General features: G+C 41.5%; 1 protein-coding gene across 1 annotated transcript; it reads left to right on the forward strand.

Moving 5' to 3' along the window:
* Positions 1 to 9,160: 9,160 nt before the first annotated feature.
* On the forward strand, positions 9,161 to 55,283 carry zgc:171482 (zinc finger protein). Its single transcript, XM_063875141.1, has 7 exons — positions 9,161 to 9,637; positions 22,194 to 22,310; positions 25,165 to 25,257; positions 31,077 to 31,254; positions 34,541 to 34,798; positions 41,806 to 41,902; positions 53,319 to 55,283. The coding sequence occupies exons 1-7, from the start codon at positions 9,602 to 9,604 to the stop codon at positions 53,338 to 53,340; spliced, it is 801 nt and encodes a 266-aa protein (XP_063731211.1). The 5' UTR covers positions 9,161 to 9,601; the 3' UTR covers positions 53,341 to 55,283.
* Positions 55,284 to 72,089: the final 16,806 nt, after the last annotated feature.

The following is a 72,089-nucleotide window of genomic DNA, read 5'->3' on the forward strand; positions in this document are numbered from 1 at the left end:
AAACTGCATAATATTTGGCTAACATTGGCACCAAAATCTCTAAGGTTTCAAACTGGTACTCACAAAGATAGACATTTGAGATGTCAAGCACGCAAGCACAATGACCACTGAAACAGCTAAATGCCAATAGGACACCGATGAAAGACATAAATAGAGGAATGTAAGACTTAGTAGAAGTTCAGTTCTTCACAAGTCCACTGTGGGTTCCTGTTCCAACTGCAGCAAAGACGACACTAACGCAGTTACATCTGGCTTTTGTCTTTAGTGAGCAAATGATTCTGAACTAGTCAGGGCATTTACTGGTTCCACCTAAACTGGAAGTGATGGAAACATTACACACTGGGGGTCACTCTAATTCAATCCCTTATGCTGGAGCAATGCCGTAACTCGAGTTTGAAGTGAATATAAATTCAGAGATTATGACAATTATGATCATTTATATATGTACTTTACACAATGTACAATTCATACACCCTCCTAAAAGCCACCACTATTTATTGACAGAAACAACAATTTTACCATACTGATCTTCAGAAAACATGCTTCATTCAAACCTGACAGAAACAAAATAAAAATCATCAAAACTTAAAAACACTTTATGTCACTGGAAAAGGTTAAATACACTCTGCGTGGGTCTCTTAATACATTCTCTAAAGTCTGGGAGCATGTCAGGTCTCCCCAACTAGATACTGCCACCATTGACTAACCATGCCAATGCGCCAGTGATGCGCACCTACACGCCGACGCCCCGCACCACCTAATCTGTAGCACGCATTAGTAGCATGCAACAGCTTTGTTTGAATTGTCGTAGTTAGTCTAGCCATTAACTTTGCTTCGCTTTTTTTTTTTTCCCCCAACTGTTGGGATTGGGGGTGGGAGGGTGGTCCTTTGTATCCTCACCTAGTTTGACTGTGAACATTGTTACCCTCTGAATATCCTTACATGTGAGGATTACTGTGCACTGTATTGAAATTTCAACAAATAAATCATACAAAAAAAAGCTTAAAAACAAACTATTAACAGACCATAAGTCTGGATCAGTATATAAAAAATATGTAGAATGTAGAATCTCCTGTGCTATCGCTTAACCCCACTGGTTGCATATAACAAAGTAGAGCTGTAAATCTTATTGGGGCTTCTTGAAGTATTCCTGTTTGAGTTGGCAGTCTACACTGTAGATGTGCATGCACATCCACGTTATATATTGTGCTTATGTGATTGCAGTATGCTGCACAGTTTGTGTTGTGCTCTCATTGAATTGTTATTGAATATGCAATACATAAAACAGTGATTCATGGAAATCTGGAGCACAGGAAAAAACGTCTCTGGTTGTTTAGGGATTTAGTTCATTAGTGATATTGCATTATATTTAAGCATTCTGCCATCATACTCAGGTTTCAGCTGAGCTTATCTTTGATTGACTTAGGCCTTTTTCAAAGTCTGAGTCTTTATATTAGGTCTCCTAATGCCAACAATTTTCTAAAGTCCCAGTTCTTGTGCCAGCTGTCTTTAAACATACAGAAATATACTGTAATTTAAAAATGTCAGTTTCGTCAATGTGAAGGAATGATATAAAGAACACCTCTATGAGATTTATGCAGCACATGTGAACTGCCTATGCGGTTTTAAATTCCATGTGACAACATAACGAAAAGGCTAGAAATAAAGTTAACTACATGTAGTTCCTTGGTTACCACTAGGTAGCTTAAAAACAATCCATAAAACACACCAGTGCACTTAACAGACACACATAAAGCATGGCTGGAACACCCATCGGACCAATTCACTTGCATGGCAGAACTACCCATTGCATCACCATGAAGCAATGACACCCTGCTCTATCTGAATCATTTGACCCTGCCCAGCCCTCACTCCTGGGCCATGTGGGGGCCCCTAGGCAGCTATTATCCGGGGTCCAAAGACCACATCTGTAGCTAAATAAGACCTCCAGGCCTGAGGCGAGTCGGAGTGCCGGCCGTCATGGTCAAAACATGCTGCGCCAGAACAGCTCAAGCACCTGGGCTCTGGAGTCCAGAATCCAATGGGGACTGAGTCTATTGGCATCCTACATTTATCTGCTCAGAATAGTTAGAATTGAATCCGCAGAAAATACATATTTGAAATAAAATAAAAATGTGTCTGTTAATCCAAACAAATAAGAATGGCAAATATCTTGTTTATCGAATATATCTTATATGTTGACCTGCTTTTAGTATGTTGGTGTTAGTCTGGGTTAAGTGTTTATGATTATTCTGTATCTCCAAGCCCACGTGAATATTAACAACATGAGCATTGACACCATGAGTAAGGATTGTGTCAGTCTCAGCAGCCCATAAATCTTCTCCCCACCCTGTCCCTGGCTGATGACACATGTCTCTGTTTTGCTAAACATCTTGTTCCAAAACTTGACTTGTTCCGAATGCAACGCCAGTAAGGAACACATTTTCATTTGCACCGAAGCACTTTGCTTATATATACACAGTATTTCCACACAAAGAAGGCCCATGTGCTTAGAACACACACACTAACACAGTACAGGGACACAAAGCATAAAAGGTACAATCCCAAAATCCCTTTTTTATGTAATCATACTTTTTTAAGTTGCTACACAGTAGTCCAACAGTCAGTGGAAACTTCCAAGTGGACTAAGACTCTCTCTGCTACATTGTACAAAACATATGGAGAAGAGCAGCAGATGTGAAGCAACAGAACAAAGCAGCTGTCAAACAGATAGAGCTTGTGTGACGGTGTGGTCGGTACTCAGCTTAATTGTACCTGGAGATCCATCATCCAGCAAGCAGGCGTTATCAGCAGCTATGATGGATATACAGCACAGTAGCAAGAAAGCAGACCTTTTCCCTGGACGCCTTAAATCCACACAAACCTGAGCGACATCATTGAAGCGTAGCCCACATAGAGAATTGACATTGCTGATGGCTGTATCATCTGACATTTTCCCCCAGGATGCTCTAATCGGTATCCACCTGAGAGATATAAATCACTGCCACCAGACCTATTGAGCAAGGGGCCAAACACAAAACACAACAGAGAGGACCGGCTCTGCACAGGTGTCAATCATCTCAAGGTGAAACACACCAGACCTGGAGACATTATAGATATTGAATTAGCAGAATAACAGAACTACACATACATCACACAAAGTGCACACACAGTGGGGTTAGCATATGACTCAGTCTCTTAGACTGTCTGTTTAAACACAAGCGGGGTGATATTACATTTTTTGTTAGCCATTTGATTTATTTGAACCTTCAATTCACAGTTTTGACTGCTTTTGAAACGTTAAACCAAACATTCTTTCTTTCCATGTGGTGTGCCGGTGTGCGTTGTATTCTACTTCATTCATTTTGTCTCAATATTGCTACTTTAGTTTTATTTGACAGCATGATTCTGTTGTTGTTGGTTGTGTCAGTGGGTGGGTGGCCCTGTAACATGTGTTGAGTTTGTCCACTGTATTTTTGTCATTTACATTATACAAGCTTTTGCTCTGAGAGAAACACACCCTAACCCCCACAACTCGGTCCCTAGGTGAGGGCACCAGGCAGACCTTCAGACCACTGCTATAATCTCATAATCAGCTGGACCTATGGACTGCTGGAAAAGAACATGTTAGCACAGTTCAAAACCTCAACAGCACACACAAACACATACACACACTTTCATAGTACACACAAACATTCCCTGTGAATGTTTGTGGTGTTCAGTTCCGACCACAAGACCAAGAGTTCAGGCTCGTTAGCTGGAAAGCTGAGTCCCTTTTTGTTTAGAAGAAGAGAATAAGGGCTTGTTGGAAAGGGTCACTGTGCTTTTTTTTCATGCCGGTGGTTGTTACAGATTTCTAGGGATTTTGAACAAAGCCATTTGAGGATCATGTCATTGTTCGGAGTGGCATGGATCCACAGGGAATGGAAATTCACAAAACGTAGGTAGAGTTTGCAGTATAACATGTTTGGAAAGGATGATGGAGAGATTATTATGTATACTGTAGGCATGCATACATATTGATACACAAAGGCATTCATTTAAATGAGCACGTATCCTTTGGGAAAATGTAGAACCTTGAAACATTACTCCTGCTTGAAAATAACAGAGTGATCAAGATAAGATGCTCAAGAGCAAGGAGAACATTTCGGAGTGATTCTGGTAGTAGAAGGCTGGGATATGAGGAAGTAGAAAGTGCGGTTTAAGGGAGTAGGATAACACAACCTTCAAACAGAGCCTTAAGGAGCTCAATCATACAGATTGTTGGCCAGGGAGCAAATTACTATACATGGCTGAGAACATGACACACTGCAAAAGCATGCTCAGCAACCAGCAAAGACAAACCACATATGTACTGCAACATAATTAAATTCGTCCAGGCACACAGGCAGGCAGATGCACAGTGAGTCAACACAAGTGTTTAAATTCCAGGGAGACATCTGTAATGAGGACTGAGTCATTTGGATCTAATTATGGGCAACCAAGGGGAAAAGATGGGAGTAAATCGACTCCAAGTGATTTCAGTAAAGAAAACTCAATTCCAGAGTGTAAACTCAATTCGCCATAAAGTTAATTAATGTTGATTTAAATGGAAGCACTCAACTGATTGTGCGTCATAAAACATCGCTGAGATTTTTCGGCTTCACTCTCTCTGTCTCCTCTCTTGGTCTCTGTCATTTGTCTTTCCGCTTCTCTCCTCCAACAAGTATTAAGAGTAAGAGGAAGTGCTCCACTGCCATCTTGTGTCTTCTTATGCGTCCTACAGCAGGCTGGACCGGCTTCTACACTTTAATTAAAAGTTACATTAAGATGAGAACGATGATGAGAAAATGTGTATTAAGTAGTTCTATAATGCATAACATTACTCAACTATGCTTCATCAAAAATGACATGTGTTTACAGTATGTTTGGATCCTGGATAAAGGACCCCATTTGTGTACGTACTGTATATTAACTTAAACTGTTAGTGTTACTCAAATCCAAAGTGATTTCCAACTAAGGTTATTAACTTGCTTTAGTTAAAAAGGTACCAACCCAGAGCACATCCAAGGCAAGATGATTAACAAGACTACTGTGAATACTAAATTAAAATAGTTTTGCTCCTCAAAAGGTGGCTTCTTCTTTAAATCCTTGTTTTGTTGTATTTTATCACACCTGTTCAGGCCTTCAAAACAAATTTAAATAGAACAGTTTCAGAGTTTTGTATTTCAAACTTTGTAAAAATATGTGACTTAAAGACAAAGCTCCTTTTAATTAGGTCCCCAGCTATTTAAAATGTGTCTTCATTGGTATGAGGCACACATGGAATTGCAATGTGCTCATTTTCCCTCTAGATGGCCACAGCTACCAACTGCAGACCACAAGCTCAGAGAAATGAGGACAGCGTTTGCAGCGCAGCAGGATACATTAAATGTGCATGGAGGGCATCAAAAGTCACCACACTCCAAAAGCAGCACCATATTGATTATCTCCTACCGAGGTGGGTACAGTTTTTTATGCTTGTAACTGCAGACGGGTGCTTGCCACTGTGTAAAATAAAAGAATAAGATTATGTTTCTTTGCAAAGTGTTAGAATGAAAGATTCAGCAGATTTAAATTAAGATCAAGGATTGGTATGAATAAAATAGCTGAATCAACCCTTATGACAGTCTCTAATGAATATGCCCCTTCTGTATAAGTGTTGTTAGTGTAAAAATACAGCTCTAGACATCTTATGACAAGTATCATGTTTGAACAGTGGGGGGGCTGACATAGATCTGTCTGCCATCTCGCTATGAATCACGTTAAGCAGACTGAGTTGTGAGGAGAACGGGGAGGTTAAAACGTAATGACATAAGAACAGAATGAAGGTTTGCACAAATTAAGTGACATGTTTTGTGGATTTAAATGAGGTCTAAGGAGAGCTGTTCATGAATAGAAATGTTCCATAATTTGGCTATGTAAGGCACAGGCCGTATACATGTATTGCAATCTTGGGTGTGGATTATAACGGGAAAACACATTAATCACGAGGGTAAATTTGTGTTGAAGTTGTCACTGTGGATATAATTTACATTCTGTCCTCGCCGTTTCTTCCTTCTCTGGTGTTCAGGGTGGCGACAAGATCACATTAACTTTGATTTAGCTCCTTCTGTACGCTATCAGTTTCAGCTATATTCTATATATGACTATGTGTAAGTGATCTGAGCTGTTGAGTTGCTGATGCTTCTGAAATCAAATACATCTCTCTGGATTATCCCCTCACCTGTTACAAATAAACAATGTATTGGAGAGAACATGGTTCCATATTTGTCTGTATCCTCATTCTACTTCCTACTTAATTAGTACAGACACATGCATTTAGTTTGTGACCTGTGATGTACAAACAAAGGCATATTAGTTTGGTAAATACGTTTGGGATCATGATTCTTGGAGCTGGCCTTTTTTTTTCAAAATACAATGAGCAACCCAGCCCGCTCAGGCTCGCCACCAACTGGCAGTGCCAGCAGGCTGCCCCCGAACTTTGGAGCGGTATGAAGCAGAGCGGGCCAGTATCCCAGCAGCCAAAACCCAACAGATGCACCGCACTGAAGCCGACATCACAAAATCAGGGGACTAACATTTGAAATGTTCTCCCTCACACATAAACACACACTTATTCACATCTAAATATAAACACTCCCTCAGCTAGGGAGTTGGTGGATGAGTGCAAACGAAAGCTGGTGTATCAATTAAATCTCTGTTGATTTCTCTTTCGCCCTTGGAGGATCTGCTTCAACGTGGCCTAACTTTTCCACCAGAAGTGGAGTAGATAAGTGTTCTGTCAGTTCAATTATTATTACGTTTATTTATTCAGGCAGCAACATTTTATGTCTGCACCTGCCAAAAACGTCTACTGTATTTCATGCTTTTATGAAAACAGTCTCTGTATGCTCTATCTATTCTTAAATATTCTGTGTTTTTTTTCTTGTCTGCCTGTGATTGGATTCCCTACACTAATTCTGCATCACTGAAAACATCTGGATGAAATACATTATAAGTTTTAGGAATATTGAGTGGTTGAGTGAGTGATTGAAATTTCAAAAAAGGATAACATGTCATTGCTCATAGTTTTTGTAGCCGTTGTCCAGGAAGCGCCTCCATCATGTCACTATCCAATAATTCAATACTGGCTAACATCAGCTCTGTCATCTGTCACTGTCAAATATCAAGACCTTAATCACATTAGATTTGTTTTTCTATTTGTGCCTGTGACTATCTCACCCTCTCTCTTCCAAAAAGTTTTTAATACATTTTCAAAATCTCAAAACTGATCCATGCCATGCAGTGAAGATCTCCTACACAACTGTGTGCTGTGCAAACCCTCTCTGAGGTTCAGAGAGAATATTTACAGAAGTTAGACACAATTTGGTGATGTTCATTTCAACACAGCCTCTCAAGCACTGCTCTGAGCCTTTCTCTGCAGCTCTGTCATGCGGCTCTCTAATAGTGGATTAGTTTGGCCTTGTAAATGCTGTAAAGCTCTGAGAATGGACATTGATCTTGCGGTTTAATGAGAAATAACAAGGGACAGGCACTAGCACCATTCCTCCCTGCCTCTCTTTTGCTCCCTTTGTCTTTTTAACAAACTGACACACATTCACACACGTACCGGACAATCACAAGAACTAAACATTATCTTGTCCTGCAGACACGTCAGCTAACATCAGCGTTAAAAGGTAATGCATTTTACTTTTGAATATTACCCAAAGGCAAAACTGAATGTTATGTTCGGAATAACGACTTTACTGTCACGGCAAAGGGAAAAGGAAAGTTAAACACACACTCACACAGACACATCTTGCCCTCTTTCTCCAGACCAATGCTGGCACTATACGTCCTCAGGCCTGCCTGGCTGGTGGTTTGATAAATTGGCCCTTTCATCTCGTCAATGCGTATTGTGTCAGTGCGTTTGTGTGTGTGTGTGTGTGTGTGTGTGTGTGTGTGTGTGTGTGTGTGTGTGTGTGTGTGTGTGTGTGTGTGTGTGTGTGTGTGTGTGTGTGTGTGTGTGTGTGTGTGTATTGTCTGAGCTGTGAAGTGTTTAGCTTCATCACTGAGGGCTGCTGTCACAGCCTCTGAAAGCGTGTAATAGGCGCCCATTCTGGCGGAATGAATGCACATCCATACACTAGCGAGAAAACGTAGCATTTCAAAAAGACTTGGGATAATTGAACAGAAGAAAAACATATTAAAAAAGGGGCCATGGCAACGTCATTCTTTTCAGCTGAGCTCAAATTCTGTACATATCATTACTTTGGCAAGTGTTTGTGGTCCACAGATAGTTAATGCGATTTTTGATAGATCTGGGGGGGTTTTTGTAGGCTATGCAAAACATTCTGGCACCAGACATGGGGTTTCTGAGTTGGACTGTGATTCATGGCTGTGTAGTGTTGTCTTGGTTTGACTGGGATTCAAAAGCAACTGCTTGTTCATTCCAATCCTGACAACACTTTATCCGGAAATATGGGATAATTTGCAGGAATTTGGCATTTCTGAGATTGTCTGCAAAATAAGACCTGCAGCAAAATACTGCAATCATCTCCGTAGGAAAGGGAACAACTGTAGAAATATGTAAACAGCTTTGGTAGCATTTTGGTATTTCGCTTTTTTGTAAAGTATCATTATCAAAATATCAGTCATTTTTCAAGTTGTTTTGATTACTTGTTGAGTCTATAAAGCATTACAGAAATATGACCATAACCAGATCCCAATGAGCCGTCTTCAAACTGCTGGTATTGGATTACCAACAGTGGCACATTAACAAAGAATTGATCATTATACTGTTGAAATTAGTTGGTAATATTATATTTTTGCATATTTATATGTTGTTTATTCTTATCTTGTTAGTTAACCTCCTCAGATAGTTTGAAAGTCATTCAAAACATTTCGTCAGTGTCAATGTGTATAATGTGACAAGGAGATTGACGCACACCTGAGCAGCATTAACGCTTGATTAGACTAGTTGAAGACACAGGCTCGATATTGATGTAATTGTGTCATATGACAGGATTTTTGGCGCTTTTTCTCCCTTTCTGTTGATTTTTATGTAAGATGATATTTATGTGGGTGCACTGTGCGGAAATACTCACTCGACCAGTGCTCCCACTCACTCACTCTGCAAACCCAGCATTCAGTGTACACTATCACACACAGTGAGAGCCGAGAGCGCTTTCTGTCTTTCATTCATCCCGGTGAAGCTGCTCACACTTTCTTCTTCTCTTCTCCCCCCTCCCTCTTTCCTCCCTTACGCTGGTGCAGCTTACTTTGTTTTTGTTTTTCTTCCTCGGTGCCTTTCGGTCGGAGTAGTGGTGGATGATATCAACAGAGCCCCGTTTCTTCTCGGCTGCGCGATAGTACGGACTACAGAGGAGTCGGTAGAGGACACGCGCATCACGACAGAGAGGGAGTTTTCTCTTCTTTCTTTTTTTTTGGAGGGTACGGCGCGATTTTAAACAAGAAATATAGACGACATCGGTGTTGAAGAGCACCCTTGCTACGGACGCTCCACCTCACAAGCCTCCCGTTAAGTTTTGACGGATATTACGGCACAGGTGTTTAAGGATTAAACACCAGGATTTGGCGAATGGTTGTCGGAGAGGAGTCGCTGCCTCTGCGCAAGGTGAGTGATGGATCTAACTGGAAATACTCACAGTGGAGTTTGATCAACAGATGAGTTATTGACCTGTAATGACTTCCTTATTTGACATCTGGATCATTATTTGTCGGTTTCAGGCAGAATACAGAAGGTTATGGAACCCTAAATCACTCGATATCATTATAGACCTATTGCTGGAGTGTCAGTAGAGTTTGTAGTAACCACTACAAACTTTGTTATGTTGTTTTTTTATTTGAAGATAAGTTTGAGCTATGGCATTCATCTCAAATTACAAATGTTCAGAATCTCCTGCTGTATAATAATATAGTTTGCCTACTGTGATTGTAATATCCTTCTTAGGCGTTTCTGGATGTTGACCTTGACTTTTTGGACTAATGTCATTAACTGCTGCATAATTACAGTTATGGTAAATCGATTCATTGTTAGGTTACTACATCCCATAGTCCAAAGGTGTAAATGTGTAGTCCGCCCAAGACTGTAAAACCCAATAAATACTGCTCACATAGTTTCACAGGGAGAGAGAATCAGCTGTGTTCTGCTTGATAAATGTCTAGAATGACTGATATATTTTCAACATGTAGCAGAATATTCTCCTACCAAACAACTTCTCAAATAATGTCGCTCATTTCATTTTACCTCTGTTTAATGAATTTAGAGAATGTTGGCCGCCCCTATAGTTTTATTAGATGCAGAGGTTTCGCTCGTGATTCAGAAAGTTTTCACGGCATTGCAAATCCAAGGTCTGGCACACGTTCAATAATGAGTCTGTGTGAAATATGAATGTGAGACATGTCAGATACAATATGGATTAGGTCTGATACTTGCTGCCTCTATTTTCACTGGCTCCTATCCATCTCATTGAGAGCCCGCTCTTACTAAGTATTTGTCACTTTGGGAAGAATGCTCAGTCAGTCTGTGGCAGGATGATAGCGGCTTATGGCCTTTACACAGCACTCGCCTGCCTGTCACCATCACACACACACACACACACACACACACACACACACACACACACACACACACACACACACACACACACACACACACACACACACACACACACACACACACACACACACACACACACACACACACACACACACACACACACACACACACACACACACACACACACACACACACACACACAGCTATTCCCTAATATCACTCATTCAGACCATTTAAGTGTCAGGAAGTAAACAATTCAATTTATTTGTGTCATCACACACAGCCATTTGGCTCCTCAGAAAAGCACATTTTGTTTACCCCAGTCTCACCTCACTGCAGTCTATACTCTGCCTTTTTCTTTCCACTGAGTCTGTTTTTCCACATGTAGCCCAACCTACTGAGCTGAGCTGAGGCTTCATGCTCTGTTTACATTTAGGTATTGATCCGCATCCTCTGACTTCTACTGTACTTCAGGTCACTGCAGCAGACAGGGCGACAGGGTGTCTCCGAGCTGGAATAAGAGAGAAATGCCCCTTTTACACCATTTGAGAGCTGCAACTGACATGTTTTTTTGGGGGGTGTAAAATTAGCACAGTAAACAATTGTTATTTTGGCTCTTTAAATGTCAGTAATGTGTGAAAAAATGCCCATCAAAAGGTTTCCAAGTAAATTCAAGCAATATCGTACTTCCAGCACCTCAACTGGGGGGATTTGCTTCTTCTGTGCCATGGGATCATTTATTTTTTGCTTTTAAGGTTTAGTTGATCACAAACATGACATTTAAAGACCTGATCTTCATGTCAATCAATGTCGGACTAAATGTAGACCAAAGAATCCAAGAAAATAATAACTACATTGATCAATAATGCAAATATTTGGTTAGTGTAGCAAATCACCAAACCAACAATGTTATTATCAACAATGTATTATCATGAAATACAAAAAGGAGTATATTACACTTTGGCAGCTGGAACCAGCGAACCTTTGGGCATTTTTCCGTAAATGTCTTTTAAATGACTAATTGTTGTTGAATACTGTAGAATATGTTGTAGCGCAGTAAATGTATACATAAATAAGATGTGTTGCACTATAGGTCACTTTAGAGCTATTTACTCTAAGTGCACATTTAAATGGGAGCAAATAATACAAAAGAAAATAAAGCAGGTTAATTAACATGTTGTTCATAATGTGGAACATATGCAGTGTAGCTGCTGCCAGCTCCGAGCCATCTTGAAGTACAGAAGCCTTTTTCACTCTTCCTCTCTCCGTCTCTCGTGAGGTGCTGAACTGCATCTGGGGGGGAATCTGATTAACCGACTGGCATAATTGAACCAGTCCTGGAGGAATAAAAGGAAAAGTGATGTTGTTCTTGCAAAGTGCTCGCTTTTCTTCTATACATACAGATAAAGTGCTTGCACGCACACATACAAAGATACACACACACACACACACACACACACACACACACACACACACACACACCGAGAGCAATATTTGAGGAAGTGATGCTCCTGAAACGCTCCTTTGCATTTTTTTTTATAGGATATGGATTGATTGAATGCCTACTTGTGTGTGTGCGTGCAAATGCTCTAGTTTCTTTAAGATTGATAGCGCATCATGTGTCGGTGTGTGTCTTTTGTGTCTGTATGTTTTCCTCCAGGAGTGCTCCATAGCAACAGGCAGCATATCTTCTTCAAATATCTGTTTCTCACACACCATACCCTGTGACCTTTCTGTTGTCTGTGTGCATGCACGTCCTTGCTTGGGTGCGTCTGTGATAATGTGTTGGTGTGTCCTTGTACATCAGTGTGTGGGCCATTTGACCTTTCTTAGTGTACATTCATTATTAGCTGCATAATAGATAATATGGAACCACCCGCTGTGCCTGTCCTCATGATCAAGATATTGAAGCAGTGCCAACCCTTCCCAAAGAGCTTTTTGTGCCTCTTTTCGCTCAAACAAAGCCAATATCGTCACAATTGTGCAGTGCTGATAACAATTTGGCATGCTTTAGCGAAGTGTCAGTTTATCAGTCTTAGACTACTTCATGTATCTCTCAGTGGAAACAAGAGAGACATCTTTAATATATATCTTGACGCGGTTGTCGTGGTATGTTAATATCAGTGTTAGACTAATAACTGGTTGCATATTTAATTTCCGGGAAAAGCAGACAGTGCTCTTTAGAAATCAATTTTCTTTTGCTCCATCACCATGTCAGGAAAGTGGCCAGCTGCCAAGTAGAGAGGAGACGAGGGAAGGAGAGGGGCATATTGTGGGTGCATTAGTGAATAAGCAAAGGAAACATGCTTATCAGATGTAGAAGTCATTATTTTCTGTCTAAAAAAAGTATTTTCTTTCTCAAAACTTCTATACGTATGTGAATAGATGCAGGTTGAAGATGCCAACTTCCTATTCATAACAAACAACTAACAACGGTGCTGTGAGGTCATGCCCTATTTTATCCATGCCAGAGTGTGTTTGAGTGTGTTCATTTGTTTGTGATGCACAGCATGCAGTCCCAGCTCATACATATCAATAGCATATTCCTTTGTTTGCATTTGTGTTTGCTCATAATTCACAAAGCACATGACCCGGCACAGTATGGTGTTTATATGCAAGCTATCTTTGTAGATAGGCGATGTGTATCCGGGGACTGTAATTCATAATAAAAAAATAACTTACTGCGCTATCATAGATTCGGTGCTGCATGTGTAAAGGCTGTTGGCATTGCTCGCTTACTTGGACATATTCCTGCAAGATAAAATAAAAAAGCATTGCCTTTTCCTCTTCAATTCCCTTATCATACTCATATTCACTTTCAGGAAAGGCATTGTATTCTGTGAATCAAATGGCATAGGAGGTGGAGTTCATGTGACGCGAGTAGGCAGTAGTAGATGTGTGGGTGAATAAAAACAATAAAATAATCTAATTTAATCTTGTTTGACTTAGTTCAATCTAGAAGAGTTTTACTTGCTTTTCTTTTCTGAGTAGTTTCAACATGGACTTTGTTTCCTTTGTTTGATCCTTTGACAGTTGATTGCTATGGTCAATGCCATTGATCTGCACTGTTCTTGTTGCTGGAGGCACTGTTCTCTAACAAACACAAAAGGATCAACCAAGCTCTCACAAAAAAGCTGAAATCAATCCTTCCAACGCAATAACACACACCATCTTAGAGAACACAGTCCAGCTTAGTTTATTATATTTCAGTGTATTGCTTTCAGACAGGGACAGTGCATTATTAACATTTCTGAGAATCCGTTAGCCAGAATGGCACATTTTGATCTGTAGTTTCTGCCCCGGGCATGCAAAACTTAAAAGCCCAGACATAGGGAATAAAAGCTTAGAAAATAGAATCAGACATGGAAGACAGCTCATCTATTAGCAAAACTCAGCTCCCGGCAAACTGAATAAACAGAAACCTCTACAGTGTGAGAGTCAAGTACGATCAATCCCAATGATCATATAGTCAGCCCAGCATGAAAACAACAAAAACTTTCCTTAACCACTATTGCACTTGCCTTACTTAACCCTGACCTGCGTAATCCATTCAGCACAATTGCACTGAGGATCTACAGCATGCAACATCCTTCAAGGAGGAATGTCTGAGCTTTGAGAAATGCAGTCCTACAAATGCAGAGTCAAAAACCTCTTACAAAAGGTGCAGTAATTGGCCAGTTTTTACCTCTGGGCTATTGTGCGGATCCCTGCAGGCATGGCAACTTACATTTATACTTAGCAAACACTTGAACACAAATAAAAATAGGAGACCTGTGATTGACAGGTGATTCTACAAGAATATCCGTATCCCCTTAGGACCCACTGACACCATTAACTCTCAGCTGTGTTGCACTGACACTATTAATACCCCTGTTTATAGTCAAACCACCAAATTAATGGCGTAATATTGGTTTCAGTCAAGCTTTTTGTGCCATAGAATTAGAGATTATTTTAAGGATTAGTCAGAGTGAAAGTGTCATATTTCTTGTATAAATATTAGTATAATAATACGTTGTTTGAATTAATATCAGTTCAGTAATGAAAGAGAGTGAGAGAGAAGTGAGAGATTTGGAGAAAGGAAAGTCATTACAAACCATTATTTGGTTTGTGTCACTTCAGCTGTTCCACTTATTGCAATTGTATGCCTGATTTGTTTTACACTTCTTATTTCCAAGTTTATTATTTGTATGTCTCACTCTAGCTCAGTCTTTTAGCCAACACATGTCTTTTGTGTTGAGGTGCACGTTCCCTCATGGGAAATCTGTTTGCTCCCTTCTCCATTTCTCTTTAATCTCCCTACCGGTAGCCTATAATACATATTGTTCTTGGAAATAGAGTGTAAGATTGCTCATGTGTGCGTTTTTGTTTGGGTTTAGAAAATACATTAATGAAAATATAGAGTTATAATATCATCCTCAAGTGCTCTGACTGCTGTTTTAATGTCTGCCTACCAGAGGCTATGTGCTATATGTGTGTGTGTTTTATACTGAGGTGAACTCTTGCTACCTACAGCGAAAAATCGTTGAATTGAGTGCTTTTGTGCTTAGTGCAATACCATGTTTGAAGACCCTCTTTTATCGACTGCACCATTTTCTTGCTTTGTTTGATCCTCAAACCATGCTTTGACATCCGTATAGTCTCAGGTCTAATGCACTTGCTATCGAATCTGAGTGTGAGGTGCATAAAATCAAGCTATTGTTTAGTCTCTAATTGCTCTTATGCTTTCAAGGAGAAAATATTGTGATGAGAACTATGCCAAGAAAGTTACACTAAACAATAAAAGAACATTTGGAGAGAGAGTGCAGAAGATAAAAAAAAGTGCAATTAGTTGCTAATGGAACAGATAGACCCCAACAGTTTTGTTGCTATTCAGCATAGCACCCCCCATATGTTACAGTAACAAAACAACTCCCGTTCAAACTTCAGGCCGTCTTCGTCTCCCCCCATTAGCTCAGTAACTGCACACACACACACACACACACAGAGAGAGAGAGAGAGAGAGAGAGAGAGAGAGAGAGATGGTGATATGCTCCGTTAAACTGGGAAAACCTAACTTTGCCTGGGATAATAGTCTTTGTTAACCCTCTGATGAATCCATATATCGTGGCCTAAAGCTGAAGATCTGCCATTAATACCATCAACAAGTAATGGCCCACAGAAGATTTTAGGAGATAAAAGTAACACACAACATTGTGAATAAAACGGTCGGATAAACACAAAATAGGTTACAAAGTCTATGAATCAGAGGAATACAGTGGCCTTACCCTGAGATAGTGCTACTATAGACTGTTCAATCTTATTCATCCAACTGTTATAAAATGTAGAATACTCAACAAAGAGCCAAGAAGAGATCAAACTAGTGTCAAGTGCCATGACATCTTTACATTGCTGTGCTATTTCACTGCAATATTGCCTAGAAGTGATTGGGAAGAGACACATAAAGATGTATGAGGTCTTCTATAGGGCTGAATACAAATATATGAATGCAAAAATGGCAGAACATGAAGTCTTCAGCTCCTTAATTGTAGAGAAGATTTTTCTCTGTTTTCTATCATAAACTAGAAGTGCCTGATCACTTCTCGCCAATCATTGATAAGAGACACTGGTTGATACATGTGCAGCTCAAGACCAGTAAACACAGTGCTTTGCAACAGGTTTGTAGTACTAGCTTGATTGAAAACGGGCAACTGGCACTTCATATGGTGATTGCACAAGATAAATATAGGTCAGATGATCAACAAAGATGTTACAATGAATCCTGGGAGGGGCATGATTGTGAGTACCAACAGTTCATAGAAACCCATACAATACGTTTAGATATATTTCACCCAAAACCATCAAATTGTTGCATTACATCCAATATTAGGTTATCAATTAAACCAGTAGGATGCATCATCTAAGGAACCACGACTCTCCGTACCATTTGTTGTCCCAATCCATTAAGCAGATGTAGAGGTACTGTTTTTCACAGGGCAAGTTAAAACCTCGAACTGCAGTATCACCAACGTTATTAGCATTCATAGCTTGGTCTCTTCTGCAAGGAAGAGCAGAGATTGTACACCCATCTCAAATATAATTAAACATATCTGCAAGTAGCCTTAAGAGGAATGAGTGTCTCTAACTTCAAGTTGCATTGCAATGTATTCCAGTAGTAAGGTGCATAATACAGAAGCTTATCTCCCTTTTTTTTGCTATAGAGTAGATAAGTCTAGCCTACACTATCCCTCATGAATAATCCCTGCCCTCAAGGCCACATTTCTTCCACCGGGAGAGAAAATAGGAAATAGAGAAGAAGAAATGGGGAAAGGAAGCAGAAAGATGAAAGGTATAGTGTTAATACGTGTGGCTGTTTTTAACTGTCAATATCAAGTTGCTCCAAATAGCTCTTAAGGGGATATTCAGGCTTAAATAGAATATAGAGCACAACAAGCAGTGACCAAAGGGAGAGCGAAATAAAATACAGACACACACACTGAGAGGGAGGAGTGTGTGACCCGACCTTGGCATTAAGTGACATTTCTTTTGTACCACACTGTCTCTTCCTAAGAGAACGTACCCTCTCGGTGCAGTGTGAAAAGAACAATTAGGGAACAGAGAGCAACCCCTCACACGGATTTGTCATTTTGGATCTTTAACTGTTGGCTCTTGGTTTTATTTTCCATGACAACATGTGTATGTTTGCACCCTGGCTGTATTTGAGTCAGTGTATGTTTGCAGTGTGCAGCATTAACCAGAAATTGAACAAAGTCAGCTCCTGCAGTGCAAACAGAATGAGTGAGGATGGAGGTTCAGTCTTGGGCTCCGGCTCCTTATAAAGACATTATTCCCCTCAGTCTAGTAGCTACCTTTGATTGCTACTGTTCAAAGGTAAGGGGGGGGAAAAGGAATGATGGTGTCGGAAAGATCACATTACCGAAAGTGAAACAGGAAACAATTTGTAATGTGGAACATCAAAGTGACACGGCAGCGTACCTTTGCAATATAGGGTTCCATATTATTAACCCTGCAACCCTTTCCTTTGTTATTCCCACTAGTGACTCATTAGACAGGTCATTGGCTCCCAGGCTGATGTCAATATTTCATCGTCTGTATGCATAATTTGACAGTTAAATCAGAGCAGCCTTTTCAAAGGAAAAAGAAACTATAAAATTGTGAGCGCAGAAGAGGGAGAGGGGAACAGGCAACCCTTCTGATGGAGCAGAAAAGGAAAGATTGATGAGGGAGGAAAAGAAACAATAGGGAACCTACAGAACTGCCCCAACCACCAGCTGCTCTCTTCTTATTCCTTATCATCCCTGTCTCTTTAACTTTTGATTTCTGTTTGATCTCCTTTTTCTGTCTTTAACAAGTTCCTGTCTAGTATACAATATACCAGTGTTTCCCAAACTCTGGTATAAAAAATACTGGGGTTATGTGAGGTTATGTGAAAGAGGCCTGCTGAAATACCTAACAACTGCAATCCAACTGGCCCAAATTCTCCTTTCATTTTATTATAGAGAACAGTTATTTATTACCTATATACATCACATTCCAATGTTTTAAAAATAAACTGTGGATCAAAAATATATTATTAAGAATATATGACATAGTATGACCCAGTCATTTAAGTGACAGCTGAATGCAGGATGAATCTGTCTCCTTACACGCTGATAATAAGTGGGATTTTGAAACATTTATTTAAATAAAAAAATCAGTTAATAGGCAAGCTACAATGCTGACCTAAGTTAGGTGAACCTTTCAATGCTGGAGAAGAGTGTGAGCAGACGGTTGAGCCGCTGAGGGACATAGCTTCTAGCAAAAAGAGAAATACATTACCCAACAGCAACATGGGATTTACCGTCACTGGGCTAAAAGGAAAAGACAAGGCTAAATAAAGGCAAGGTTTGATTCATTGTCACACTCACGCTATCTGCAGTGGGAAGTGGTACTTGGTAGTAATTAGGTTTGGTATAGGGAGTAAATGGACTAAAAGTGTTTTGGAAACTCACCATTGTTTCCATAAAAGGTGTGTTTTCAGTTCATACATGAAAGTATCTGTGATGGAAGCAGTGTCTCTTAAGCCCACGGTGGGTAAAACATTACTGTATATCTATGTCACTACAATAAGGGCTCTCATTTCATAATGCTATCTAGTTGTGAGTGATACTACAAAGTAATTAATATGCTAAGCCCAGGCGACAGAAAAGCTGTCTAAGTGGTTGCATTTACTAGACAAGAACAAAAAAGTAATGTCCAATTCAAAGCCAGCTTTTTAATGAATGGTGGGCCGGCGGCTCAGATTTGAGGGCGGGCTCAGAGTTCACATGAGTGTTAAATACTTGATGTGGTCTTAAAGGGGAATCCCCTTAGGGTTCATACCGTCTTCAGATGCCTCAGGCTTTCGTGCATTTGCTAAGATTCGTCTAGTTAAAGAATCCCGTTTCTAATTGAGATTTTCTGAATCATTTTCCTCTCTGTCCTTACTTCAATGGAAGAGGTCTCTTGAAATATATATTCACCTTTCTGGCATATATCTTTTTACTGACTCCCATTTAATAATTCACCACATACTTTTAGATCCCCTATGAACTTCAGCCTAGATTTTAAAGTGTTTTTCTATAACATGAAATACTTTCAACTAGTTAACTCAATTTTAGTTTTGTTGACCTACCAATATTCAATAATACTGTTTATAAAAATCTATGAGAGTTCCCTCAAATAGCAGAGCCTTTTCTGACAGAATCAACACTGACATTTTTCATTAATGATAAACTGATTCCATATTTTCAGTGACTTCTGTTTGAGTCTGAGCCAAAAATAAGATGCTTGTTAAACCGTACCTCTAGAAGGCCGAGCAATAAAAAAAGGAATGGAAAGATGAACTGAAGTTGAACTGTCCGCTGAATCTAAATTTAACACGTGCCTATTTGTGTTTCATGCCAGCAAAATATGCACGTCGCACTAATTAGATTCTCAAAAAACATAGAACACAGTAACAGTCCTTTATACAGCTGCTCTGTTCTGATATTGTGGGAATGAAACCGCTTTCCTCATTAGGACGTCTAAGCCCATGTTACTAGGAGAAATCACATCCAAAGCACCAATTATAGCCCCCTCCCTCACTTTTCCCTCTTTCCTCACTGCATTCATTTTTCCCGCACTATCTGTCTCTTCATCTTTTCGCTTCGATGGGCTTGCCATTCTATTAATCTCAGCAACAGATTGCCTCTATTAATTAGTCTCCCATCTCCCATCTTGCATGTAATAATCAGAGGTAATAGAGATATTAGGAAGATAAGGTTATTTCTGCAGCCACAATCACTTTTAATTAGCCTGAAGATGAAGAGATAGATTCGCTCCTGCCTGGCTGACGTCCAGACAGCGCAAGGTCTTTTTATTGCCGCAAAATTCTGGGAGGACACGAACTCTGCAGCAAATATAATGTGTCAGTTTGCAAAAAATATCTGTTACAACATGTCTCAAAGGACACTTCACATAGTGAGAGTAATAACGCATCCCTGCCTCTAGACACAACACATTTCCAGCTTGTTGTCAGTGATTTTTTCAGAATGAATATTATTCCTCACAGACACATATAAGTTACACAGCACAAAAAGAGGTAATACTAATGTGTGCTTCTCTAATTCAAATGAATCTGCATGGCCATTTAATTTTAAAATATGGGGGTCATACTGTCGGCTCAACGACATAATTGAGAAAATGTCTATACAGCATGTCGGTAGTTAATTGGAAGGTCCAAGGTGCACTAAACAGACAAGGAGACCAGACAGGGGTAATTACCGGTGGTGTGTTGAAATGTGTGTGCGCTCACATGTGTGTCACTGTGTGAGAGTCAGTGCTTTCGCTTAGAGGTAATTACACACTAGACTATAAATAAAGAACACCAACTCCTGTTGCTACTTCTCCCTGCTGACACATGGAGTAGTTTTTTTTTCTGATCTCATCGCTAATGTTGTGATTTCCCGGCTACCGTGCTGGACAAAGTAACTAGAGCTGACCTCTGCAGCATTCATGTATCTCACTCTATAAAACACTTTGCCGCTGCAAGCACTGTCCTGTCGCTTCCTCAGGGCAAGGAGCTGATCCAGTTTAATGGTTGATGTTCCTGGAGTGTTCCCTACATACCCGTTACTCACCCTAACCCTGTCAGAGCACTGCCTACAGGGCACACATAATGAAGAGAATAGAAAATGTAACACAACACCGCAGAGCACATCATTAAACCATTTTCTATTACGGTACTCAGTATAAATTTCTTTAAAAACACTGCTGCCAGGTTTTTAAGGGCCCAGCTCCATGGTTCCCAGCGGGATGCTCAGGTCTCCATAGTGTTACTGGTCAGGCAGTTTTAGCACAACCTACATTTTAACACACCATTTTTCTCCAGGGAATCTTGCAGGAGACCTTATAACAATTTAACCCAGAGGCTGTAATCCTTATCCGTGTTGCTACCGGCTATACTGTGCAGCTTTACAGCATTATTATTTCCTGCCAGTGTTCAGAAACCTATGCGAAGAGGGGGAATGGTGGGTTTTGGATAAGTATTTCTAAATTGTCAAAATTCAAATTTAGGGTGGGAGGAAATGCTTTGGGTTTGTTACTCATACAGCCCAGTTGTAAAAACAAAGGTTGGCGAAGTAATGAGAGCAGTCAGAGCAGAGCTTAGTGAAGAAATTACTGTATTGAGTTGGAGAGATGAATATATTTATCACAAAAAAGGCAAAACATGACATATATTTGAGTCCTCTTTGTCCTATCCACTTGAATGGCTGCATCACAATTTTAATACCATTTCTCTTTGTAATAGAAGTGAATGAAGTCAGACAAGGACACATTTTTTACTTAGGGGTCTAAAAAGCAACTGATAAAGATGACTGACAATATCTGGTCTTGAATAATGGCAAGATGGATACAAAAAAAGTTTCTAAAATTCTTGAACAGTGTTCTTGCACTTTCCTAAATGTGTTTAACTATTGGTAGGTATGAAAAGGGTCCAACCGTCTGCTCTATACGGCAACATTCACTGAGTAATATTAGATTTTACAAACCAAACATAAAGGCTACACTGATAAAAATGATGCATTTTCTAAGTTGAACTCCCAACAATTCATTATGGAGTTAAGAATAGGAACATCTCGAACAACTCTAACATTACCATGCTCATAACCCATTAGTGTATCATTAATGCGACACTTTGAGAGGGCCGTTACGTTTAAATTCATACATATAATCTTGATGATTATCATTAAAACCGTAATTAAAAATCAAGCATTAGCTTCATGTTCAGTGAGCGTTATTAAATTATTTTAAAATATATATATTTAAAAGCTTATTGCTAAGTAAGGAGCAGGAACTCCAGCCAAAGCCTCAGGCCAACATTCTCAAGACTGGAGCCAAAATCATCTGAGAGAAGATGTTCTGACAGAGAGGATCAACATTTATTTGGGATGAACTGTCGTGTGGAATCTGTCCCTCTAAAGGGAATTCTATTTCTAAATTGAGAGGAGACGCATGCACCACTAACTCTCACTGTAAGGTTGTGAAATGTTATTCCATTCTGCATTGTTATCCTATTCATATGTACTTCTGTTTGGTCATGTGTGTTGTGTAGTCTCAGATGAAGATGAAGTCGTCGGGCGTCGTGGACGGAGGCTTGTTCACAGAGAGCTACTGTAACATCTGCAATGCCCAGCTCATCTCTGAGTCGCAGCGCACCGCTCACTACGAGGTCAGTCCGTCTCCACTTTCACACCAATGTTCAATAAAAACTGAATAAAACAAAATGTTGCTACGAACACTGCTTTGATGAGCAGATTCCTTCACGGTGCGCTTCGCATCAGCCTTATTTGTACCAATCTGTGCTTTTGTTATTGTGCTCATCCATTATACATAGACTTAATGCTGCATGGTAATGTTAGTCATTTGCACACAAACAAACACGCAGACTTTTTGTTTTAATGTAGTCTACCTCTCAGCCGTCTCCCTTTGAGTCATTTAATGAAAGGCCATTCAATAATCAGCCCTCTGCAATATTTAACTAGGGTGGGTGGGGGGGGTGTGTGTGTGTGTGTGTGTGTGTGTGTGTGTGTGTGTGTGTGTGTGTGTGTACTGCATTGAGGTCGTCCTTGATTACAAGACACAATTGAGATTAACAAGTAGACTAATGACGACAAGACCCTTATCAGGAGGGAATTAAGCAGTGTGCATATATCTGCACGCATGTGTGCCAACCACATTCACTTAAAAGTATTTCTAGATTGCAACCTACCTCCAACAAAAACACACAGCCTTGATTCTCCCAGAGTAGGCCAGCTCAGTTTATTTTTTCTCCGTGTCACCTTTACTTTCTATAGAGGTCAGTAGACCAACGAGACAAGGCAGGGAGTTTTTGCTTCTTAGATTCGATTAGAAAAAAAGGCAATCGAAGGCAGGTTTACTTGTAGAGCTCATTCCATACAGACGGTAACATAAGATGACGATTAGACAACAACAACAGGTCAAAGAAAGCACAACTTTCACGTGGGATGATTTGAGGAAGAGTCCACGATTCTGGAGTCGATCCTCATCAGGACTAAGGCAGTAATGCAGCTGAAGCGCTTCGATCAATGACTAAAAACCCCAAGATAATACCTTGTGTACTTCAGCAGGTCGTTACAACAATAAGCAATAACAGCTCACTTGCAACTACTATTCATAAACTGACTTGAATAGATGGACTACAAGTAATACAAATGTTAACTGTAAGCGAGGGGTCCTTTAGCTAGCGATATATGAATGTGATTGTCAATTGAAAAATAAATGGTACCCCCGGCTCCACTGTGCAGCACATTTGGAAACAAATGAAATGTGTTCTGTGTTGTTGGTAGCTCTAAAAAAAAAAAACTAGAAAAATTGACTGCTTTCTGCTTTAAGAAGAAATGTCTTCTTAAAACCCCGCTGTGACATTCACCGATATTTTTGTATTGGGGATTTGTTCTAAAGAAAATAATCTAACCACAGGCAGGAGCAGACTGTACGCACATTCGAGTCCTGTTTTCTTTGATCTTACCGTTGTGTAATATAGGATTAAAATTGGAATTTTAACATTAAGCCCTCAAATTGAAAAAACATTCCTCTGCCCTGCCTGTCTCCTCCAACTTGACTTTGAGAGGAAGAAGAGACAGACACAGATCCTTTAGAGAAGGGCAGGCGCTGAGGGTTGGTGCGGGGTAACCATGGTGACACAAGGTCCCGCTTTTAGCCCGTATCCCGGAGCCATCGACTGCATGACCATTTATACACCTATAAACACAAGGATACACTCAGACACACAAGCACTGACAAAATGCATTAAAGTAGTCTGACATGTGAGGAGGCATGTGATGTGTGGGGTGGGGTGGGGGGGTGTATTTCTTCTCCCCGGGGGAAGACGATCCAATCTAAGCACTGAACTAGCCAGCACAGAGTCTTGTCACTCTCCAATGCAATTTCTTTGTTCAGCCATGATATACATTTAAAGTTAGTGCTCTTTTCCACCAATCAACAGCAGACTGATTCCTTCACAAGTAATTCCAGTTCTGGTGGATAAAGCCAATTTAATACGTTTGACACTTTTCATCAAGTCCATCCCTTATCAATCAATTTTCACCCTTGATGCTTTGCAAACCCAATTGTATCCCTGCATTGTCATAGAATCATTTATATCTAACTGCAATTTGTAACGCATTCGATCTCTTTGACAGTTTCAACACTTGCTTCTGGAAAATTGTCCCAGCACTGGAATTTATAGATAATACTAGTTGTCACATTGTAGAAAGGAGTGAAGGTCACAGAGCATGACAATAAAAGGATGTGTATAGAACAAGATACACACACGCGCAGACAAACACCCACACACAGAGATCTGTCTTAACACATACTCATGCACTAATCTTTACCCTGCAGTATGTCCAAAGAATGTCATTGTTCTGAAACAAAGTGACAGCTAGTAGCTTCAAGGACAGCTCACTTATTAGAGCTTATAGAGATAGTGACGGAGGCAGAAACACCCACAGACAGGTGGGACGAAAACACAACAATATCAATGACTAAGCAACACGAACACTAACAGTTCAATACTGTACTTGAACTGTAAAGCTCACTATAAGCTTTTTTAGATTGTACACTCATTTTTTCCCATTAGAATAATATCCTAAATGATATTAATCATGACTCCCCAAAAGGGCTCTTTGCCTTTTATTTTAATCAAGCCACTATGGATATCACCGTTTCAATTTTACCACCCTCTAAATGAGTGCCTCGCTTAATTTAGCACTGAGTCAGTGTTCACAGGTGAAATAAAGAGCGCCCCCCAGCACACCCCCTTTCGTAACATCTTACTCAGGGCTCCCAAAAAGCTGAGGCTGGCCCGGACCATTAGTCACCTAGCCGGGAGCAAAACCGTCTGATAGTATCATCAACTGCAGCGGAGATAACAGCCTGGAGGAAATGGCCAAAGTGGAGTGACAGTCATTGATTTTGGTTTCCACTTGGCTCAGTTGATAAAATAAATCTCAGTTCACTCAGTCTGACACTCTTACTCTCTCTTACTGTCTTTTTCTCAGAGCAAGAAGCATGCCAACAAGGTACGTCTGTTCTACATGCTTCACCCTGAAGATGGAGGACCACCTTCCAAGAGACTGCGGCCAGATAACCCAGTATGCTCCCACTGAGTGTGTGTTAATGTGTCTGTGTCGCATCACCTACAATGCTCATTACATGTTCTTTCGACTTCCAAGCTAAGCATGTACTAGTGCATGGAATTACCTTACCTAAAAGATGAACATGTTTCGCGGTACAATCACAAACTGAAGTAACTGTGAAGATGTTTGGGAAAAACACAATGATCTGCATGCTTAAATGTGTGAAGTTGGAGTCTGCCTTTATGTATATAGATCACAAAAAAAAACAGAGTTGACTTTTCTTGGCCTAATCCTTTCCTGGGCCTGTCCACTCTCTGGCTCAGCCATTGCAGCCAAGCACTCATGGGAATATTTGTTTGATCTATTGTAGTGCAGTTGTCGGCTATAATTCTCCCAGGAGAGGTTTTGCCTTAGCTGTGGTGTTTCTGGCAAGATGTAGTGCAGGCAGACGCCACCCAGCAGCATTATATCGGACTATTGCAGGCTTTGGCTAGGGAGGTCAGTGCATTGCTGATATTTGTATGTGTCTGTCTTTGTGTTGTAGGTTTGAAATTGTGTCAGTTTTCTTTTCTGCGACTGTAATGTATGCTGAGGTTGCATTTGTATCCACAGTGAGTTGATAGACTGGAGCAAAACCTGCCATTCAGCTGTTGATTCGATGTTGACTTTGTATATGTGCATCTTTGTGTGTTTGCATCTCTGAAAAGAGATGTGAATATTGTGTCCAGGGGGCTTTACTATAGTGCATTGTGTGCCCCATTTATCCAGCAAGCCCATAAGTCCCTCATGGAAGAATACACACATACACAATACATTTACTCTGAGGACACAGCTGGTGGAAAAATAAAGCTTATCAAACTAACTGACAAATCAGAGAGAGTGGAGAGAGAGAGAGGCGAAGAGGTGGAGCTCTAAAAACGGCACAGCACAACAGCCAAGACCCTGAGCATAGGGCCAATTAGCTTTGAACAGCAATGACCCTCTGTCCTCCAAAGACAGGAAACTAGTAATAAAAACTCAAATATGTGAAAATATTCACAGTTTAAGTGAATTAAGGGTTGACTTTCATAAATAGGCAATGAAAAGTTTAAAACACTGACAAATGATGCTGCAGGATGCGAGTGATTTTGGCTCCATCCTGCATAATTCTATTAGTCTAGATGCTGAGAATACTTCCTAAATATCCTGTCATTTCTTTCTTTTTTTAACCCACAGCCAAAACATTAGCCTAAATTGTAAGCCATTAAGAGCTAAGTCATGCTCGAAAATATCTAGTCCGTACTTATTGGAAAGCAAAAGTGTTTATTGCTTTTACAGCTGCACTTGAAGGCAGTGACAAACCATTCTTCGTAGAGAGGAGAGAAGGGCAATAATTGCTTAAATATGCGGATAAAAACAACGCATATTTAGACAGTCGATCCTCAAAGGCATTCATTCTATTACACACATTGCTACACATAAAAAGCTGCATAAAGAGGATGAGATGAGCTGTAGTGAAGTTCAAACCTGCTTGATGTTGCACAATTGCTTTGTGAATGGTGTGAATGTTGGATTGAAATAGTTGAAATTGTCAGACACAGCTCTCCCTTTACTGACGTAGGAAAGTTATTGAGGGCAGCGGGTTTTGAAAAAGCTGTTCAGAATAATGTAATATTGTAAAACTGTGGAAATCCACGTTTCTTAGCACAGTTCACCTATGTTCCTTAGTGCACTTAGATAAGGTCAAACGCTTGCACCTCACTGCTTGTGAAATAAGCATGTCAAGGGCACGTGGTTTTACAATCGCATGTACTGTAGGAACACACCTGCGTCTCCATCTGTCTCCCTGAGTGAATAAGACATGACTCAGCCCCTCCATGATTTTCCCTCATATAGGACACTGAAAAGACCATGTGCACGCTCATGTACACACTCACCTCATCTGCCGTACAGTAACACACTAACGGCCTCAGCTAGCAATTGCTCATAACCTTTCACGCAGAGATGTGACATTGATTATCTGACAATGCTGCAAAACTGATGTAAGATGAAAGCTTCTCCAGAGATGAAATTCTGGGATTGGGATTTTCGTCTTTCAACTCTTTCATCTTTTTGTCTTATCTCCCAGTTTTTCTAATCTTTTCTTACACTTTGTTTTTGGTGTTTTTGTCCTCTGTTCTCGTACTGATTGACATGACGCATTCCAGTGGGAGCAGCAGAGAAAGATTTTCTCAGAGTGAATGAAATGCCAGCGTCTACCCAGTGCAAAATGCCATGCCTTGAGGTGTGTGTGTTTGTGTGTACGTGAAAGTGTTTGTCAGAGAACAAACATAGAGGAAGTAGGTCATAAAGGTGCTCCCAGATGAAAGGGGAGGGGACTTTATCTGTTTTTCTCCCCGATTTTCCACCCTGCTCTTTCTCGCGTTTTTTTACCTGCGCAAACGGCAAGAGATAACAAAATGTGTTTTTCTTCTTTTCTTCGACTATTATTTTCCTCTAATGCTATATCTGCACTGTGGGTCCTTTTAATTTACACTTTCAGTGCTCCTTCAAATTCCAAATGAAAGCATCTGTTTCCTGTGCTGCTCAATGTGTATATTTAGAAATGTTTCCCACAGCGCCTCGACACAGAGCAGTTGGAGAAGTAAGGAGGAGCAGAGAGAAAGCAAAACAGAAGGAGAGGAAGATTAACACAGCTAATTAGAAGTCTATTGTTAGGTGCATGAGCAACATGAAACCAACCCAACACAAAACATATTCTGCAATACACAGGCATCACTACGAGGCTGTGGATAAACAGGCAAACAAGCAGCATTGCACACACAAACAGAAACACACTCGACAATTAGGTCGCATGCAAATCAGTCTCAACAGATGTGCAAGGTGCGACAGGTAGAGACAAAATGCAAAGGGAAATTGAAACGAGCAAAGGCAGGAATCTAGAAAACAAAAATGAAGAAACAGAAAGGTTGATGACTTTCAGAAAAGACCGATGATGGGGGGGAAACAGTGAGTCAGAGATGCTGTTTATTGTTTGAAGTGGCTTAGTGGAGTGGCAGCTGTAATGAGATGACAATTATTCATATGTCAGTCACCCACACACTCGAGATTGTTTAAAACTTTCCCCGCACTGTCACTAAATCCCTCGTGTAACATTGTCATTGAGTGACAGGATTTGCGCTACCGTCTTCTTTCATGAAGATGTTTCTTTGTGTTTTAGCCCCTTTGCTGTCGACTGATGCTTTTATTTTTCAGTGTGTTTTGACAGGTGAGACCACTACATGCTGCCACAGAGACTCATCTCAGCCTCTTTGTCCTGAGTTTAAAAAAAAATCAGTATTGGGACATTGGCTCACTGCGGTTGATTTCCCCCATCCTGGTACAACAAGATTCAGTAGAACAAGATCTCAGCGGCGCTGCCCAGGGGAGTGAATAAGTAGACAAAAGTAGGCGAGGGGGGGAAGTGTAGGGAAAGAACAATAGGATGACTAGTGAAAAAGACAAGAGGAGGAGCAGAAAGTACATATTAGAGAGGAGGTGGAACAGAACAAGGAGAGATGGTACTAAGGAAGCGGGGGAAATGTAGGTGAAAAGGATACAATGGAGGAGAGGAGACGTGACCTCATGGGCGCTGACTGATAAATACAATTATGAGTTAAGAATAGGTAAGCCATTCTTACTCAACATATTGTACAAACAAAACAAAACCTCCCTTTATCTTCATTTGGCAACCTGAGACAATGCTTCATGTGAAAATAACGCACAACTAAATGAATTTGTAGTGACTGAGAGCGAGCGAAATCGAGTTACTGGTGGAGATGGGAGGGGGGGGCCAGTTCATAGCTAGCTCTTAACATGATCACAGCAGGGACAGACACGGGGGAGGAGTGGAGGCAAGGCGAGAGAGAGGAGGAGCGGAGGTTGCGAGGGCCTGCCAATACAGATAAATATTTCATCCCACAACACACAGAGTCACTGAGACTGGTGCCCAGAGGGGGGGGAGCAGCGAGGGAGGGAGAGAAAAAGACAAGACAAAAAAGAGACAAAGCAAGAGAAGAAGAGAGTGGGAGAAACAGAAAGCAGCAGAAAAAGGAAAGAGGGGACAGCTTAGGGACAAAGCTAGGCCTGGGAGGTAAAGGTGTCCTTAAGTCGCACATTCACTGTCCGTGATGCTAACCAGGGCTGACACAAGACACACACATGCACAAACACACAGAAAAACAGAGCACACACTCGCAGACTTAGATATGGTGTTGTGTCGCAGACACTTTTCTATTATTGTGCCCTGTCTCGCTGAGACCAACATTTCTCTTCTCGGTCTCAACTTGACACTAGAGGACCAGTGCTACGAGAAAAGACTGAGAGAGAAATAGGGGGTGCAAAAAAATAAAAAGGAGTTCACATGAGGCAAAGAAAGACTTAAAGAGAATTAAAGTCTGACAATGACTTGGTGGAGGTTCAATACGTTCACCAAGAAGAAGAAAGTAACTGGGGTAAAAGATATTAAAGTGTAGAATTCAAAAGGTTAGCACTAAAACAATGAAATATTGCTTTTCTTTAAGCAGGAAGAAAAACATATATTTAAGGCGTCCCTGTTTTTAATCTGAATATATAAAAAGGCAAAACATCCCACCCATATGTGATTGGATTAAGTAATTCTGAGAACATGGTCTTCAAGTACATTAATATGCTGCAATAACAGCCACTCCTCTGGCGAGGCTGTCCACAAGTTGTTGGAGCGGCTGGGATTTACTTCCATTCAGCCAAAGGGGCATTAGTGAGGTCAGGGACTGATGTCGGACGATAAGGCCGGGCTGACAGTCTGTCTTATTTCTTCCCGAAGGTGTTGGATGGGGTTGAGGTCAGGTCTTTGTGCAGGCCAGTCAAGTTGTTTTTCACCACACTCAGGAAAACAAGTCTTTCAAAAAACCCTTTGCTGTACATTATGCATGGGGAGAGGAAAAGGCCTTTTAGCAACTTTTGCCACACAGTTGAAAAAACACAAGAGTTTTGTATGATGAACAATTTCAATTTTCTTTAACTGGAACTACAAGGAGCTTAGCCCAAACCAAGAAAAAAACTCCTGTGGAGACCAACTTTTAGTGTCTTCCATAAAGGCAGTCTTTGCCGAAGATTCTGTTGGGATTTATCTCTGTTTATAAATTTGTGTGCATTATAAGAGAAAGATTTACAGGCAATTGTCATACTATTAGATGAAGTCAAATTAAGACTGCATCGGATTATTTTCAGAATTGAATCCCTTTTTATTGACGTGCAGTCCACAGTATATTGTCTTTCCTTGAGTTCCCATATGCTGTATGGCATAAACACACTGGACAAGCTATAGGAGGTGTGCTAGTGTGTTTGTACATTTGTGTCAATCAGGCAGTTGGTCTTTTTGTTTGTGTTCACTCCCTCCCATGGGGAAAAACTCTCCCTCATCATTAGTAATGAACCAGCAGCGGTGAAAGGGCCAAGCCACAGTCTCAGCCCAGAGAGACAGATGAATATTTGATCAGCCTTCTCTTTGCTTTCCTGTGTGTGTGTGTGTGTGTGTGTGTGTGTGTGTGTGTGTGTGTGTGTGTGTGTGTGTGTGTGTGTGTGTGTGTGTGTGTGTGTGAGAAACAGACAGTCCACAAGGTCAGTGCAAACTACACAACTTCCCATTTTTTCATCTCCCACTGCCTCTTCCCTCTTTTTCTCACCTTCACCCATCACTGCCTCTTCTCACATCGTTCCTTTCTTCACCTCCAACAACCTGTTTTCCTTTTCATCTCCCTCTACCCCTTTACCCATGTGGTCCACTTTTGGTCTCATATCCCCTCCCTTCTCCCCTCTCTGCTTTCCTCCTGTAGGACTGTGCAGAGACAGAGGTGGACAGGAACAAGTGCTGTACGCTGTGTAATATGTTCTTCACATCCGCCATTGTGGCCCAGTCGCACTACCAAGGCAAAACCCACGCCAAGAGAGTCCGCCTGGTGCTGGGGGAGCAGCCCAGCCTGCCGTCGGCTATGACCAGCCCCACAAACACAGGTATATAGGACCCGTCTCTCCCATCCCACCTCCCGATTTAGATTTTTTAACCACCATTTTTGATGTGTTTTTATCACGGCTGGTAAAGGTGGACACACACACACACACACACACACACACCAGCAGCAGCAGTATATCAAGTTCTTCCAATGCCCTCTACATTTACCAGCTCTGATAAACACATCAATATCCATAATAGTAATCCAGTAAGTCATACTGTATATACGGTTCTGAAATAGGACATTATGCACAGGGAGGACTTTTACTTTTGGTACTTTAAAGTATGTTTTGATGCCAATAATTGCTTTAGTACGATTTTGAATCCCGGACTTTTACTTGTAACAAAGTACTTTTAAAATCTGACTACTTCTTCGTCCACTGCATCCAATTGAGTTTATAGGGAAAGTAGGAGAAAAGAGTATAATTCTGATTCTAGTTGGACTTCGTTTGTCCTTTTACTGGTCAGATCTGAAAGTGAAACTTGACACGTCTAAACTATAAAACAACTGAGTGTAAACTGGTGCTTTGGTTATCAGCCGTTTCTACCCAAGCTGATCAATACCTCTATTGTATTCCAATCATGCTGTTTTCTCACTGACTCCCAAGGTAATTAACTTAGTCGAAAAGACACCTCACCTTTGCCCACACACTCTTCTGCAATCCACACATCTAGTTTTTGCAACTTGTATCACTGGAGTGAGAATTATTTTTGAGTTCAAAGCATACATTTTTATCAGAAGTGGATTTGGAAAGCTTTAGTCATGCTTCAGTCAAAATGTCTAGCCTGGATATCAGAGGGAAATGTCTGGGAATGCACACATGCCAGAGGCCAAGAAGTTACACTTTGAAGGTGAAGCTCACAGACAGCCTTTCATTTATATAGGTCTTATGATAAGTATAAAAATGACTTCATGGCATGCACAATTTTAATATTTCTGTTCATGCTTTCATGATTGCTTAAGATTAGCATTTTCTAATAGTCAGTGCTGGTGTGTCGTCTCCAGGAGAGCTTTACATAATGTGGTGCAAATTGGAATTCAAAGGGAAAACTCACAGCACTATAAACACACAATGGCCACAAAATGGAGTGTCATAAAGAAGCCCCTGAGTGACTTCTGCTAAACTTTGGCCCACTTTGGAGAAGTGTCACTTCTGTGCTTCCGCTGCCGTAGAGTTTGCATGGTTTGGTGACAGTGGGACCTGGAGGAAACAAGAGAACAAGAAGAGAGGAAGAGTGACCTGGGAGAGAAGAGGAGGATTTCAGGAGAGATTAAAGTCAAAAGTAGCCTTCATGATCACTCTGAGATGAGCGTTCTGCAGAAGATGCACAGCCAAGCTGACAGGCTTGAGCGGACAGAAAGACGCTCACGCACACACACAATCATCAGAAACACACATCAGCAGGATGACTTATACATGCACGTCCGTAGTAGACATTCACTTGCATCTCAGGACACATGGACACTAATATACACACAGAAACACACACATGAACACAGAGCACACAGTGAGGAGAGAGAAAGCAAAGGCCATGTGTGTTGGAAAAAGCCCTGGAGAGGTGGAGAGCAGAAGCTTTACCTGCATTCCCTCCCCTTTCACACATCACACCACACACTCCAAACCACCGCCTCCTCCTGCACACACACATCATGTGCCCCATTCCGTGAAAAACACTTACTTCTGCTCCACTGTGCTGAGATCAGAGTCGTGGGAGACAGAGAAGGGTGGGAAAACAAGGGATGGAGAGGAAAAATGCACCCGAGGAGCTAGGCTCAGCATGGGCTGTTCCCCAGAGCTGTCAGGGCTCGGGCGCACGCACACACGCACGCACGCACGCACGCACGCACGCGCACACACACACACACACGCACACACAAGATTTTAGGATGAACTGTTTCAGGACGGATAAATGAAATGACAGTAGAAGAGTTTACTGGGTTGAGTTTTGTAAGTGAGATGATAGTGTGGCGAAGGCAAACACAAGCAAAGGGAATGTGAGTGGGTGTGGTTGGTGAGTTGAGTGGAGACACAGCCATAGATACAGTAACTATGTGAACAGAGCCCGAAGACACATCAAGGTATGAGCAACCAATCAGCACGCAAGGCTAGAGTCAGGCCAACACAGGCACACGCACAAAAAGAATACTCATAAACTAACACACCATACGCTCGTGGTCACTGGCCAACACTTCATGAATGCTCTTCAGTTGTTTTCAGTGAGCTGATGGTTATTGTGAAAGAAGTGTTATGACTCATTTGGGCTCAAAAGCATTTGTGAGTGGGCTTTTGTCCATCAATATAAAATGTTTAAAACGTGTGGTATTGTGTAGTCATAGTGGTTACATCTCTTAAATCATTGACACGTTGTAGATGGCAAATCGGCACATTTGGACATGCCATCTGTCATTATGAGCTCTCGCACACGATTTGGCTGTGGACCTAGCACCCCCCACTGTGATCAAATACACAGTCTGAGCAGAGAGCATTCCTTTAGTCCAGATACTATAACTTACACACACTCAAACAGCCTATTCTGGAGCTTCAATCATTCTCACACAATCACAGGTATTCACACATTTTCCTATGCATGCATTATACATTCAATCCACCACCCAATCAGCCAAAAGCACACACACACACACACACATACGCAGTCTTCGCTGCGTGAGACACAACCATGTCCTGTGGACAAGTCAGTGCCTGTTGGCTATTAATGGGCAATCACCATGGTAACCAGTGTCATGTCACGAGTAGCAGGTCACCTGGAAGTTTGCCATTTCTTGTTTGTTTTTTTTTCATTTCCCAGTTCATTTCCTCACAGAGGAAAAGAAAGGAAGGGGCAAGGAGATGTGGGGAGGGGAAGGGAGGAGAGTAGAGATAGGGATGAAAGGGGAGCGAAGATTAGATGAAAAGACGTAGAGAGCAGAAAGGTTTAGACGTATAAAGGTTAGTGGAAAGCACTTGCAGTTTGCTCCCTGGATTGATGGTGGCTTCCTCCTGACCCTCATCTATGTTTCACAGATGTGACCAGAGCAATCTATCGCTCCATCAGTAGCCTAAAGCTTTCACATTCTTGGTTTGTATTTCATCAGTTTTTTTAGTTTTTTAGTCTGAATATGAATGCATGAAATGTCCCGTTAATGTTATTTCACCATCATATTTAAATGTAATGTGATTGTTTCCTAAAAACTCCTTTTGATTTTTATGTTAATGTGCTTCCCCTGCTCCCTGTGCAATCCTCACCCCTCGTCTCCTCTTTATAACTGTTCACTTCTTCTTTCCCCAGACTCCTCTCCTTCTACCCCGTTGCCCGCAGACCCAGCTGCGTGCCCAACTCCTACCCCTGACCTGGCATGGCCCCTGGGGGTGGTCGGGGGAAACGGTGGAAGAGAAGCCGGGAAGTACTGCTGCCTGTGCGGCGCCTGGTTCAACAACCCGCTGATGGCCCAGCAGCACTACGAGGGCAAGAAACACCGCAGAAATGCAGCCAGAGCACGCCTCCTGGAGCAGCTAGCGGGCAGTCTGGATGCCACGGAGAGCACAGGTCAGCCTCTTGGCTCCCGGCCGACACAAGTGACAAGTGAAGGGCAGGCGGGGAGATAGCACTTCGTAATACGAAAGATGATAAGAGGGAGATCAAATTCAAGATCTGTGGCAGCGAGGGCGGACTGAAATGCACATATGCCTTTCTATGTGGTGTACGTTTCACCGATATTTTAGTGAGGGAAGCCACACCACTTTTTCACGGACAGAATTAGGACCACCGACAAGATACTGTTAAAGTATTGACATTCACCCTTCATTCTGATGAATACAGATTCTATATGACCTACTAGCGGTGTCCTTGAACCACATCTGTTTCCATTCAATCAGTCCAGAGCTTCAAACCCTCTCTTCTTCAACTGTTTATAGATACAGTATAGAATTAATGTCCCAAAAATGATTTTAAAAAGGAACGTTTTATGATTCTAATACTTATACTTCTTTGGTAGGGTAATCACAAAATACTTAAATGTTCAGAGGCACTTCAACACTTTTTTTACGTGAAAGTCTGTCCGTCATTTGTGGCTCACCAGATGCACAAGTGACGTTATCCAGATATATCTGTTTGGGTTTTGAAGCGACAGATTTTTTTAAAGAAAGCTGATGTAACAAATCAAGGCATGTAGTTTAGAAACATGGCCAATGAACAGACATGGGTTAAAAAAAAAATGGGGCTGTCGAGTTGCGTTATTGTACCTGTAGGAAACAAGTCTTTTGTAGTTGGCTGTCGTGCATGCGTTACTTGGCTTCTGCTTAATTAACTTTCCATTCCTTTTTTTAAATTTAAATCACTTAAATGTAATACAAGATCATTAGGGTACTATTGACCCTAAGCTAAAGATAAACTAAATCCAATGAAAGCTCATCCAACATCACAACCAGACGTACTCAGAAGTACTCTCCCTTATAGCAGTGTTTCTCAGCCCATCTGAATTTTAACACAGCAGTCTATCCTCTTTATGTTGGTTGCCAGGGGTCACAGTCCTCATGTTACAGCATAGCTCTCACGCTTGTTAGTGTTAAACTTTCCTGACAAAGTAATGGGACCTATGCTGGCATGCTGCATATATCATACAGTGAAGGAAATTTCATAGCACAAGCAGTGAAATACAAAATAACAACATCATATTTCTGCTGAAGGTTAGGGATGAGTGCCAAAGCGAATCAGAAACTTGTGTTTACGATTAAGCTGAAAAGATTTCTTATTCTGTTATAGAATTAATTTGTAAACCAGAGTTATTTAAATTTGTGGAGATTCCTTGGATTTAATTTCTTTCTCCCTCCTCCCACACACATATTTCCATGCACACATGTAGCAGCAAGAGGACCCTTATTCACATGCTCACACACATTTATGCCAGAAGGGTTTTCTAATGAAATTATTAATAGTCTTTGGCACAGGAAGTGATTATTTTGTTCCTGGTTCCTATGAGTGATATCGTCTAACAGCCTCCTACTGCAGCACGCAGCCCAACATACTATGCGATTGCCACAACACCTCTACTGCACACACACACATTCGAATTTGACACACTGCATGCATACACTGCCACACACACACACACCCCCTCCACGAGGTGAAGCTGCACCGTGCGCTTTGTGCTCCAGGTGCCATGACACAAACCATCATCTCAAGAAGCCAATCATATTAAAAGCATGAGTCATGTTGCCGCCTACACTGGCTCAGAGGCTTTAAGTGGTGTCATGTTGGATATCGTCCTCCTTCCACACACTGTGACCCACATCCCACAACCTCAGCTGTTTTGGGGTTTCAACTCCAAATCTCAGCATGTAACTACAGAAGATAAATCAAACTTGAAGCATAACATAGTCAGATTCTTATTTGATCAAAGATATTTGCTCTCGGTGTAGAGTGGCGCTCTACTGCAGTATCTATTACCCACCTTCTTTTCAAGGACAATGAATGGTCTAAGATTTCTAAGTGAGCTCACAGCTGACATGATCTATTATACGTGCCATCAATCAAGTGTTTGTTCCAGTGCCTATAGTCTGAAACACTTTGCTCACCGCAGTGCTCCATTGTCAGCAGGCGTTTGTTCCTCCTCAGTTGGACACATTTCCATTGGTGCAAGATTCTCACATCTGATTGGCTTTCATCACCATTTCAGGTGTGAAGTCACAGGTATAACCGGGTGTAATCTCGTGGCTGCAGCTGAGCCGAGACAGAGAGGAAGGAGAGAGGGGGAGGGGTGGGATTGTGTCTCAGCCAAGCGCAGATTTGTCTATGTCCTTTTGTCCTCCTTTTCACGCTGCGAAACTGTTTTCTCTTTACACTCGCTTTTTCTTTTTTTCTCCCCTCACCCTCTTCTTTCTGCTGCACTCTGTCTTGTGTGTGTTGTTGCTGTGGTATTTTTGTGTGTAAATATATGTGTGTGTGTGTGTGTGTGTGTGTGTGTGTGTGTGTGTGTGTGTGTGTGTGTGTGTTCGTTCACCACTAGGGGCTCCTATCTCTCGTCATGTCTCATCTGTCATCCTCATTAGCTCCCCACGAGTTGCAGGTGAATTATTTACACTCCAATATTTCCTCTCTCTCCGTGCTATAGTCTGCCTGCTGTATTGTCTGGATGTGTCATATTGATGACACTGACCTTTACTGGTACTCGCATATTATGTCTTTGTCTCTCTCCCTATTTCCCGCTTCGCCTTTCAGAGTCTCAAGACCAAAACATATCAAAAAAGGATATGACATTTATATCGAAACCTTTTCTTACTCCTGGATTTTCCGAGTGTAATTGTGCAGACAGGGCGCAGGGGAGGCTGTGGTTATTTTTCACGGCTAGGTGCCAGACAAAACCCTTGGAGATGGATTACAGAGGTGGACGAGGGAGTTGCAGTGGGGCTGGCCAATGGAGCCAGGCTGACTCGGTTGTGTTTTTACATAATTCACGACAGGAGTAAAAACCCCTCAAGACAGAGCCGGAGCATTGTCTCCACTCTCTGGAGACTCACTAGATAATTACAAGCGGTGAGATAAGTGTCTAGGACTGGAGTGTGCATGTCTGTTCGAGAAGTACCAAAGCAGGGAAAACTGTGTGTAATTGATGACTGTGCTGGAGTTGGGACAGAGCTGACCTCCCCTCCCAAGAGACAGCGCTCACTGTGACACAGTTGCAAAAGCAAATCGCTTTTATACACGCACACATAAACAAGATAAACTGTACAGCAGGTACTGAAAGTCCCACGTTTGAACAACCGTTTTATAGTTTCCCAGTTGAATGATTTAGCATCAACACTCATATTGAAGTTCCTTTAGGAAATACTTTCCTCACCCGTGAGTAGGCAAGGGTATCATAGCCCACTGTCATTACGTCCAAATCTTAATACAAATGGTGCTCAGGAAGGTACTAATGTTACCTGGCATTACAGCCAAAGACATTTAAAAATGTTGGACTTTAGCGGCTTGTCCCGGTAGACAAAACAGTCATTTCCAAATATTGGAAACCCTGACATGTACATTTCCACTTGAAATAAAAGAAAAAACTTGGAAAGGAGTAAGTATTTTACCCTCGTATCATAGTCAATGTTGTTCTGAAAATAGGTTGGTTTGTTAGATGCCTGGTATAAAGTCAGGGTCAGTAAATACCCCACAGGTAGCTTGTTGATATCAAAATGTTAGCCGTTTACTTCTGGTGATTGCATTTACACTTAAATAAACAAATAAAAGTGGTCTTAACATTCAGGTCTACCCTGCTGGACCAAAAGTTTAAAGTACTGTATGTCTGCCCGAGATCTGATTTTCCCCAATATTTCAAATTGGACAAGTCCTATTGTTTTTTGCAGAATTACATTTGGAACTATCATTTTCTTTAAGATTAAAATGCAAAGACATCCACAGCTTCACAAATCCTCAAATATGATCTAGCTGCTTTATTTTGTCTTCAGTCAGCAGAGTCCCTTGTGATTCTAGCTTTCGGGTTGGCATACAAACTTAAATCATCGCTGCGCACCTTTATGTAAGGTCAAAGTTGAGACGGAGGACAAATAACACAATTTAATGAGCTGTAGTGTCAAACTGGGAACTGCTTAAGAAAATGGTAGTTTTATTTAAAGGCATAACTTCAGAAATATAGTTTGTTTCCTGTGTATCATTTTTCATCAAAAAACAGATGGTCTGTCACGTTCTCTGCTAAACTAATTAGTCCCTCTATAGGTCCTTCAAAGATTGTTTAAAATTCCACTTCATTCTCACTCCACCCCTCTATTGGATGGTATTTGTGATATATTCCAGGGAGACGTACTGTCAAGCCTTTGCGGCAGACTGTTGGTTTTGATTGCATCTCAATGGGCTTCTTTCTGGATCCCTTTTCTTTATAATCTTGCAAAGCACATGATAAACTAATGGTGTACCACAGCACAAAGGCTCTGAAGAGCCCTGGAAACTATTATACCTGCCTCCACTGCGAATAACACTACAGATGAATACCACAGTGATGTTCTCAGATGCAGTCAGTCCCGAAGGAGGAAGCAGAAAACAAAGGAAATTCTACCTTGAAATTACCCATATGTAACTTGATGCTAAGCGTTTGTTGTAGAGCTCTTTTTTGTTCTCTATGCGTTCTAAAACCATCTACTATTAACCAACAGTGTTTATGTAACACTACATTGTCTGCACTGACCACTAGCTGCAAACCCCCTGAGAGGCTGCAGTTAGCGCTTGGTGGCCCCAAATGGGACATTAGTGTTGCTTGTGCCGAGGCCTACTTACAATATATCAGACTCAAACCGCAAAGAAATAGTGAATCTCTTTACAACAGGGCTATTGAAAGGAACAACATTTTCTCAGTTTTCTTTGAAGATAAAGTATCTCATGACTTTTTTGACAAACATTTAGGCGTCATTCCAGGGATGCCAGAGGACTTTTGCTTTTAACGACAGTCACAAACTGCTCCACACCCACTGTCTTAGCTCATCTCAACTCCTCTTTTCTCTCTCCCTGGCATGTCTTCTAGTTTAATTAACAGGGCTTAGAACACCCTCACAAATGCTGCTCATGCATACAAAAACCCCACATTCACAACCCTGTGCTGCATGCTGTCAGCTCAGTTGGGTTGCACACACATTTTTCCCTGCATGTAATTAACATGGATTAGGGCACAGGGTTTTCTTATGCTAGAACTGCTTTATTTAACCAAAAGCACAGTGTATGTGTGTATGTGTGCGTGTGTGTTCAAAAAACTGGCACACACGCACATTTTCTGGCACAGACACAAGCTGCAGCATATTGTACATCAGTGCATCTCGGCCAGGCAGCGGGGAGGTTACATCAATCAGTCTGAAAGCACAGAAGCTGTCTTTGTGCACACACACACACACACGCACACATAAACACAGTTAATCGTGTATACAAGAAAAGACCTCTGTGTAATCCTTGCAGTGGTACAGAATTACGAGGAAGAGAAAGGAAAGGAGAATGAGAGAGAATTATCTTTCCATTCTTTTTCAAATGATCTCTTCTCCAATTAATTGCCTTTTCATTAAGAGAGCACAGAAGTAATGACATTTCGGTTGAAGAGGATACTATCTCTCGTTTTTTCTCGCTTCACACACACACTCCTAATAGATGCAAAATATCAACATTTAAGCCAAGACGGCAATTCCTCCAGGCAACTAATCCAGTTTTAGCTTTCTTGTAAATGACTGTTTGTCCTTAATCACCCCTGAAACAGACAGAGCGACTTAGGGAGTAGATATGCCACATTACGCAGCCGTAGCCCAGCCTAAACGACCCCCCACCACTCCTAACTGTATCACAACTTCATCTCACAACACCCTTCACCAATTACCGCCACAGAAGGTCAAAAAGGTGATCGAAGGCACAGGCAACTCATAAATCTCAAGGACAGTAATGACAGCGAAGTAAAGGGCACCACCGCATAAGCAATCACACACTTATTCAGTCGCCACAGCCAGAATTACACATTTGTTGTGAAAAAACGAAAATGAACTTGCTCCGATAAGAATGGGGGGGCAGGTGTATGGGCAGTCTGGGAGGGAAAGGGCTTCAAGCAATTCGATTTTGACTGCCTTGCTATACAATCCTGAAGTGTCAAAGTTGTTTATCTCTGATTGGTGGTGACGGCATTGCAGTGAAGCAAACTACGGTATGTTGCGGACTGATCTGTCCTCGTTCACACAGAGAGCATTTCCTCTGATCCTCTGCCCACATGACAAAAAACAGATTTGTGTTGCCGTGCTGTAGTTTCCACAAGAAAAGTGCAAGAGGGCTTTATGTTGGGGGGATACACATGTCATTGTTTCCTCCTATGGTCATTAAAGCCCAGCATGCATTTGATATCACCGCTGCAGTGTGACAATTACCACGTCTCCGGCTCCTCCACATGGTCTTTTTATACACCATCTTAATTTTCTCCGGAAATGTTCCCCTCTTCGCTCTCTACCTAACTCTCCTCCTGCCCCTCCTCTTCTCTCTTCACCCCACTCTGCTCTGTCAGTATCTCTATCCTCATCCATCTATTTCTGGGTGTTCATCTCGACCACCTGCAAACCCGCTAATTAGCTCACATCTGTGTCTCAAGCACGCATTCACGGATACAATACAGAGTGCATGCATGCACAGCTGCACACAGTGCTACACAAGTGCACGACCTGCTGCACTGGTCTTTTTTTACCCTGAGTGTCCCAATTCCTCTCACCTTGTTGAAGTTTCAAAAGGCACCTTCACTCACAAACATCGGAACTTATCAGAAGAACATCCTCCAAGGTTCTCAAAATGTAACTGGCTTTCTGCTACTGATCACGCCAATCAAATCTTTTTCTAAATCCTCTAATGAGGAAAATTACTCGCACTGTAGAGTGTAAAAATAAACGGTCTAAATAAGACTCATCAGTTGAAATGTGTCTCGTGGCTGATGCTGGCCTCACTGCTGCTGCTGATGATCATCCAGTTGATGAAAGTGTGTTAAGATAAGATAAGCTGTACTTATTGAAAGTACCCTCACAGTAACCTGTGTGTTTCTGTCTCTCCAGGGTTGCGCAGTAGTTACTCTTGCAGTGTCTGCAGTGTTGTCCTAAACTCTATCGAGCAGTACCATGCGCACCTCCAGGGCTCCAAGCACCAGAACAAGTGAGTACTGAGACTTGATTCACTATCCATCTAGTCATCCATTCATCCAAAACGTTTTTTAAGAGAGATTTACAAAACAGACAATTCCCACTGTTTAATGTGTGTCATTCTTTTTTACAAATGAGTGCATCACCATCAACACATTTAGTGATTGACAGAATTGTCCCCATTTGTACAATTCATTGCTTTGAGTCTCTAAAGCCCCTTCTGTGAGAGAGATACAGGAGGCAGTGAACTGCAGCCAGAAAGTGGCTGTGACCACCGTTTTCTAACTGAACACTGAATCATGTTGCTGTCTCTTCCTATAGAGGGAATTATGTCACACTACGTTTGTTGTATTTCAGTCTATAATAATGTTTTTTTTTACTGAAATTGAAGAATTCTATTGTTGGGTAAAGGTGTAATAAGAATATGTGCTTACAGACAATGGTTGCCATGTTTTGTCATTATGTCGATCCAAAGATTTCCTTTTTTTTTCTAAATGTGGTTATATGTATTTTGACTCAAAATATCATAGCCTAAGCATTAATACTGTGTATTTATGTGGACAATGACACAGGGAAAATACTAAATTGGAAATATCTGACGTGTAAAACAGCACAGCTGACATTCACTGAATAGAAATGGTTTATAATACACATACAATACACATAAATAGATATGGAGCAGGCTGAGAAAGCGTAATGGAAGCAGGGTTATTTATTATAAAGAATGACAGTCACGCAATGAGATTTTGTCATTTTTCATTATTGATATGAGAATATGTCATCACAGCCAAAGTGAGGGAAATTATGTTTACCAGCAGGAAAAGTGTGTGATGTGGAACAGAAACAAAATGCATTTACCATGAGATAGCTGTGAGCGTGGTTAAAGGCAGTGTTGTGGCGTGTGTGCATGTATGTGTCTCGATGTAAAGCGATGTAATGAAAATTAAGTGAACGGAATATTTGTTTGACAAAGGTTGCTCGGGGATATACGTTTGTTTTTGCAGCCGTTTCTTTTTCCCTTTCGTCTTGTTTTCAGAGCTGAGGCACTACAGCTGAAATGTCTGTATTTATCCGCATCACTTGTCTAGGCTTCGCACAGGCAACTACGGCAAACACGTCGACTGTTAGTGGGTGATGTGGCAATAACAATGACAAAAACAAGGAGGAGAAAGGCAGATGGGGAAGGAGGCTGTGATAAGAACAGAAAGTAAATACTAAGATAGATTTTCTTTTAGCTAAGGGTAAATATTTATATAATCTTTCTTAAAAAAAAGGAACATTTGTGTTAATAAGCTATACGTGAATAATCATGTATCCCCCTTAGTCACAGACCAAACGGTATGTGCTATGGACACTGGTTATTAGATATTTTTCTCCTGTCTGCACAATACTCTCAAGGCACTCACTGCAAAAGCTTCCATCATAACAGAAAACTCAGTTGTTTGGTCAGTTTCATGGATTATAGTTTCAAACAAGAAGGAAGTGCAGTCCGTTGGGTGATAAAGTTAACTGTACCCTGACAAACCTTCCAGAAATGATGGTCAATATCCTAGAATAACTTGATAATAGAATAATGCAGATCCCTACACATAAACTACAAATGTATTAATTCATCATTTCTATTATTACTGGATTTTAATCTATTATTAAGAACATATGTGGGACTGAAAAAATAGACTTATACACTCATGAAGATGTGTTTGTCTTTTTTCTTCTTTTTTTAAATAGTTTGTTAAAGGACAATTATTAATATAAGAGTTAAAAATGCTGAATATTTTACAGTGAGTGAGGCTTGAGCTAGAAAATAGAGGTAGATATGTGGTAGGCTTCTTACAAAAGGCACAGCCTAACACATTAAAAGGAAAAGTTTTAAAAACACTCTTACACACTTCTCTCCCCCAGAGAGCTTGATGATCTGCTGAGGTAAAAGCATCAAAAAGTCCATTAAGCATTTTATTTTCACACTCAAAGAAGGTTCTCAGCAAAACCTAGAGAGGAGGTTTAAAAATGACCATAATGGACAGCATTATTATGTTCGCTAAAGTTGACCAGCAGGAACATGTGTCAGTGTTTTTGGATGAAACTAAAAGACTTCATGTTTGCAGAATGCAATGTCCATTAACAACCAAATGCCTCACTGCAAGATACTGAATCCTACAGTTTTTCACTCACTCACAGTTGGCCTGGATAGGAGTGTCAGCTAAAGTCAAGATGTAAAATGTCTCTGCACAGAGGCTGTAAATCAAGGAAAAGATGGTGCCTCATAACTCTCTTCTTCTGTCAGTTAGACTGTCGTAAAGCGGAAAAAGGGCAGACACACTGAAAGAGTCCTGTTTATGAGCGAGAAAGACAGAGTAAGCTTGACTGACTGACATAAGAGAGACAATATGCAGCACAGATACAGACAGACAGATGGGAAGAGAGATCAGAAGGACAGAAAGACACATCATGTTTGGAACAGAGAGGTAAAGCAAACAAAAAAAGCATTAAGACGGCAAAATACTGCGATAAATTGATAGGAACAGACAGATGGACTTGCAGTAGAAATGAAGTTGAAGAGGATACTATCTCTCGGTCTGAAACGCAGATGGATTGGAGACTAAACGCTATAAAGAAAACAAAATCTAAATTGCAGCTGAGAGAAAATCTCCCTTAATTGAAGTAAAAGGTGGAGCCAGAGAGATAAGGAGCAGATTTGGGGTTTGCACCGAGGCCAACCCAGGGCTGCTGACAGCTGCAGGGCTTAGGATAAGGAGGGGACGGATTGACAGGACATCGAGGGATAGAGGGCAGTGAGAGACAGACTGAGGGATAGGAACCAGGAGATTTACAGGGCAGTGCTGATAGGTCACCGGATAGAATGGGAGCACTTTTCTCATCCATCTTTCTAGACATGCCAACAGGAAGTACATTAAGTGGAGAAAGTTTGGTGGAGAGGCGTTATAGAGCTGGGCTTCAGTCTTATTCACAGCACTGATATTTACTTACGATTGTTCACAGGCATGTGACGTTTAGTAGCACAAAGCATGTTTGGTGATATATTAAGGAGGAACCAGTTCGGGGAATCCCTACAAATCCAAAAGTTCCTCTGATACCCACAGCTGCTTTGATAAACAGTGCATGCATTTATTAAATGCACAATCCAGGTTTTTTACCCAGATGTTTGTATAATTTATTGCATTAATATTTTAAATAAATACGAGAACAATTCACTGACTTTTCCAGAATACAAACCAAGAATAAATACATCTTATTTATATATTTTGTCTCTATACAACCATGATTAGCGATGATGGGACAGCACCTAATGATGTCTGTGGATAAAGCATTTATGTGGCTAATACTGTTGGATAATATTTCACATGTGGTTGTGTATGTAGTTTAATACCAGAATAGCAATTTAGTTTGACCACTTATTCTTCGAAGTCGCCGTTCTCTATTTTAAATGCAAATGCTATGGACTGTATTAAATTCCCTTCAGCAGCGTGTGTAGGATGCAGAGACAGTGTGCATAAAGTGTGTAAGAGTCCATGAGAGAGCCCTCAAAGCACAAGCGATTTTACAGTGCGACAGCCCTGAGCCCTGCGCAGACTTATTTTGCGAGCCTGTGCCAGATTCTGTTAAGTCCAGGAGGGTAAAGACTAAATGGGAAATGAATCTTGCCAGCTCTGTTACATTGGTGGATCGATCTTCAGGGAAACATAGAACAAGAACAATGGTTCCACGTCATCGACCTCACTTCCTCTGCCTTCACCCAGTCACTCAGGTGAAACACAATACAGCTGCATGGAATGTGTGTTAGGATCCAAATCAGATCAAGTCTCTCTCATTTATAGACACATACCCTAACCATTCCTACATTACATTAAGTAATGGGGGTGTGCTTTTATAGAGGTTAAAGCATTCAATATGTAAGTGTCACTTTTCTGCTGGCATTGGAGTACACACACACACACACACACACACACACACACACACACACACACACACACACACACACACACACACACACACACACACACACACACACACACACACACACACACACACACACACACACACACACACACACACACACACACACACACACACACACACACACACACACACACACACACACACACACACACACACACACACACACACACACACACACACACACACACACACACACACACTAAAGTCTACTTGCTTCAGGAACAAGCGGTCTGATTATGGAGTGTTGTGCTGCACAGAAAAGTGTTTTATGTTTTTTAATAGTAGTGTGTTTTGTGTGTGCCTGTGTGTGAATGTAGAAACATATGTGAATACTTGTGGAAAGAAAGGCTGTTGAGATTTTTCTGTACATATCTCTTGGTTGTTTACAGGGTGGACAAGTCTTTTCCAAAGTGATGCGAGATCTCGCACCATAGCTTTGACTAAATGTGTATGTGTGGATGTGTGTGTGTGTGTGTGTGTGTGTGTGTGTGTGTGTGTATTTTTGTAGGTTGTGTGTGCGTCCTTTCACACTCAGGATGAGCTTTGGCTTGTGTAAGGAGCTTTCCTTAAAGAGACGAAAGCACGGCTGACAGTGGCAGGGGATTAGCTCTCACCGAAGAAACATCCATGAAAACTGTGTGTGTGCATCCTCGTCTATTTGTGTGTAAGCGGCCCACGTGCATGCCTGTGTGTGTGAGTTTGTGTTTGTGTGATGGCTCTAGGAATGTGTCATCATAAGACAACAACATATTTCTCTATTCTTTAAACAGCTGGATGCATCCGTCTGCCAGCTCTTCTTATCTGTGATGTGCATGTGCCTCATCCACAGTCAGCTGCGGGTCATGCTGCAGACTGGCTGCTGTAATTGGACCTGTACGGGATAATAACAGCGGAGATAGAACTAGATAAACTCGGCATGACATTTGCACTGTTTACAGTGTGTTGCAATCAAGACAATGCACTTAGCTGGCCAGTATGAACTAGCTTGATGAATATCAAATCCCCCTGTTAGCTGCTGACTCAAGTACTGCCAATAAAAGCTAATGGCTTGTTTTAAAAAGTGAAAATTAAAGAATGAACATAAGGCTGTCAGCAGAGAGGAGCTGAATTGGTTATTCCAGCCCTACAGCTGTGAGAAAAGCTGGCAACTGTTTTGATGATAGCAGGCTGTTCCCAGTGGTGACTGTTTGCATTCACACGGGAGATCTTATTTTAGTCAACTTTTGAAAGTTATATTCTGTATATCTATGTAAGGGGGTGCAGCAATTACTTTGTGACAAAGTTTGTGTTTCAACTTGTTATTCTGCCGATTTACATTTTCTTGATTTTGTGTGCAGTTTTGTGTGAATGAAGCAGTTTTAAATATAATGTATGCAATTAGGATATCACTTATTCTTTTACATAAATAACATCATAATGTCTCAAATTTGGTTACGAGACTTGTGACAAGAACATGCAAGTGGTAGTAGGTAGCAAGAACAAGTAGCAGCATTGGATATGTACTGTAGAGTATTTCCTTGAATGCACCTCTTTTATTGTATAGACCCCTGAATCAATCAAATGTTTATGTACCGCAATTACAGTTTGAATACCTGCCAACAGAAATGCCAATAATATTGGCTTATTGACATGCCGGTGCGTGAGTCAGGCTCTGTTGTATAGATCATTCTGTGTCTGGTTCAACATTGTTTTTATCAATACCATCCTGAGCCTGAACAAGTGTTAGAGACCTCATAGTACGGAGTATCATCAGGGCTTTGTGCAGTTGTTTTTTTTTGTCAGAGTACACATGTATTAAAAAATATTTCTAAACACAGACCACGCAAGAGCACTAATTAGCTCCTTGGAGTCGACCAGAGAAAACAAAGGATCCAAGTACAGCTAACTTGATGGGAACTGTCAGCAGGGTAGTATGTCTGACCAAAGACGCTGCGTGGCTTTAACGACCCGTATAATAATATCCATGTTCACATGGCTCACCAAGCTCCATGGCCTTTGCTCTCTGGGTGCTTTTTCGTTATACAATCCCGACCTCTGGCCTTTATGTGGGATTATGTTCAGTGCGTGTGATTGTGTACGGCTTTGTGCGTGTGTGTATGTGTGATGTTTATGCTGATGTTAACGTAGGCCCTAAGGGTATAATGGTGAGGTCAGGATCAATCCTTTTAGCCTACTCACCCTGGTAATTATTCAGCATCAGTGTCACAGAGGACACACACACACACAAACTACAACACAAAGTAATGCAAGTGGAAGAGTGAGAGGCATAGAGAGAGGGAGGCAGCGAGTGTGAGAGATTACAGTGCTGGTGTTAAAGAACTGAATGTGAATGGTTGAGCCATCGACCTGCTAAAGAGGCAGCATGCTGCATACATGTGTGTGCGTGTGTCATGTGTGTTTGTGTGTAGGTCCTTTCCCTGCTCAAGGCAAGGTGAAAGGTTAATTCAGGTCCGTCTGGTCTGTCGCAGGTCAGCGGTCCTCACATGCCTCCAATGTCACACTTGAACACACTCCTACCTTAAGGCTCAGACTTGTCTACCCAGAAGGCACTTGTTCATGTGTTCAACAACTTATTTTGCCCAAAAATCACTAGTTTGTCACACACACACACACACACACACACACACACACACACACACACACACACACACACACACACACACACACACACACACACACACACACACACACACACACACACACACACACACACACACACACACACACACACACACACACACACACACACACACACACACACACACACACACACACACACACACACACACACACACACACACACACACACACACACACACACACACACGGTGACCTCTAAATCCACACACACACACACACATTCATTCATCTGCACTCTGCTTCACACCTGCTCCTATATCTCTCCTCCCACATGAGAGGCCCTGGGACAGATTATTGGATTAAATAATTAACACCTACAAACCATAACGTCTTTCTCCCCGGTCACCTTCTGCTTCCCTGCATTGCACTGTGCTTGGTCCCCTTTACAACCCTTCTCCTACTATTCCTCCCTTCGTTCCATCTTAGTCATGCCCTGCTGACTGCATCCAAACTGTACATGCTGTATGTGAAAGACAGCAACATGCATGCAAAATACAAAGACATTTTGTGTATGCAGACGACCCTCATACAGTCAACACCGTCCCATTATTCTTTGTGCCATGTTGTTCCCATAGAAACAGCACGATCCGGGGACAATTATACATGAAATGTTCGGCCAGCTCGAGATTTGAACCAGCTTACTGCTGAGGGGCCACCAGGTCTAACCCAGAGCTATCCAGAAGCCTTTCTTACTTTCACATTTTTTATTGTAAAAAAAGTGGAAAGCTCTACAACTTTGTCTCGAAAATAAAATAATTCAAATGTGCTGCTTTATTCCATCTTTGTGGAATCATTATACATTGAAAATCATTTTTGTCATAAAATCAATTTGACAAAATCCCCTCTAGCTTGGAAACACGAGATGGACCCATTTCTCTTTCTTTAGGTGAAAACAACAAATTCTGAAAATAACCGACAGATAGATAATGAACTTAATGATTAGCTGCAACGCTACCACTCATAAATCATCCTGACACCAAAGCAATCACGTCTCGTAGAAAGTCATAAGTAGCTTGATTATCAGAGGTCACAAGCAAAGAAGGAAACCTCTGTAAATAAAAAAACATAAAGCAATCAATACTGAAAATAACAGTTAACTGTAGCCTTCATCATATATATATGAACACAAAAGCCATCGACTTTAATGTAAGACTAAATGAATAGGAAGTTCTGAACCAAACAAATGTTATGTATTATGTAACGCACCTTTAAGCCATAGAATTCAGATGAAACTGCAGAACTGATTATTTGTAATGCAACTCTTTTGCACCCCACAATGTACTGAACCTGTTCTCCTTCCATCTTTGACCCACTCTTTTTACTCTGCCTGTGTCCTCTTGTGTCCTTCACTCCCTCAATAACTATGCCCTCCCCAGAGAACAAGCAGGCTAAAAAAGTCACACCCTCCCACCCCTCAAACAGTCCAGGGCTGTATGAGTCCCGACAGAGCAGACAGGGTGTAGAGGCCACTGTTTTAACAGCCATTACCGGGATACGTGCTGACAGGGTGTCTGTGTGTGCCTCGCTCTCCCTCCCTTTCCCCCGTCTCCACGCTGGAAGCGCGTGTGTGGGGCAACACTCCAATTAGGGTTAGGTGGAGTGGGGATTTTCAAAAAGGACTGTGATGAAATGGTTTGTTTTGCCGTTGGTAAAACGTGTTTTTAATTTTACCATCAGAGCAATGGCCATGAAACCATTAACTTGGTCACCTATTCTGCAAAATCCGATTTTCATGTCTTTTATACATGAATGCAATCTCTCTGTGTTAAGAGATTTCAAGGTTCAAGGTTCAAGGTTTTTTATTTGTCATATGCACAGCAGATACAACGTATATGTTGGCAATGAAAATCTTATGTCGCGTGCTCCTCCAACAACTCAACATGCATGGTGCAAAAGATAAATAAAGTAGTGCAAAAAGAGAGAAGAATATTTACAATATTAACAATAAAGATTTGAGGATGTGAAATATATACATATGTGGAATACATTGAAAGTATTTAAATACTTTACACTGTTGAATGAGGAGGTATGGACAGATGCATATATTATGTATAGCAGATGTATATGGCAGATATGTACAATATATAGATATGTGTACTATAAACAGATATGTATGGCAGATGTGTATAATATATATGTATGTGTGTACTATAAACAGATGTGAGTAGACATTCACAGAGCTCAGGAGTTCAGTAGTCTTATAGCCTGTGGTATAAAACTGTCTCTGAGTCTGGTGGTCTTGGTCCGGATGCTGCGGTACCGTCTGCCAGACGGCAGCAGACAGAACAGATTGTTGCTGGGGTGATGGGGGTCCTTTAATATCCTACCGGCCTTCTTCCTACACCGCTGGGTGTAGAGGTCCTCCATGGATGGCAGCTCCGTCCTGGTGATGTGCTGAGCAGTTTTCACCACCCTCTGTAGAGTCTTACGGTTGAAGGCGGTGCAACTGCCATACCAGGCGGTGATGCAGCCAGTCAGGATACTCTCGATGGTGCACCTGTAGAAGTTGCAGAGTATCCTGGAGTCCATGTTGAACTTCCGCAGCCTGCGGAGGAAGAAGAGCCGCTGTCGAGCTGTCTTGGATATGACCCTGGTGTGATGTGTCCATGTCAGGTCCTCACTGATGTTTACCCCGAGGAACCTGAAGCTGCTGACTCTCTCCACAGGAGTCCCGTCGATGGTGATGGGTGTGTGTGCCTCTCTCTGCCTCTTCCTGTAGTCCACAATCAGCTCCTTTGTTTTGCTGACGTTGAGATGGAGGTTGTTGTCCTGGCACCAAGATGTCAGGGCTCTGACCTCCTCTCTGTACGCCGTCTCGTCGCCGTCTGTGATCAGGCCGATGACGGTCGTGTCGTCAGCAAACTTGATGATGGTGTTGGAGCTGTGTGTGGCCACGCAGTCGTGCGTGAACAGGGAGTAGAGGAGAGGGCTGAGCACACAACCCTGAGGGGCTCCGGTGTTGAGGGTCAAGGTGGAGGATGTGATGTTCCCCATCCGCACTGCCTGGGATCTGCCCGTCAGGAAGCTCATGATCCAGTCACAGAGGGCGCTGTTGAGCCCAAGGTCCCTGAGCTTAATGATGAGCTTGGAGGGCACAATGGTGTTGAATGCTGAACTGTAGTCAATGAACAGCATTCTCACATAAGTGTTCCTCTGGTCCAGGTGGGAGAGGGCAGTGTGGAGGGTGAGGGAGATGGCATCATCCGTGGACCTGTTTGCTCTGTAGGCAAACTGCAGGGGGTCCAGTGAGTCAGATTTGAACATTTCAGGAAAAAAGATTCCCTCTTTATTTTTGTCCTGATCCATTTATATAAAAAAGGGGAACCATTAGGCAATGACCAACCAAGGTAACACCCACCTGTCCAGCAGTGGCTCAGTCAGTAGGGGCTTGGACTGGGAATCGTAGGGTCGCCGGTTCAAGTCCCCGAACAGACTTGAAATATGGAAGGTGGACTGCTACTTGGAGAGGTCCCAGTTCACCTTCTAGGCCCTGCTGTGGTGCCCTTGAGCAAGGCACCGGACACCTCCAATCCCCCCTCCCCATTGCTCCCCGGGCGCTGCACGATAGCTGCCCACTGCTCCTAGTACTAGGATGGGTTAAATGCAGAGGACTAATTTCACTGTGTGTGCTCTGCTGTGTGCATGCATGTGACTAATAAAAGAGGGTTTCATCCTCCGATTCTATCTTCGATTCTATCTATCTACCTTATCACCTGAATCTCCTCCTAGAGCACCATTTTGTTTTTTCAACCCACGCAGAGGGGGGGGGGGGGGGGGGGGGGGGGGGGGGGGGGAGGGGACCTTTTAATGTGTCTGATTTGGTTTGTACCTCAGAACAAAACATAACAGACATTGCTCAACTCATTCTCAGAAGAAAACATTTCTATACTGCATCTTCAAACAAAATGGAAAAGCTTCTCAATCCCACAAGAGGAACGGTTAGAGACAAAACACACAAAGAGCTGCAGAGATGAAAGAGTTATTGTTCTACATGCATATCATTGTTGGGATTCCGGCTGTAACATTTGAGGCAGCTGACTAAATGAAATGTAATCGCAAAGTTCACCTGATATTGTTGTTTGACATTTTTCGCAAAGATCCCCATCCTGATGATAAATAAATAAATACTATGGTGGGTCCAATACATTTCACTAAATATGCGTACTCAACCAGATGGGTGTTGCATGGCGTTAGCTTCAATCCAACTTATCTCTTTGTTTTAATTAAATGTGGCGCCGTTGCCTCTGGAGTTGCTTTGTTTCATGGCGATAAAGCGACAGAATGCAGCTGCAGCGCCTGTCATCACGAAAAAACAATCAGCAGCCGAAGATAAAGGCCAAAGCCGTAGTAATTATCGCACCTTGAACACAAGGGTTTATTCTCATATCTTTCTCCTTTGTTTTAATTTGTGGAACTGCCAGATGGAAAGCATTATAGACAGCTGTAATTAGGGGAAGATTGTGAAACCGGTTTATTGGTTAATGCTTCACAAAACAGTGGAGCCATCATTCTCGGTGAAAGGAAATTATTTTCAGTGCAGCAGAGAAAAATAAAGCAATGCAGTGCTTCATCTCTGCATGTGTATCTTGACACATTAACAATGTGGACGTTGTTTATCCTGCGATATTAAGAATGGCAAGAGAAAGAGATTTTAGAAAGGTACAGTATATGTAACAAGCTTGGCAAAAACAACATATTTTTCCCCCAGAGGGCTTGATGTTCCCCGCAGTTAAAGAGCACTGTCTTGTCAGATCTGATTGTGTCACAGGCAAAACAAGACTAACAAATTCTTTCCTGTGTTTTGTTTTCAGCCTGAAGCAACACCAGCAGTAAGCCACGGAGACAGGCCACTCTGGAAAGAAGGAAAGCTGAAGACCGAGATTATTGGAATAAAGAACTTCAGAAGAAAGGACTTGTGTCAGAAACCGAAGAGTCTGAGAAAGTAGTGCAGAGTAGCAAACTTCAGTGTGTGCGTGTGTGTGTGTGTGTGTGTGTGTGTGTGTGTGTGTGTGTGTGTGTGTGTGTGTGTGTGTGTGTGTGTGAGTATATATGTGTGTATATGTGTGTATGGGTGTCACAGGCATTCATACATGCACCCGCAGTATGCATGTGTGGGTCATTGTGAGAGCGTTTCTATATTTGATCTAAAAATATATATCTCGGAGGTTTATTCAGCACCTAAGTGTTTAATACCTCAACACAAATAGCCGCCAGAAGACTTGCGGCTGAATATTGCCATATAACTCCTGTGTGAACCACAATCCTAAAATCTAACTGATGTCAGTGCGTTGCCCAGAGTGGTAATAATCCTTACAATGATAGTCATACAGCAGCAGTAATAATAACTCTGTAACTAGCCGCCCCACCAAGTGCTCTGACAGTGATCCAAGTTTTTTACCTTCATTCTAAATGCATTTCATATACAATGAAAGTGGCACAGGCATGGCTCACTTTCAGACCACTTGAGACCTACTCAGGCCCAGACCGTTAAATCCAAGGAGAACGAAATTCCGTCGTAACAGTTTTTCCAATTTCCACAATTAAGAAAGGACTTTTTCTCTTTTTTTTTTACGTTCCGTTTTCTATAATGTGGAGGCATTGTATTTCTTTCAAATGGTGGATGTGGCATTTTGAAGACCATCTTTTGTCAAGTGTTCCATATAATCAAAGGCTTGAGACGTGGCATGGTTACAGTTCAGAGTTAAGAAAAGCAGCACAAAGACTTTTAAACTCCTGCTCCGAGGTGAGGGTCTGTGCATCTTTCTGAATCATCTACTTTTGAAAACATTCCCACAGCACTGAATACTGATGTCAGGTGCAGTCTGGAGCTGAAACTAATTCTCTTCTCTGTTGAGATGGGCAACGTGTAGATAATATTTTTTTATTTTTCTGTTGCTATGACAGAGAAAAAAAAACTGCACTCCCAATCAATGTAGCAGCAAATGTACAATACAACTGGGATGTAATTCAATGCATGCAAAATGTAAAGCGTTGCATTCACTTGCCTTTTTGAAAACTATTGCTTGCGCGTTTTGGCAATAGCGCTGCTTTCTAGTGATAGCTTCGTAATGCATTACTGCACATGCTTGCTCCTGAGCAAAGGGGTCACCTTTTAGTACTGAACTGGCTTCATTTCAACATCTAATTCATTCATCAGAAACCTTTTGATACCTAGAAATTTGAGCAGTCACCGCTGTATAACACTCCTTTTCTGTAGTCTCGTTGGAGCGTCTGTAAAGTGAGTTTCTGAGATGGTTTGTGGCATCATAAGATGGGCAAACGGAAGACAATCCACTTTACTGCGCTGGCACTCAGCAGCTTTCTCTGTAAGCTGGGGAAGGACTGAAAACACAGCACGCGATGCAAAGCCAGCGTCTGGAAGTTTTTCTTGGCACAAGCTCAGTTTTGTTTTTTTTCTGTGACCATATTAAGTATGTTTTTATTTTGTACTATTTTCATTTGAGATGAGGGGAGGGGACTACCAGAGACCTGATTGTTTTTCTTTTGCAGACATATGGATGAGCAATGGTTTTATGCAAATCACACTAAAATATAAACAACCATGCAATGAGGGTTTGATGTGAAATAGTTTAATTTAATGAAGAAAAAAACAGTTTATGTAAATAGGCAGTAGCTGCAGGTGAACTTTGTGTTTTAAAAAGTACAAAAGTTTTGTATTTATAGTGTTTATCTGCACTGAGTTAAAGGGATATAAGGGAAATGTGTTTCTTATGGATATTATTGAAAATTACAAATGTGCTGGCACTGAAATGAGAATAAAGCGATTATTGGTTGTCATGTTTTTGAATGGATAACTATAAGTGAAAATATACTCATCCTAAGCCGAAGAGTCAGGGATGATGGACCAAAACGCAGCGAATGGAAGACAGTTATCACAAAAGGGATTTTGATAACGGTAATTTAAACCACAAACACCACATAGACAGACTCCTGAGAGATACGTCTGATATGTGACTGTTTGCCAGTGGATTCATAAAAACAGCCCAAAAACGACGATTAAGGACAAAAAAATATTGGATTTTGACACAAACTCTAAAAATACCAAGCATTCTGTTGTCGATAATGCCATAAGAAAAGCAGACAAACAAGAATCAATTTGGCATTTTTGATTCTTCATCACGACTGTTTTTTCGAGCTCCCTTCTCTCCAGCACTGGTGTATCCATAAAAGAGCAGCGTCTGTGTGTGCCGATATCACAGTCTGTGCAAGGGATGACTGTGCCATGAGTCACATATTCTACCAGATGTAACATGATATATGACAGAAATGTATCTATGGGCAGGAATTTTGTGATATGATACTTATGGGTGGGTGTCTGCGTATGTGAAGCTGTCAGCTGGCAGTGGGAGGCTCGCTGTGAGCAATGTACCGTGAGCACATTTGTTATCACGCCTGATGATGAATACGATGAAGGTGACAGCTATACATTTTCTCTTGTAAAATACGGACTTTTTTTCTGTGTGTTTGCTTCTCCATGGAGTGGAATTGGCTTTTCCTGGCAGTGATCATTTGTTACCACACATTCAGCTTTAGAAACCACACAGTTATATTTGGATAACTTATTTATAAATCTCCTTTTATTTTTAGTGTCTCTTTCTTTTTCTCAAGTAACTCCTGTTCCTTTCTCTTTAGTGAAATTATCATGCGGCACTTCAGCATGAAGTACACCACCAGTAAGTAATAATATAAGGAATATGAGAAATAGAAGGAGGGATAAATTAATATTTGTAGTTTATCATTTGTCAACTGCTGTAACTCTACCATTATGAGAAAAAAAAACATACAAATATTTGAATTTCAAAAATGTGATGATTGAAAATGTTTGGATTAATTAATTTATTATTTCTAGGTACGCTGTTTTGAAAAAAGTATTTTTGATTTCCTACGACGCACACTTCCACTGACATCAAATTATTACTCTATACTTTTATGACATATAATATTAAACTAGCATAGGCACTACTTTGCACAGGGTAGGACATGTAGTAGCATTTAATGAGCGTGTCTAAACTGTCATAGATAAAACAGGCTGATATATATTGACCATACTGATGCATTATTGATGTTCTCAGTCGTAGCACTCTAACCCGTTCTGATGCGTCTTCAAAGGACCTGCTGCAGGCACTCCCAACCACCTTCATAAACCCACCATATAGATTTGAATCTTTATAGACATAGCAGGAGATGTTCTTGTTCCTGTCATAACACTGGAGTGTGTTATACACACACACACACACACACATAATATGGATTTTCACCATGGTGACAACTCATCATTAATTCATAAAAGTAGGAAGCACCTGAAAAGCGACAAGCATTAAAAGGTGTGATCTGAACTGGGTGTGTTATAGTGTGTGTGTGTGTGTGAGCCTAACGCTGAATTAAGAAAGCAGACGAAATTGGAGAAATATTTGCTTAAAAAGGAGAGCGAAAAAGCTATTTGTTTTGATCGAGCAATTAGCTGCAAAGCTTAGCTCCCTCTACAAAGTTTCCATAGTAACATTTCTGTTGCTGATGAGAAAAGAGAGGCTGAAAGTTTGAGACACGGACGCGAGTGCTATTACACTGAGCTGCAAGGAATTGCCACAAAAGGAGCGAAATGTTAATAGTCCTTCTAATAATTTCCTTCAATGGAAATTCAACTTGTTCACAAAGAGCAGCACATGAGAAGCATGAAAAATCAACAAAGAGAGAGAGAGGCTGCAGGAGGGAGAGGAAATCAGTGCACACGGGAGATTCCGAGCGCTCTTAATGGCTCAGTGAAGTCAACAGGAGATGAACTTAATAAAACATTAAAGCTGGTATTATGTCATTTTCACTGCGCCATCCAAACCTCTGTGTATCATAAGTCAGTGGGTGTGAGAATACTAGGCCAGCACTCCACTTAGCCCACTGTAGGGCATGTTATCTTCGCTCATCCATATTCATGACCCTATCACTGTAACCCCAAGTTCTGCTGGGATGTGTTTCTGCCAAGGTAATCTTTCTGCTGTAGGTTCGGTTCAAAGCTTTGCTTCTTGAACTATATAGAAAAAAAACACGTTAGCGTGGTTGTGCCTCAGTGAGGAGTTTATACTGAATTAGCTCTGGTAATTGATTGTGTAATAATTCCCTACAAACACACGCATAGGAGTATCAGTGAGTCATGTATTGGTACCCAGCGAACCAGTAGATTGGTTGCTACAATTGCCTTGATGTGACCCGGTACAAATACATCATTATGAGAAGCATTATTTGAAAATGTCAAGGTGGAGGTAGGTCTTAGGCTGACATTTTATCGGTCGCGCAAGGCAGATTTGTTCCAGAAATAGACATAGGTTTTATTTCGGTACAGCACTGTCTCTTCATGAAGATGGATAAATCATGGCTCCTTATAACCAGGTATATTAACAAACAAGAACGCTGGCTGTTCAAATGAGGAAACTCCTCTTTGATACAACTACTTTCATTTAATGGAGGAATCACAATGCTCGTCTGATGGAAAAGGTTACCCTGGTGATGTAGAGACTGATTCCTTCAATAATAACAGAGAACAAGGAGAGACAACAAGCACGGCACAATGTTTCCTTTTGTCTCCGAATACACATTTAAGCTGCACCTTTCAAGACACCCTTCAACATATTAGACACAGCAGACCCGTCACATGATGTGTCTGCTTTTCCCTAACTGGCTGTTTCCGTTAGCAGCGGTGATGTGACCCCGGACAGCCCAGTAGCAACAGATTTCCACTCAGCCGCTTTGCTCCATGCAGCAGGCTGTTCATTGTCAGAGCCTGTCAGAGCTTCCCTGTCAAAAATCCTTGTCGCTATCACAATATTCAGCCCCACAGCCCCGGCTGGCATTTCAGACAGTGGATCACAGGCGGGCGGGTGACACGAGAGGCCGGACGCGTATGAGTCACGCAGCACTGAATGCGTCTGCATCAAAACAAAAGCACGCATGGTGTTTTGCTCCTTTTTGAAGGCAGAGCTTGGAGGTGAGAGCAGAAATATAACATATCTGCAGAGATACCCAACCTGTCTGTGGTGATTTATTCATGCAGGGCTAAAGGCTGACCTCAGACCTGGCTCACAATAAACTGACCTTTATAAAGTCTAGCTGCAGCTGAACCAGGGGAGATGTGATACAGAGAATAAAATGTACAGTTCCTCAATCTCCGTTTACAGATAGGACCATGAACTGATTAGTTGGTGCTTGTAGTGGGTTAAGAAACGAACAGCTTCCTTTCAACTCCTCTGCAAGCTTAGAAAAAAATGCATCCAAAAATGGAAGGAACTTTTGTTATAATGACATTATATTTTCAAATGTGAAGTTGGTTTCCTCCACCATGGTACATTTAAAAAGCATGTTCATTCATTATGAATAGGAAGCGGGATCTACAAAGTCATTAGGTCGTCAAAATTGCACAGCAATTCATCCAAACGTTATTGACATACTTCAGTCTCTCCAGTGTTTGGTTCAACTAGACAAATGCTGGGAACACGACCTAAATCTTAAACCCTGTATGTAAGAGAAACAAGACCAAATGGTTTGACTGACTGGTACATCAATGTTAAGCAAAACATTACAGCTCAGTTTACATGGATTGCTAATATTTGTCTGTACCTGCTTTGAAGACGAGGCCAATAGTTGAATGATGATACAATTCTAATATGAATAACCCTGACTGATTACTCAAGTATTTTTAACCTTGTTTTAAGCTAAATAGAACAAGGCTGTATCTTCATTCAAGCAGAGACATTGTTTTGGCTGCTGTTATAATCCAAATCTGTCTGTTGCTGTTTTTCAAATGAGGAAGCTTTGCCAAGTGCCAAACGCTTCCCCAGTAAAAAGCTTTTTGCTGTTCCTGCTCCTCGGCTGGCCAGAGATGCTTCAATTAAAACTCTGATCCGACACATTCACTGTTTCAGCCCCTGTTGCACCGGCGAACAATCAAAGGAGTGTGAGTGTGTTTCATTCAAAGCAGATGTCTGTGATCGCCTGTGCAAGTACAGTTGTTTTTTGCATATTATTTTATATACATATATATGTAAAGTGTGTGTCTGTGTACATTTGTGTTTGTGATGAGATTGTTGTGAGTGCTTTTGCAAATAACGTTTGCAATATGCATGCAGCCTGAAAAATTAATTACACTATGCCCAATCCATCTAAATTTTATTTCACAATCTGGAGACTTTTAGTACAAATCAATCCTGTAAGTTCATTCAGAACTCATTTCATTTCAATAATGCATGTACCAAACAAGTTTATAGTTGGTCCTTTGCTCCTTGCCACATTCTCACGGTGGCCCTGAGAGCTCGGCACACTGGGAATTAACACACAAAAAAGACAGAACCCAAGCACATTAAGAAAGTAAGTTTTGTCAACAGCATGTTTTTGTATATTGCTTTTTCTATAAGTGATGCACGTGTCGTCAAATTCCTGAATATTTTCTCATTAACTTGGGTTCTGTCTATTTCCATGTGTATTGTTAATATGAAGTATGTTGGGTTATCAGGCCCTTCACACATTTGGGCTTGGATAAGAATAAAAAGGATTCAGTGTTGGCGTGTGATTGGGATGTCCCACAACACCTACACTCTACCAAACTAGGCCATGCATTAACTAGGTCAGTGAGGCAGCATTTGGCCTAATACCGTATGTATCTGGGCCAGCTGACGGCTACCTCGGATACTTTTCCCCCCTGTGACTGCTGTCATCTCAACATCCTACTGCCAGCCTGCATAGCGCACCCCAAACACAGATATAGATATGTAACCAGCATGCAGACTCAAACACACGTACAGCCCATACACACACATTCACAGATAGCCTGTCTGCAGCTGAAAGGTTGTAAATGTTAACAGGCAGCTAGTCAGGTGCCTTGTCTCCCTGTCAACTACATCCAATCAATACCCACAATGCAACGGCCTGAAGGTATCTATGAATAGGGAAATTGTATCTCGTCTAAGAAAATACGAAGTCAACATTATTTTTGAGTTTGTATTTTTTTTTACTTTGAGGAGAATCTCTCCTTAAGTAAAGCAAATACATACAGTAATGTTTGAGTGTTATTGCTTCTGATGTTTTTGGAGCTATCTCACCACGTAATGCATTTTGTCTCATCATTTCGCCGTTAGCTGAAGCTTTAGTCTTAATCGCATCGTGGGAGAATAGCGTTGGTCAACATCACACTCAAAAGTGAGTCAAAAATGCATACTGACATTAATAAGACACGTACTGTCTGTTTCCAAATGTTGAATCATGAAATTGGGACACAGAGCCAATGCCAAAACATTCCTTTAAAAGTGTATGGCTGATGTCAAAGTTGCCACATCCATGTTGTATACTCTTTTGGGCACAGATTTTCAGCTTGCACATCTGCTTAACATACATTAGGGACACCTGTCTGTCATGATGTAAGAGGTCAGACAAAAAGTCATTCTTCTTTACCAAGAAACTCAGTTTCAATGAAGACTTTCAGCTAAACAGTAGATGAACCTCAATCAAAAACAGAAAATGGCACTACAGTAGGTTTAGTAATTGGTCAGCATTGTGTGTGTAAGACAGAAAGACAGAGAAATTGGTAATGGTCAGGTAGTGAGAAACTAGGCATAGCTATTTAGAATAATATGAAAAACTCTGTTTCAAAAGGCTTTAAAACTTCTCACTAGCAAATACAGTTCTCAGTTTCTCAAACTTTAAAAACTGCTGACTTTCTGCAAATGTGCAGAGCGAACGGCACCGAGACACTTATTGAGGGAAAAGTAGTAAAGATTGTAACGATCTTTTCTGTTTGTTTCAATTTGAAGCCGGAGCGTGATCCTAAACAACCAGGGAGTCTTTATGACTGAACTGTTGAATATAAAACAGTCCGCTGACATTAAACAACTTTACTGAGGACCAGACTGAAGAAAAAGACAGGCTAGAAGTAAAGATGGATACAGTCCAGGGAGCCACTAAGAAATCATGGAGTTGTCCTGCTGATGTCCATGTGTTGTAGAATTAATCATTGAACACAAAAGATTAGTAAACAAAATGACTGTTAATTTGAACTGCTCTAACTGTCCCTACTGCTTACAAATGGCACTGTTATGGAGGAGCAACAATGAATCCACTCTCTGGAGCATACTATAGTGCCCAAAATAAATGTATTCAAATTAATCGAAGCACTTTCACATATGGTTAATGTGTTAAAGGCATTGAACATGGCATGCAATGAATAAATAAACTGTGAAAAGGAGCCCTTGTCTAACGGTATAAAATCCCTCTTCTCTTTAAAGCAGAATTTTAATAGGTCTTGGCCTCAATCAGCCACTGTTGTAAAAGAGACTGGCATGAGACGACACATAATGCAGAGCCATTAGAACACTAAAACGCACTTAGCCTTCATTAGAGGAGGAAAAAAGAGGGGAAGTGTCTACATGGCAAGCGGACTCCTCTTTTGTTCTGGTAAATGTAAAACGCCTGGGAGTTAACTGGGCTGAGCTCCCCATCAGGAGAGATATATAATCTTTTAGGTCACTATCCATGGGGCAGTTATCACAATCGCTGTGGGATGAAAAACACTGCAAAGTTTTCGAATAGACTGGCCCTCACAAAAACACATGTTTGTTTGCTAATATATCTCCAATCCCACGGGTGGATGATGTCACTCCTAAAATCTGTGGCTGTTTTGACGTCTGTGCGAAGGCATTTGACAGTTAGCACATGTGAGTCACAAACGAGGCCTCATGCGTGTCAGCACAACCAAAACAGGTTGGTATTTTGATGGACTTACCAAAATGAAAATGACGCCTTAGAAGTGTTTTCTTTCAAGACAATGTACACACACACACTGCTCAAGGCAAGGTGAAAGGTTAATTCAGGTCCGTCTGGTCTGTCGCAGGTCAGCGGTCCTCACATGCCTCCAATGTCACACTTGAACACACTCCTACCTTAAGGCTCAGACTTGTCTACCCAGAAGGCACTTGTTCATGTGTTCAATAACTTATTTTGCCCAAAAATCACTTGTTTGTCACACACACACACACACACACACACACACACACACACACACACACACACACACACACACACACACACACACACACACACACACACACACACACACACACACACACACACACACACACACACACACACACACACACACACACACACACACACACACACACACACACACACACACACACACACACACACACACACACACACACACACACACACACACACACACACACACACACACACACACACACACACACACACACACACACACACACACACACACACACACACACACACACACACACACACACACACACACACGACAGGTGCCATCTTTCTGAGTCAAACGATCCTCAGAGACTAAATGTGAACACATCAGCTTACAGGCATTAAGGCTACTCCTGTGTGCAAAGCTACAACAAGGTCACTGTCCTTGAACAACAGCTGAAGTTACATCAAAGTTTAGCTTCATTTTATGTGTGAGTAACGGTCAATTATATTGTAAGACAATGGGCAATTAAAATCATTTGTACACAATAATGGTTCAAAAACTCATTGCTGACATCATGTTTATGGGATTACATTTTACTTCCAGAAAGCGATGGACTAATTGCAAGCATCTTTTCCCGATCAGGCCTTTCATTTAAAGATAACCAACAAGCAGCAGACAGATGAATTCATCTGAGAAGGAAATAAGAGGCTCGTTACTCTGGCTCTGAAAATGTGTCTCCGTAAGAAAAAAAATTGCATTAAATAAACACAGCCGTTAACCAAGTTCTCTGGAACAGCTCCCCTAACATTCTGAACACAGGAATGTTGGGAATTGCATCACAACGGCATATATGTGGCAGGTGACGGAGCGGCCCGAAGACACGGAGGGACGAGGACAGCTACTGAGTGATTGGACCGCTTCCCCTCGGGGTACAAATAGCAGCAGAGAGCGAGCTTGAGAAGCAAAAAGGAAAGAATGTTTTGTGCACTTCAGTTTTGGCCACACACAGGTTTTCTATTAGCTGAAAGATGACACGCTTCACACCCTGCACACTGCAGATATCACTCAGCACAGCCCTTACCTCCTCCCCCCCTCCTCTACCTCAACTCTCCATCTGGCTATACCGCCTCATCCCAGTTTTACCCCCACTCCCGCCCTGACACATACTCATACATTGTCTATTTCTCTATCAGCGTGTCTTCCTTCCCAGCACTGAAGCTCTAGCCAGGTATGTTAATGAAGTTAATCGGATTGTCGCCTGCGGGGAAGCAGCACAACTTTCACAAAGTTCCCTGTTAATTTTACCTTAATTCAATCAGCCTGTCGTCCTGCATGGTGTGTGTGTACGTGCATCGAGGGAGGGACACAGGGTGCGCAAGTGTCTGTGGGTATGTGTTTGATGCGTTTCCTTTTTTTTTTCCTGAGCCGCATTACCAGCAGTTTGGCAGAAATCAGCTATAATCATATTTGCTGCTCTCCCTCTTTCGTCTGCCGCGGGCTTAAATGTGGGCCAGAATTAGAAGCAAGTTTCCTTCCCAGTAATCTAACGCCTGTGATCAACTCTACTGACAAAGACAGCAGTTTAAGTGTTGACAAAAACACTCCTATGGGTTGATAAGAGATGGCCACTGAAGACATTTAAAATTTCAAAAATGTGATGACCTTGTCACGGCTTGTCACCTCAGCTGCTTAGTATTGACATGAAGAAGGTGTCAGGGGTTAGTGGGCAACTCCACCATGCTGGGCTACGAGGGAACCCTCCTGAGGATCGCGTTACATATTTCAAGCGTTCAAAAGTCTCCAACACATCCATGCCACATACCATTGTCTCCCCATGGTCCTTCAACTCGTGGCCTTGTCCCCTGAGTGAGTGTGTGTGGGAATGACTGAGTCAGTTCACTATGTGCCACAGATTGTATAAGCTTGGCAGGTCTCTCCATATTTATTCTTCCCTGACAGTGACCTTGCTGCGCTGTCTCCCCACTGTCTCCACCCCCTAAGTCTTAATGCCAGTGCTGTCAATCACAGCCGCCTCTCCTCCCCACAGTGCTACCTCGGGGGCTATTCTAATGAGCTGAATGTTGGCATTATGGGACAAAGGGCTGCCTGTGAGACCGTTTCATACAAGGGCAGTCATTAGGGTGTGTGGAGAGAAAACAGAGACAGTAATAGCAACTTTAGTCCAGCTGTTTTGGCAGATAAGGGGGAAAATTGGGCTATATACCAACTTTCATTCAATAATTACTTCTTAAATAAATCTGACCACGTTTTTATGCAAACACACATAAAAAATTAGTCCATGTGGGTCACTTAGTCAATCCAAGCACAGACACATCTGTACAGGAAGCAAGTTTAGACTGACAAAAATGCAGTTGGCAACATTTTATTTAAACAGGACTTAATACTCTCAATAGTTGACACGTTTTCAATATTTAAAGACATAGTTTGGAGACCCATTGATATCGAGCTTTGCAAACTGCAGGTAAACATTTACGTTATCTGTTCTCTTTACTATCCAAAGTTCAATTTGCTGTCTTTCCTCTAAGACACAATTTCTGTGGCCAAATGTGTTTGAGGAGACTTGGCATGAGTGTGTGTTTTTGGATCCGCAGCAACTTACGGTTAGACAGTAGTGGCAGCTGTTTGCAGTCCAGGCACACAGAGGAAAAAAAAGCTTCCCAAGAATTAGCGTTCACACTGGGGTTGTCGAACACACACACATATTCACACATGCAGTTTCCCCTCACAGCAAACTCTGGGACAGCCAATTAAAGAAGATTTACTGTTGCAGTGTCATACTGGCATCCCATTTCTGATATTTCTCATGCACATACTAACACATGGCTGTAATGCATGCCCACACACAAACATGCACCATAAATTGCATCTTAAAAGGTGGTCGATCAAACATTTAATTTTCCTCTAGTGCTGACCAAGGCCTCTCAGCACTGAACAGAGACAAGCAGCTTTTATCGACTAGCGTCCAGTGGGCCCTGGTAGCTATTATAGCAGCAATGAGTGACTGGACCAGTCAATAGACTTTCTATTAGTGAACTGCTCCCTCAGCCCCATGCCAGCACACACACAGTGAGAGGGAGAGAGGAGGGATGAGACACTTTGGGGCTCTATGAAGGTCGGGGAAGGAGCAGCCAGCCCCTGAGGGAAATGCGTTGTGTAGGAGCGAGGACCAGGAGTAGATCAATAAAAGAATAAATAGGCAGTGACAACAGGCTAAGATACCAGAGGCATGCGAACCAGCAACTCCTAAATACATGGTCAGTCCTTGCTCATCATACAGGCATGTACAGAGATGACCTATTGTATATAAAATGGTAAAGGATGAAGGTTTTCCACCCATAAAGTTATGTTTATACAGCACTCAAATGAAGTAACACATGACCATATACTGTAGCTCTTATATATAGCGAGCAGTGAGTGAATGTGATGGCAAAGCTTCGGTGACCTTGGTCTTGCCTGCCCAAGGCAAATTTAGTCTGATGTAGATGAGCTGCGAGGTGCTCATGCTGCTTCGCTCTAACAGAGGGAGTAATAGACAAGGCAAACGCGCTCATTCATCTTTAAGCATCTCACATAACACTACCTATCATTAATGATGCTACACAGCTTAAACAGATGAAGATTAATTTGACAGAACAGCAGCGAGAGAGGAAGAGAGTCAAAGAGATAAACACCAAGGAGCACCGAGCAGTTTGAGTCCATCTCCATGCAGGGGGAGCTTCAGTCTATGTTTAGATACATGGCATGAATTTAATACTTTAAATATATTTATTATTTCTTGTTACATGTTTTTTTCCCCTTTAAAAAATACATCTCTGACTTGGATTTGTGAACTAGAGGTGGAATCAGTGGTTGTATTTCAGATGATGCTCAACTTAGCTCGAGGAGACACAAAAATATATGGATATAACAAGAGAGCAATAGCAATTTATCAGGTATGTATGATTTAGCACACGATTCAGACTTAGATATCAGGGTTTTTCCAGAAAAGAATATAGTATGAGGGCACTTATCTTGTATATAACATACATCAATTATACAAGCTGGCGGAGCTCCATAAAAACAAAGCTGTCTATACCGTCTGATAGATAGAATAGATAGATAGAATCGGAGGATGAAACCCTCTTTATTTGTCACATGCATGCATACAGCAGAGCACACACAGTGAAATTAGTCCTCTGCATTTAACCCATCCTAGTACTAGGAGCAGTGGGCAGCTATCGTGCAGCGCCCGGGGAGCAATGGGGAGGGGGGATTGGAGGTGTCCGGTACCTTGCTCAAGGGCACCACAGCAGGGCCTAGGAGGTGAACTGGGACCTCTCCAAGTAGCAGTCCACTTTCCATATTTCAAGTCTGTTCGGGGACTTGAACCGGCGACCCTACGATTCCCAGTCCAAGCCCCTACTGACTGAGCCACTACTTGACACAATCTCATATTTTTGGGGTAATTTTGACGAACAGAAATATGGTTTTCTGGCATCACTTTAGTATTTAACAGGGAAAATCTGCATTTTGGTATGAAGGCACACGCCCAAAGTAAGCCCTGGATATGCAACTCATCTTTCTTTCGTTACATTTTTATATTTAGCATCTTGTTCAGTGTCTGTTCCTTTAAATACCGTCAGTTGTCAAAGGAAGACTTTTTTTTACAAGCCATTATTTACAGAATCATTAGTAGTAAAATCTAATTCAGTCCTACATGTCTGCAGGTTGTTGTGGTAAAGTTAAAACCTATTCCTGCATTTACATACTAGCACCATTATGTCATTTGCACTATTTTATTACACTTTTGTCTTAATTCTTTAAATCTGAAGTATTGTGTACGTTTCATGGTTGAAGGCGCTCTGTAGCTTTGTGCCAACAACACACTGTAGCTTTTGTGCAGACAACGAAGCCTTGAAACGTTTCAAGGTTAAACTTGAAATAATTCGCTAAGAAGAGCCTTTTGATCCAAACAATTTAATACTAATACATATTTAAAATACATTCTTTAGTGAAATACACAGCAAAGAAAGAAAAGTCCAGGGTCATACAAACAAATGTAAAAAGCAAAGTTGCCAAGGTCTTGAATAAATGAATGAAAAATGTGTGCACCCTAAAAAAACCTTTGCTCAAAAACATGCAACTGAATCAAAACTCGGGTACAAAATAAAGGGCTGAACAAAGTACTTGAAAGACAGCAACTTGGGCTGACACTGGCAAACGCTAGTGATACAAAACAGATGTGAGCATTTGGAGAAGCAGAGAATGACAGATAGGCTGCATTTTCTCTAAAGCCTCTTGATGTTGCCGCATTCAAGACAGATGACTAAAGTCTGACCAATGCTTTCAGTCTGTAGATAAAAAATGTCAAGGGGATTAAATACAAAGAAACAGGCTGTTACATTACAGACTCAATCTTTGCCTCCTCTGTGCTTCTCTGATATGGTGTTTGTGAGTGCTCAGCAATGACCATAGTAAGATTTTTCCCTGACAAATATATTTAAAATAAAAAAGGCAGTTTCTCGTTTATTTCTAATACTTTGAATACTGAAGATGCTGCATAAGGGCAGTTTCTCTCTAGTGCCGACACTGGGAGCAATACAACAACCTTGTTCATGATGTAGTTACAATGAATATGCATTTACTTTCTGGGACAATGTAGGTTCCGTTTACACATAATCGGATAGGGCAGCAGCACAGCCGAGCACAGGGACAATCTAAACGCGAGCAGAATCAGGAAGGACGTAGAGGAAAAAGCCTTCACTTTCATCTGAATAAGTCGTGACAGTCACACAGAGCTTAGACGCTGTGTGTATGACTCTGCTCACAGGACATATACTTCTATACGTTAATGCATGTAAGCACTGGTTTGAATCCCCCACTGGCTAGCTAATGACCGCCACTCTGCACTGAGTTGATACGGCAGTTAGCGCTAATAAAGCTGCCGACCGCACATTGAGACAATCCCCCTGCTCTGAATTTGAAAGCCAATTTTAGAGTTTTAAGCAAACTGTGATTATTTTTGGTCTAATATCATAAATGGCAATCGTTTTGGCCAGGATAATAGTGACAAAGTGTTCATATCATCCCAGGCCCAAAATGGATTACTTTCAGCCCATCCTTATGGTGTTTCAAACCGAAACGGATTGAATAAATACAGCTCTGGTTTTAATCAGTAAATTAGTTGGTGGATTTTCCCTTTGGTTTGGGTTCTTTCCACACACAAAACAATGCAAGTTCAGAGAAAACATGAATTAAAGACACAGGAAAACATTAACTCCACTGATTACATCTGCCCAACTATCAAGAAGTAAATGTGGCGTGTTCAGATCTGCTTGGCTAATCTGACCAATGACACAAAGGATTTGGAATCAGTCGGACCGAACAGTGCAGGTGTGACTCCACTCTCAGTGTTTCTTGTTGCTTGTAGAAGCTTTTAGCAGTTTTAGGGAGCCGGTCTGCAGCATCTTGATCATTTATTCATGTTTTAAGCATCTGAAATAGAACCAGCTCCAGTTCACGGGTTAATTCTGTTTTTCTTTGTTTGTTTCATATAGCTCCAACAGAACTTTCAAGGTGCATCAATAATGAGAAGATGGTTTTCATGTTTATTTCTTTTTGATCTTCTCAACCAATCCATTTGTATATTGTACAACTGTGGTCTCAGAGCGGTAAACACAGCAGTGGTAATCTGCAGAGGTGTTTGTTGCTTTCTGTGTATTCAGTTGAGCACAATAGTGCCAATTGGACTCTAAAACTCAGAGATTTAAAGCGAGAAGGCTACATAATAAAAAGAGCTGTGTATCAGTGCCACGTGACACCAGAGAAGAGTTGCGAGGACCAAGATGACAAAAACACCTTTATCTCAAAGCTTTTGTTCATTTTAAGGCGCATTACTCCAACAATGACTGGTATTATGGCAGACGAACACAAGCGCTGCTGCAAATTCATATGCATACTAAAATGCGGACTGCAGGGGACATAAATACAACTCTTGCCAAAGTGGCGTGATTGTTAAGAAATAAAACATTAGCATTCAGATGAAAATCCCACACTTATTCACGAGAACAAATCACACCGTTTCAAACACAAAGCAGTTGTAGAAACGTTGAGTGAGAGAGAGTTATTGTTCTGTTGTTGGTATATTTACCAGCATGCTACGAAGAAGGAGAGTAAACACTCTCTTTCTCTCTCACATAAATACACTTTCACTAGGGTCTCTTTTAGTGCATATTCCTGCAGGCAAAGACATTAGCAGAAACCTTCTGACAGCTTAATCATGCATCACAGAAATGGGACTGACTTAAATTAGAGGGACAAGTCAGGATTTTTCCAACATGTCAGTTCGTTATGCTTCTTTAACACAGGCACCTTTCCACACACACATTTCGATTTCATACTCACTCTTTTTCTGTGTGCAGTGTCTTGTTTTTTTAAGGACAAGGAGAGCAAAGTCCTCTCACCTTTAGGTGTTTTAGATCATTCAGGCTAAGGTTTGTTGTGTAGAGCATTAAGATTGGCTTGTTATGTATAGAGTTAATAAGATGACAGTGATTTATGACTCAGACTAATGTGGCCCAAAACATAAAGCTTAAAAAAACTATTATTATATTGAACATACTTATAAACTAAAGGAAATTATGATCATTAGCATATTCTCTTGAGATCCCAACGGATACTGACAAGTTCCAGATGCTCTTTCCAGCACAATGTCCCCTCATTGCTCACCTCATCATTTTCTCCTTTAACTTGATGCAAGGTAACACAAGTCTTTTTGGAAGTTTTTTTTGCAAAGTCATCGTTTAAAGTGCAAAGTTTGCTAAACCAAAGCAGAGCAGGACGGTTTGAAAAATCAAATTTAGTGATCTAAATTTGGACAATTTTCATTGTGCAGTCAAGTGCCATGCATTACTTCTATTGTGAACCTTAACAATGAAATAGATAATTGGTTTGTGCTATGATATGAATCAAACACTTGATTAAGGTAAGGAACAAATCGGGGCCATACAGTATTTTAATGAAAACAATGTTAAGAGTTGACTTGCCGAGACATCACTGCTTCCAGGGGCTGTTGTCATACTGCCTCGTCTCTTCCTGTCAGAATATAGGCATAGCGCCTAATCTAAAATGCCTCATTTACCATGCTTTGTGGGCAGGCCTTTTTTCACAGTGATACAGTAAAATAATTGGCTAAGATCTATTTTCATAGGTCTATTTTTAAAGATTTCATCTCTTAGTATTGATTTCAAAGTGCATCAGATAGATGCTTTTAAGTCTTAAATGTCCTACCATTACCAGACTCCCCATAGAGGGTCAGAGTTCCACACACAATCCCATGGGAACACTACAACATCAAACACCTGAAAAGAATAAAAAAGAAAGATCGCAACACCTCCATGCCATGAACTGGCTGATGAGACGGCTGAGCCCACACAGTGCTTGATCATACCCGCTATCAGAGATCAAACAGTGACAAAAGGTTGATCTGAAAATACAAACAACAGCCCAACCCTGAGGGGTGTCATCAAAATGAAGGTGGTTGATGACACAGGAATACAAAAGGCACAGGAGAGTGCACATTTAAGCCCTGAGTGTAGTACCTGAGAGCCATTTCCTGAGCTCAACAGTGACCGCAGCACTTCAAACAACACCGCCTCTCAGAGCAACCACTGTCAGAGTACACCCTTACTAAGCCTGAATACCACCTTAGCAGCCCTCATTACGGGACACTATCGGCTGTTGTGTCTCTGGAAGGTTGGGGATCATTTTAGTGAGTGTTGGGGGAAATCCTCCTGCTTTTGAGACTATTTCCAAAAACTGAGCAGCAGGGAGTCTGTGAAGTCTGTAAGTGAAGGCGAGAAGGAGAGATTGGGGAGGAAGAGCGACAGAGGGATGGAAGAAGATGAAGCACGGGCTACTGAAGAAAGAAAGAGAGGTGAAATAATGGCAGGATGAAGCATGAGCCAGATGGAAAGAAGAAAGAAAGATATGAACAGGAAGAGGGATCATGTGCTGGTGCACGCGAAGTGTTTATGCTGGGCTCGCTTGCCTGCTCTAGTGTGCGAGTGTGAGTGAGTGTGAGTGTGTGTGCAGCAGACTGAGTAAGCCTCCCTTTATTTGTTGTAAGGATTAAGAGGACAGCTCCAACACATGCACAATCTCGGGCTTAATGCGGTGACAGACTCTGAGGCACACACACACGCGCACAGGCTGCAAGCTGAGGAACACATTCAACAACTCTTGTTGAAGGCTCCACCACAGGATCAGAAGCGAAGACAAAGACAGTTTAATACGCAGAGTTGGACGCTTTGAAGGCCAAGACATACTGTTGACACTTCAAGAGGGCTGTGATGCGATTAGCATTGGTGTCCCGCGGAAATTTCATCTCACATTTTTTAAATCAGGGGCTGTTAAGCAGAGATTCTTCCCTCATCTGAATGTGTATTTCCCTGAGGCAGAACTGTGTGCTCCTGCATGAGGAAGCTTAACCCAGTGTGGTCACACAGGTCAAACACTATCATACCAATTCCCTGGGTTTGAGTAGCTGCTAATCTCAGCTGGCTCGGGACTGGATTATCCA

This window comes from Eleginops maclovinus, chromosome 22 (assembly GCF_036324505.1).
Source record: "Eleginops maclovinus isolate JMC-PN-2008 ecotype Puerto Natales chromosome 22, JC_Emac_rtc_rv5, whole genome shotgun sequence".
Taxonomy (NCBI): Eukaryota; Metazoa; Chordata; class Actinopteri; order Perciformes; family Eleginopidae; genus Eleginops; species Eleginops maclovinus.

Coding starts and splice junctions, on each gene's coding strand:
- zgc:171482 (XM_063875141.1), top strand. CDS start 9,602: ATGGTTGTCGGAGAGGAGTCGCTGCCTCTGCGCAAG. Junction 31,255..34,540: donor GACCAGCCCCACAAACACAG/GTATATAGGACC, acceptor TTCTTTCCCCAG/ACTCCTCTCCTTCTACCCCG. Junction 41,903..53,318: donor GGCTCCAAGCACCAGAACAA/GTGAGTACTGAG, acceptor TTTTGTTTTCAG/CCTGAAGCAACACCAGCAGT.